The following is a 62938-nucleotide window of genomic DNA, read 5'->3' on the forward strand; positions in this document are numbered from 1 at the left end:
GGCAGCTCTGAACCAAACTCTCACGGGTCAAAGGGAAGGCAGAGCCAGGAAATCTGTTGTTTTGGGATCCACAGGACCGTTGGCTCTTGAAGGTGCCCCCTGAAGTGGAGCAAAAATTTTTCTAGAGTAGTTGTCCCCATGTCTGTTGTATCCTTAGGGTGTTAACTCTGCTGCTGTGCTTCTTTCCACAGGTCAAATACATAAATTTATAAAAAGCCTAGATGGGCAAAATGTTATGCAAAGATTCCTAGCAGGGAAAAGGGGCTGTTTTGGAGCCTTACTTTCAGGGTATTGTCTGTGAAGTCCCACACATTGAGAATACGGTCAGTCCAGGTGCTCACAGTCATTTGATGTAAATGTATCATAGCAGGTATAGCCCATACATGGGGTATAGTGTATCCCGTACATGGGCTATAGCTCAGATATGTGAATTGTATTGAATACTTTTGTCTTTTAATGTTGCGGTTTGGGAAGAATGAAACATTATTTAGAATGCACACTCTGTGAGGCTGAAGTATGATACAGTTTACTTTGTATGCTGTGGTTTCAACGAGAATGTTATTCCTATACATGTAATAGACTGTTGTGTACATCTGCATTTAATATATTTACCATGTGTATTTTTGTCTGTGTGTCTCATGAATACAGGCGACCTGTGTCTTTTCTTGGGCAAACTGATCACGTTTCTAATTTTTTGATTGCAAATTCTATGCGTGAGGTAAAAGGAAGAAAGAAACACGAAACCACAGCCAGAGAAGAGAAGACCCTTGACTCCAGCCAAACTCTGCACTCCTTGCAGAAGTCTTAGACTATTACATTTCTAACAGAAACTAATATGAGGTGAATTTGTCAGCAGATACAAGGCAACTGCAAATGGAAAAGTCAGCATGGGAGGGGTTCTTCCCATTCATATCAACTGAGAAAGAGTTTCAACTTAGCAAATATATTTTAAGGCGTGACAGGAAAATCTGAGTGAATAACCTGCAGAAGTTTATCAAAAAAACAAACACCCCAAAGTTAACTTTCGCTCCTTGTTGATAGCGTACATTTCCCTTTCCCAGTATTTGTATAGTTATGAGTAACTCATTCAGCCCCTGATCCTGCAGACCAAGATTAAACCCCAAAAGAGGGTTTAATCCACGTTAAGAATGAAATCCACATTTCTCTGCCTCATGTCTGAACCAGCCCTCTTTGCAATGAAGCTTCAACCCCAGCACCAAACTAAGAGATTCATCTTCAGCCTGAGCCACCAAGTTGCCAAGCAGCAGATTTCAGAGCAGTTCGATTCAGCTTCCCTGACGCTTCTGGTAGTGAACAAACAAAACCAAAGATGCAAGCCCTGTTTTCTCTGAATGCTTCAAGGCAGAGAGAGAGAAAGAGGAAAAGATCATGGAATAAACAGGTCTGTTTCTTTTCCATTTCTGTTAATCTGACAACAGTTTGGATGTTTGGCAAAAACGTTGTTAACTTATGGCTGAAGTTTGAGGCAAGGAGGCTCCAAGATAATTGCAGCTTTGGAGCATCTTCGTGCATTCTGCACATTATTGTGGATACAGGTGTTTTCCTGAGCAGCAGTGACAAAATGCCCAAGGTAATCCTTCAGTCCCTGGTGTTAGTCTGCCTCTTCTGCTGTGAGTCCGAGATGTTTGGCAGGGTATGGAGTGAAGCTGAAGGCATTGTATTTCCTAGTTGCACTTTCTTTTTTTTCCATAGGAAAATTCATCTCTGGTGCAGCATCTGCTTCTTACCAAGGCAATGCCTTGTTTTCCTGCCAACATGTCATGAAACTTAAAGACACGGGAAGAGCTTTTCTGCTGTTAGTGACTCATCACTTAGTGCTCAGAACCAAGGGCCTCAGTTCAGCTAGAACTCAGTATCCAGTGAAGGCAAGCTGATAAATTAAATTGTGGACATACGTGATTACAGGGAGTACATTCAAATTTGTTACTTATTATATACAATCTCAATCAATGGTTAACTTTAGTATAGAATAAAAGAACAGATATAAATTGAATTGTCAAAACTAATTAAAAGAAGAGAGGAAAAGCATCGCAATGGTCTGTAGCTATGTCCTCCGTTAAGATCAACATGTTCTTCTGAGAGGTTTTGACCTCACTGCAATGCCATCAACTCACTGCACTTTGATACAGCCAGCAGTCCCCTTGAAAACATACACCAAGCTTTTAGAAAGTGCCAGGGTAGTGACTTGTCCTTCTCGAATGGAGAGGTGCACTCTGAGATGCTCCTGTCCTTTTAGGCCTCCAGATGAGACACCCCAGAGATCCTCCTGAATCCAGAGATGGAGGAGCAGTAATTAAAGAGCCCTTCTCCTCCAGCCTGCGTCCTGCTCGCTGGCTGCAGCCCAGGCAGGCAGGCTTTGGGCAAAGACTAGCACCCTCCACTCCAGAACTGGCTCCCTGGAGCCACACATCTTGGTGCAGGATGAGGGCCAGCAGGCTTCTGCTGCAGGACCTGTCAGGCTGCTTCAGCTGCCGGGCCAGTTTGCAGAGGGTGTGTGAGAGGAGGAAACCATTCTCTTCAGGGCTGGCTGCCTACATGTGCGCCCAGAATTGTGCAGCACATCTGCAGAGGCTGTGCATGCATGTGCAGTGAGGGCATGCTCAACTGCTTAGGGATGTGCATGGGGCAGGGTGATGGCCGCAGCTGGCAGAGCATCCAAGCTGCAGTGGAGTCTGTTCTCATGGTTTCCAGGCAGAGGGGATGCACACGGGACAGCTGAAGCTACATCGTGCCAAGGCAAAGTCAGGAGGGAATAAACATGGTCTGGGTGTGGGTTAGGTGGGACTTCACCTGCAGGCTTGGGGCACACAGAAATGGTAGAATCATAGACTCACAGAATAGTTTGAGTTGTAAGGGTCCTTTAAAGGCCATCTAGTCCAACCCCCCTGCCATAAGCAGGGACATCTTCAACTAGATCAGGTTGCTCAGAGCCCCATCCAACCTGACCTTGAATGTTTCCAGGGATGGGGCATCGACCACCTCTCTGGGCAACCCGGGCCAGTGCATCACCATCCTCACCGTTAAAAACTTCTTCCATCTACTCTAATCGACCCTCTTTTCGTTTAAAGCCATTACCCGTTGTCCTATCACAACAGATCCTGCTTAAAGAGGCTGTCCCCATCTTTCTTTTAAGCCCCTTTAGGTACTGAATAAGGTCTCCCCGGAGCCTTCTCCTCTCCCGGAGGAGGGGGTGACCTGCCCAGGTGCGGGCGGGAGGGATGCTGCTGGTGGAGGCGGCGCTGGCGGTGCCGGTCCTGCTCGCTGCTGGGGAGGGGGCTGGCTGGGGCTGCTGGTGCCGGTGCCCGCGGACCCCTCGGCGCTGCTGGCGACTGCCGGACTACGAGTCCCAGCGTGCCCGGCAGGGCAGGGGCCGCGCTGCGCAGCCGCCGCGCCGGGCACCCACCTGCCGCCGCCGGCGCTGGGCTCGGGGCGCGGAGGGGCGCGCAGCCGGCGGGCGGCGCTGGGCTCGGGTTGCGGAGGGGCGCGCAGGCGGCCGGGGCCGGCCCCACGGCGGGGTAAGGCGGAGGGACGGGGACGGGGATGGGGACGGGGAGGGGGAGGGGGACGGGGACGGGCGGGCCGCCGGAGCATCGCCCGCGGGCCCGGGGCGGCGGCTCCGCGGTGCTCCGCGCAGTGCGGAGCGGGGCGGGGGGGCGCGGGGAGCCGGCTGGCCACCACCCCGGCCCGGCGGCCGGGAAGCAAAGCCGCTGGAAATCATCATCCTCGGCGTGGAATAAGCGGGGGGGACTCGCCCGGGCGGCCCCGAAACGTCCGAGGCTCCCGCGGTGTGCGCAGTGCCTCTCCCCGTTCTGCCTTTTTTTTTCTGGGAGGGGGTGAACAGCGCGTTTCACGAGGGAATGCGGGTGCGTTTGTTTCGATGCGCTCGCATCCTTTCTGTCAGGCGTTAAATGACAAAAATGAGGTGAAGCGGTTGAATCAAATAAGAAAAGAAGGTATTTTTGTAAATGAAGACGAGCTGTCTGTGCTGAGATCTCACGCCTTTTGTATGTCAGCAATAAACCCGGCAGGACTGATGGAGGGCGGCTCTGCCCCGCGGCCCTGCCGCACGGCGGGATAAAGGTACCAGCGGCAGGTTCAGGAACAGGAGGCGGATTTAGTATTACTAACATTACCAAGCTCTCGATGAGCAAAATGTGTCCTCAAAACCTGCACGTTGGCACTAGGTATCGCACAGGCTCTATTTTGTCATGTTCTCATTACAAAATTATCAGGGTGGCCCTCCGCTGATTCAGGGGTTTTTGCTTTGATGGAAGCTTTGAGAGAATTTCTGTTGCCAGAGTAAAAATCCACAGCTGATCAATGAGAATCACGTAGAGAAATCCGAGGACTGTAAAACCAAAAAATGAAAACTGGCTAGATTCACGTGACCACCCTGAGCTTAGGAGTAACATAAACTTATGAAAAAAAAATTAACATCATTAATGATGAAACAAATTCAGAAATGTATCAATGCCAAATATCAATTTAAAAATAATTGGAAGAAGTGATAGTATTTTTATACCGTGAATGATACACAGTATAGGGCTATGCTTTTGAAAATGTTTAGTAGATGAAGTCTTCAGTAAGTTATTGAGTTGTGTATTTGTAGTAAGTAGGTACAGTCCTTCAGTTTCTTATCATATGAAAGCTTTTCTTTAACTGACTTATTCTCAGAAATTGTCCTTGAACTTCCTCTGTTCTGCCCTCCGCTTCTGGAGACAGGAACTTGTAATGGGAAAGAAACACCTGGGACCAAGTGGCCTAATACTGCAGGCATCGCATCCTCTAATTGCTTGCAAGGAATACAATTATTAGAAAAATGAGCTCCAACTAAGGGATGTATGGATGTCTCACTGAATTATCCTAATGATATTACGATCTTTTCTGCGTTATTCTGCACCTGTTTGCTATCTAATAGACTGCTTTTGCTGAGGTGCCGTATGTTGTGCAGCTCTTAACTGGCTGGCTTCCGCTATAGATATATATTTAAATTTTTATGACTATGTAAAAAATGAAGGTTATGTGAGTCATTTTAGTGACTTTGTCAACCTAAATTCCCTATGTATCTTTTCTCTCATTCATCTAGCTTGGTTGGATTTGTCTGAACTTATCCAGTAGCCTCTCTCATCTTGACAATCAAAATAATTTTGTTCAAAATGGTGCGCTTTGCTCTCCCGTTGCCTAACTTTTATTCCTTCCCCCACTTATTATTATTTCCAGTATTTTACAACTTCTGGCAAGCAATGCTTATGCATTTCTGCTGTTACTCATCTGCTCTAGGGTTTTTTTGTAGCATTCCGAAGTTATTGAATCTCATAGTTCGATGTTTTCCTGTGGCTGAGTGCCCTTTTGACTGAGGCGGTGGTAGCTCTGCAGGGTTTTGCATCGAGAGGTACCAGGTAGCCCTCTGTAGCCACCTGGATTTGCATGTGTTAGGTTAATACCGGGCTGAATGCATAGGTTCTGTTTACTGACCGTAGCACACAAGCGTAGCGCTGCCTTCTGTTCAACACCGGAGTTTGGTCATCATTATTTGGTGCCACAGAAATCTGTAAACTTATTTTTTAAATCCTTCTTTATTAGGATTCTTTCAAAGAACGGCTGGGTCTGAAGGTCCAGCTGCTGTTCTAAAATAGGGAAATCTGAGAACAGCAGTGACAAAAAGGTAGCATGCTGTTTGCTATCTGTTGTCAGCACAAGTGGAACAATGCTTTTCTTGGTATTACCCAGTGTCCTTTTTTCCTATTGATGTTTCCAACATATGAAAACCAAACACTAGTGTTGTCTTTTCCAGGCCTGGACTGATCTATTTTGTTATAAAAATTATCACTTCCAAGTACAATTTCCTCTCTTATTGTTTCAGCTATCGGAATGTGCACATCACGGATGGTTTAGAGCTAAAATACAAAAAATACAGGTAGTTACTATGTCTCTGTACATTGTAAGGAGAAAAAACAGCTTAGGAAAGATGCAAGAAGAGTTTTTTTAGAAGTCGTCTATCAGTGATCATTATCAATGATCATAGTTCTGCCATCAGTAGTATAAGCTCTTAGCCCAGCTTTTGGTTCTGTCTCTGCTATGTTTTCACCTGGCAAAGATCGTTCATTTAAAAGATCCACTTAGATGAATAAGACTGTCCATGGAAGAAGGAACCTGTAGCCAAAGGAAAAGCTGTCCAATGCTCAATACTTGGAAGACAGTTCAGTTCTTGGTCTTGCTGCAGACTTTCCATTTGACCCCGAACAAGGCATTTCTTTCCTCTGACAGGACAGTAAAATGGAGAAGCTCTCGTGTGGCTGATGATGCTTAAGGCACCACAGTAGCTGACTCCATGTAAACATGATCGATCAATGCGGGTACCAGAACTTGGCCTTTGGCTTCCTGAGGATGCCTTTTAACAAAGCCGTGGGTGATTCATACCCCACTCCCTGCTTTGCTTTGCATTTATGGTTGGTGTGTTGATGACAAGAACTATAATTCTTTAAACAACACAAAATCCAGGAGACTCAACTGGATGAAGGCACCATCTTCTAAGCATCACAGCTATTCCCATAGTGTGAATGATATAAGAACCGGTTCATCCCTGTTCATCTGGGGAGCATAGATCCATGGGCTGCTGTGTGGCAGGACTGGGAGCATGTACGCTCTGGCACGGTGCTCACCCGGGGAGGTACAGCCTCTTGTTCCAAAGTAAATCCTACTGCAGAATCAAACCTGCGGACTCTGGTAGTTATCGAAAGCGGCTAAAATATCATTGGTGCCTCATAGAAAATAATGAGGCTATCATTCTTCCCGTTGCTATCGTATGGGCACGTACACTGTTACACTGTCGCTTATAACACTGATCGGCATCATTGCTGATAGTCTCAGCCAGTCGTGATATCCCCCAGACTGCCAGTCAACCCCCACTCGTACAGCTCGGCAGCAGGGTGTTTCTGAAGCTTACACATGACAGATCGTGGGTGGAGCTGCCATTCCATAGTCCATTTTGTCTGCATAAAAAGACTCTGCTCTCCAGGATTTTCAGGCTAGCACTTCCCACCGCCCTCAGTTTCAGACAGTTACGGTTATGCTTTTATGGTTATGGTATGGTTATGGTTATGGACAGTTATGGTATACAGTTGTTATGGTTTTATTTTAGAAAAGCTAAATAACCTTGCAGGGATTTTTAAGTAATCAATTAAGTTCTAGAGATGGAAGAAACATACCTTCCTGTTCCACAAAGTTAGCAGTTGCAATGAGCAGAGATAGAAGATGGTTGCTTCATTATTTGATAACTACAACTTTTCCTTTCTAAAAGCAAGGAGGAGTCCCTCACTGCCGGGGACATGACAGATGGACAAGTGCCTCTCGTCTTTTCCATTTCCCACACTTGAAGCATCACTGGAGCGTCAGAGCACCATATGCAATCTCACTAATATCTGTAGCACTTGTTCTGCCATCCTCTTCCTGTAGGTAGGAATTAAGTGATCTACAAGTTGCTTTTTTTCAGTAAGACTGGCTTAAATCCTCATATAGTCATTGTATAATTAGTCATAATTTTTGTATGGAAACAATTCTAGTGGTTAGGATCTAAAGCTATGTTGATCCCCAGAAACAGGTTATAAATTCATCAGGCATTGTAAAAAAACCTACCTCCTACCCAGGACTTACTTTCATGTTTTGAGTGGTTATGAATAATACCACTAATGTTATTTTAGAAACAATGAGAAATTATTTATTATATAACTTTATTCTGTACTGGTGGGAGAAGCATTAATGTTTCATCTTTAATCACCAGTGAAGAACCTTTCATGTTATCTGAATCAAAGGGACTACATCCTTTTATATCTTCTATAAATAACGGTACATTCATATGGATAATTTTGCAATATACTTGATGGTTATTTTCTCATAAAGGGCATGACTGAACTCCCATTAAAGTGAGTTGATGTCTCGCGTTTTATTTGCATAGGAGTTGTCAATCCCTCAGTAAAGAAGCTAACTGTAAAACATAAACTACAGAGTGGCATAAGCATTACCAAGGTTCAGAAAGGCTCACCCAATTACGAAGTGGAGTTTCTGATCACTGAATGATTATCCTAAAGGTTCAGGTCTAGTCTAATATTAGGACAACACAATTTTTAATGTTTACCAGTGTCTGTATGAGACTAAACCATTTGCTAGGAACAGGACATGAAATAACCCTACATTAGCCCTGGGAAAAACAGTGTTTTAAATATATAGGGATTTTTAGGGATTCTTTGCTACAGTATGACAAAAGATGGCAAACTGGGCTGGGAATAGAAGAGGTTTGGCCATGTCATTACTCGCCCAGAGCCACCCCTGAGCTTGGTGCCACGTCAGCTGAGAGCACTCCCCATCAGCCCCACAGACACCCTCTCGATGGACCCAGTTCTACAAACCCTTAAACAGGTTTTTCGCTTTGATCCACCCAGTGATCGTGCTCTGTCCTGGATGTAAAGGATTAGAAAAGGTGACTAAACCAGAGCACCTGGTTTAGTCCTTCTGCCGTGAGTTCTTCGGAAGTTATTTTTGGGAAAAGTTGGGGGATTCTAGAAGACCAAGATTCTAGATACTACAGATCTCTTCCATTTTCTGCCTATGTGAGTTTCTTTCATGTGTCTACTGTCCCTATCTACATACAGACCTGTAGCTAATACCATTTTCATCACACACACACAAAAATCAGTTTCATAATGCTTCACTATGTGTTCCTATCATGCTTCTGGGCTGTGTTGGACCTAATGCACCCTTTCTAGCTTTTCTGAGATCTCTGAACCTTCTAGTTCAAAACCAAGAAGAAATTTTGTACCACAGAACATGATCTCTGAGTATACTCCTCCTGTATGTTCATGGTTAGAAAGTACATACTGGTCTTGCTTTTTAAGTATAAAAATGGAACCTTATTTATATGTCAAATAATGGAGTATTTATCAATTTTTAAATTTTTTTAAGATTGAGCTTTCAACAACCCAGCCTTATTTTTCATAGCAGTTCCTGGACAGCAGTGAGGTCCTCTCCCTGGCATTGGATCAAGTATATTGTTGTGAGCTCTCCATTGCCTGGGTGGTGCGGGACGGTCACCCTTCTTCTACGGAGCATCTGCTTGTGTTGCACAAACACTCTGCTCTTAATCATAATGTCCCCAATCCTATTTATTTGGTCCAGTATCAATTTAACTTGGGATTTATTCCACCTGTTTCTTGTTTTCATGTTTAGACTATTTAAAGAAAGGGAAGAATTTTTCCACATCTACAGATCAGTTTGACAACTATTTTTCAAAACGCAAATACCCACCATTGTGGATATGGAGATAGTTTAAAATAGATCGTGCATCAGGATTTCCTTTCTAAACATCAGTTGCCATGACTTGCAAAAGCGAGAACAATTTGTCAGTTCTGATTATAAAAAAAGACTTTTTTGGTATAAAAATGCAGACTCTATTGGGTTATTTCCCATTCAGCACATCTCTTTACATAAATGCACATTGCCATGCAGCTTCGTTCTTAGCTTGTACACACTGTCAAAAGCTAGAAACTCAAATGATCTGTATCACAGTATTCTCATCTCCACAGGACCTCAGAGACATGATGTTTTTTTAGGTGTATAGCCTGTGGTTTAGACAGCGTGAGGGACCTGATGTGCCTTTGTAGCTGCTGGTCCATAGAAGGTCCTACAGGTCAGGTTGTTCCAACACTTCTCAAGGGATCCAAGCCAACACAAGTGGGACCTCTCTGACATCTGACCTTAATTCAGCAGAGGACCAATTCCATATCAGAAAGAAATACCTGTATCAGCGGTAGAAAATTACGGCAGTCTTATGCTATCAGCAGAAATACAGCCTGGCTACTCTAGAAAACCCTTTCTGTAATGTATAAGGATTATAACCAAAAAGTACTTATGGAACACAGCAAAGTATAGAGGAGTTGTAGCACAGCAGGTGTTGGCTACATAGAGCAATAATGATTTTATGCACGCTGACTAATGACACCCTTTTTGTCTTTGAAAACATATTTTGAATCCTGATGTTGACAGGCATGGGTAAAAAAGCCACCCCAAATAAAACAGAAGTATGTATTTCTTTCTTTAGATGTAATCGAAGATAAAAATATAGCAATGGAGTCTTTGAAGCTCACCGTGAAACATCTGTGCTCCACAAAGATTTAAAAGTAGCACATAGTTAGCAGAAATGCTGTTTCTTGTAGTTTTGTACTATCCTAAACCCACATGGATTTTACCTGTTGGGTATCTAACAGCATGCTTTGCTGTTTAACAGCGGGTATTTGAGCCCAAGGTAAACCGTGATGCTCCCTATTGAAACTACGTGGAAAAAACAAAAGGGATTTGTGCTCCTCCATTCCTTACTCTCCTTGTTCACTCTTCCCAGTAAGTTTGAAGGGAAACTCCATAATCTTATCCATGGTCCCTCATCCTGCTTCCCTCAGTGTCCCTAATGCATGTGACGTTCAACAGCGCATTGCCTCTGCAACTAGATTGAACGTCACTCTACTGTGTGACACCTGGTTTGCTTTTGTATGCTCAAAATAACAGTAGCTTGGAGCAGTTGGTTCGTTAGGATTGCTTTTGTAACTGATTAAAGTTCTCATACAGTAATTATAACAAAGAAAATTCAGTGGATATAATCTGTAAAGAGTACGGGCACACTTAGGAGAGTCAAACCCCAACAAAAAGCAGCGCAGACAGCATATGGCCCTGTTTACATACACAACATTAAGAGTATGGAATCCAATTAGGAAGGTGAAGATCGTAATCATCACATTAGACAGCAATTCCCATAGTAGGTGAACCCAGGACTTCAGCATTTCCTTCCCAGACTGAATGATGCTGAACTGTTAAATTTATTTCGTTCCTTTGGTTTCTGATAACATGACTGTGGTCAAAGATCACTGGAGAGCATAAAGCTGGGACGTGAGCGACAGGCGTTGCAGTGGAGCTTTCAGTCGCCTCTACAGCAGGGTGCAAGCTCCAGAAAAGCTTTACTCCTTGCAGGGATCGTGCACAAAGACATTCCCAAAGTGATGTCGTTTGCTTTTGTTCAGCCACTGAAGAGTAGGATTCAGTCGTGAAAGGGAAAATATCAAGGGAATTTCTGTTGCAAATCTATGCGTGCAAGAAAAGTGTGATTTCAACTCTTCCATGCACCGCTAATCTAACAAGGGTTATCCGACATAGTGCTTCATGCCATAAGAAAAGTTAGACTACTACATCTTTAATATCTGGGGTTATATTTCTCTTTGCGTATCCTTGCTGCACATGGTCAAATATCTTCTCTTTCTAATAATTAAAAGGAAACAGTTACAATATTGAAAACTGTCTCCTGTTGAAAAGTGTCTCCTGGCACGTCTTCCCTTTGTGGCTAAGCGCTTAGGGAATTCACAAAGAAATCAGGAACGTCTGGTACGCACAAGTCGTACTCTGCTGTACTTAGCCATTAGCACCCGGATTCAAGTTTGCAAACTTTTTCACAAAAGCCACGACATACATGGTCTATCAGTAAAGCAGTTCTTAGCTGTGTTTGTTCCCGGATGGGAATGGTGCAGCGCCGTACAGCTGCGGGAGAGGTGCTGGTACCAGCCATCCTGTGCAGCAGCGGCGCTGAACCTCAGCCAGGGAAACGGCTATGTACTCTCACTACTTACTTTTCCAACCATATTTAATTAACCTAACTTTAGGATTACATTTCTGTCTTTTCCGGGGATGCGATTAAACTCTAATAAAATAACCATTTAAACCGTTAAATAGAGTTTTAAAAATTTCTAATCCCCTCAAAGAAAATTTTCAGCCCAGTTAATGACTGCTAACTGAAATGTTACCTTTTTAATGAGTTTATCCAAAGAAACTTAGAGAAGGTGCCTTATGCCTTAGTATAGAAATGTTGTACTGCAGCTGAATTTGCTTTTACAGTTTAAACAAACATACTTATCACTTAAATAACATGCTTTCATTATTTAACAAGTAGTTTTGGTAACAAATGGTATCAATTAAAGGTACGTAGAACTAGTGTTCTCTTTAAGCACCAAGTACACAAAAACATTAGCTCTTTCGGACTTTTTTGCCAAAACACCTCTCACACTCATCACATATGATGCAATTTTGATAATATAAGAATTTTTCACAACTGTGGTAACTTTGTGAAGCATCAGATGCTGACTAACTTCCTAAAAGAAACTCGCAATTTAAAGAACAGCTGAATTCTACCATGACATTTGGAATGGCTTGACAATGATGTCATGCTATGAAAAGAGGGACAATAAATAAAGCAGCAATAAGGAAAAAAAATTGAGAATATATAGGGGAGATAATGCTTTTTCTTGGAATAGGCTGTTTAAGTGTTTCAAATCAAGGCTTATCATGCCTTGCAGTATTCATAGTATTACAGATTTTTCCAATTTGTTATTTTACTCATTATTCTATTCCTTTTCCCTAGGTTGCTGATTTCTTGTCTTTTCAATAAGTAGAAAAATGAGATATGTTTTAATATTTAGTATTTCAATAGTGAAACTCTAAGTAAATGCAACATTTTCATACAGATTTTGAATAAAAGAAAAATAAAGATCAGCCTTCCAGCTCACATGAAGAGTGACAGAACCCGCATGGATTTTGTTAGCTTATGACAAGTAAGGATCTGGCCAAAGGAAATCGGAGTCTGGGTTGACACATAAGCCAGATGTAGGTGCCAGTTGGCTGGTTTCCAGATCGACCATAGCTTTGAAATTTGTGAATGCCAAAACCCAGCTGTAAAACTGCACAGCTAGCTGGGTAATTGGGAGAGCTCAGGTGCTGGCGTGGGAAACTGGGCAGACTTGGGAGGGCCCAGAGCACAGTGGAAGTCCCCAGCTAGTGCTGGTTCTGATCATACGTTAATTCTCTTTCACTTCGTCCATTTACAGGCAGATTCTGGCTCTAGAATGTGTTCTGGACAGGGAGAAAAGAGCGAGTAATGATCGTCATATGACAAAATATGTGACAGTTGTGGCCATGCAAATGACACTTCCTTGTTACTGATCAGTTGGGATCATCTAACAAGGATCCACATTCAAGTTTTAAAACTTAAAGAGTTTGTGAAATACTAAGTCCGTATTTTTTTCATGACTGTGTTTTGAATGCCTGCAGGTGCCCCATGCAGCAGACTAATTTGCAGATGCTCTTTTGAGTTGTAAGTAGCATATCCTCACTGCAAGAATTATCTTGATGACAAGTGCCATCATTTGTAGCCAAAAATTTTGAAATGAGACTACCAACTAGCATACTTTCAAGCTGCTTAGGTAACCAGAATGTGTCAAAAAGCCAGCCAAGATGATGTGGGTAAACTTTCATCCATCATCAAAGCTAGGATAAGACAGAATACCTCAAGGCATAACATTGTGTTTCTTGTTTGTCAGTGTTGTCAGTGTTGGACTGTACCGCTTTCCTCTGTGTTTAGCCAAAAGAACAAGCAGATACTGCTGTTTCTAAGTAAATTCAATAAAACAGATTTATTTCTATGGAAAAGGATAAGTTCCTAATGTTTTGGGTTTTTTTCTTTTCTGTGTCTCAAAGCTTCTCTTTGCTGCTGCACTCACGAGGTTCCCAAGTGTACCATACCCTTCCTTGTTATTCCTGGGCTACTGCTGCACAGGCAGCCCCGGCGCTTCCCACTCCCCCTCCGCTGAACCAGGACGTCTTGCTGCTTTGTTTTCATTAATAAAGTGTAAATGGGACTCTCAGCATGCAGGCTCTTTTGGACTATACCAGCTAAATGGAGATACTCATAATGCTTTATTGTTAGCAGTGAGTGAAGCCCCAAGAAGCTCAATACTCCTGGATGGTTGAAGTCTTGAAGAGCAGCATCAGTCGAGCAGAGCAGCAGGAGCCATGTCTCTGCCCTTCCGAAAAGAGTTGGAGAAATATAAGAACATCAATGAAGATGAAATACTCAGCAAACTCTCAGAGGATGAACTGAAACAGCTAGAGCATGTTCTCGATGACCTTGATCCTGAGGTTAGTAATGGGGGCCGGAGAGATCGTAGTTCAAAAGCTGATGATTATAAATGCCACAGAACTGCAGCATTTTATATTTGTATTCTGTTACAGTAGAGGCAGCGTGCCCTAAAGGATGCGCAGCTCAGCTAGGGACATCTTGGTTTTATTCCTGCTGTGATGTGCTACTTGCTTTTGTACAAGTCACTGTGCCCTTTCTCTATCCCTGGTCTATTCAGGCACGAGCTTGTCTGCAATCTAAATCTTTAATCATGTTTGTAGACTACAGCATGAGAAGATTTTATGGCTGCTATTTCTGAATGCAGCAATAAACAAACAAACATAATGTCTGTTTGTGAAGATCCGATCTTTTGAACTTCTGAAAACTGTTGACTGTGTCATTCAGCACAGATATTTTTAGTTGAAGAGAGTATATTTAGGCGTGATTAAGAAAAATAAGAATCAGCCACACAAATGTCATTTTGTCGAGAGCAAGGATAATTTGGATATTTGAAGACAGTCTCACAAAGAAGTTAAAGATCTCTGGCCTGGGAACCACTTGGTCCTACGGTAACGAGGTTACAGTCACAAGCGTGCTGGATGGGAAATCTGACTGTACCTGCCCCAAAACCTTCCAAACTGATGTAGGAGTTTGAAAACTGTCAGGTAAACTGGTAGATAAAATCCATTCACTCTGGAGACAAAATGAATTTGAAAAAAATACAATAGATTTATAGCTTCTAGTTTTATATCACAAATTTACCTGGAAACTAAGGGTGAGCTTTACTCTTCTCTCCCTCCGTGCTGCCACTTCCCTCACTGCTGCCACTTCCACAGTGCATTTTCTGGTGTGTTCAAGTATCTGGCATCTCAACAGGAGACACAGAGCATCCGCGACAGAAAAAACAAGCCATGGTGCATTTGTAGTCAAGCTATATTTGTGCAGTAAATTTGTAGCACTCTGGGCACATTTGTGCACGCACAGATGAAGTGTCTAGTGACTTGAGCTCATTGGATGTGCGCAGGATTCCCTGGATATTTGCCAGGGATCAGACTGACTGTGCGTGCTCTGGCCGAGGCGGAAGTGTTTCTGCAGTGCTCTGGGGCAGCGTCAGCCTGTTGGCTTTACTGCGCGTTCACTGCAAAGACCACATACCTGTATTCCTTTCTGGGATTTCCTGGGCAGAAATGTGGGAGCCTTATGCATCTTCCTATATTATGGGATGCAGATGCAGTCGCATGGTCATACAGCTACGTGTTTCAAGTGGGGCTTCTTCTGCTTGCTTCCTGCATACTCTAAATAGCTGAAGTCCACATAATTCACCAATTACTTTCTGTGCATGCCATTCATTTCTGAAGTCCAGGAGACATCTGTGTTAGAATGAAAGGAATTTTTTAAAAATTGAAAAGAGAGAAAAACGAGGAGGAAAAAGAGTAAATGAAGAGAAGAAAATGTAGAAAAACTTATCCTGATCTATTTACCTGGACTGCACACTCTGTGGTTATAGTATGTGTAAAACAAAGGGCTCTGATCTTGCTCAGTTCTTTGGTGCTGTGATTGTAAATACGGTTAATAAAAACATTAAGAGGTGGTACAAACAAGAAGGCTGGAAGATATACTGGTTTTAATGATTACATTTAGGTAATGTGTGTTATTCCTGTCAACAAAGAGCATTATGTGAAGTGACATGCAAAGAATAGTTTCATTAAAAAAAAAAAACAAACATTGAAATTAAAATTGGAATATTATCATGTCCTTTACACGCCTCCCTCTCTTTCACAGAATGCCTTGCTTCCAGCGGGATTTCGGCAAAAGGACCAAACCACTAAGCCTGCCACGGGCCCTTTCGACAGAGAACGGCTGCTCTCGTACCTGGAGAAGCAAGCGCTTGAGCACAAGGACAGAGAAGACTTTGTACCATTTACAGGGGAAAAGAAAGGTACAGTCTGTCTTTGTGTCCGTGTTGAGTTATGGACCGTGCGGGCACAGGCATCCACCGCTGCCTGGACTTGGTGTGGAATATGCTGGGACAACAGAGGCGGAGGCTGTTGCTGTGCAGCTCAGGAGTGAAGCTCAGGAGTCAGGGCAAGCGCTGTCGAAGCAGAGGAAGCGGTGGTCTTACCTGGTCTGCCTCGCTACTCTGGAGTTATAACGGCAGGTTTGATCAGGCCCATTGGTGGGCGTGGGAACACAGGAACACACCGGTCTAGCAAAGGGTTCAGTCGGCAGCTCCCAGATCAGCAAAGGCCTCTTTGCAGTCACGGAGGGACAAGGGCGGCCGCCCTGACCTCGCTGGGACTATTCCCACATAAAGGTTTAGGTCCGTGCAAGGGCACGGTACTGGGGGAGGTGTTTAGGGGGAAACGTATCAAATGCCTTTCCAAGTAAGTATTGCCTACAACTGCCGTAAGTAATAGCTCAGGGAATACACTCACAAAAAAATAAGTATTTTTCCACTTGTTTACTAGCACATCTGGCAGTGCTATTCATGCAGACAAGTTTCTCTGCTTCCCTTTGTCCTACAGCTACAGGAAAAAAAGGGAAAAACAGGAAAACCTAATTCTAATTGTTCAAACATTGGTAGGATAACCTTAGGGCAGGAACAGTCATATTTTTAAGCAAACAATGTTTCTTTAGCACCATTATCTCCTTTTTCTCATTTATATACAGTGCATAAAAATACCTACCTCAGGCCACCCCTTCATTCGAGAAAGAACTTGTTATGTCTGAGTCCATTTCTGGTCATCTAATGAATTTGCCATCATTTCAGTGGGACCTGCTTAAAGGAAAGCATATGTTTCAAGAAAGTCACGTTCAACATGTTTTACTTTATGTATCATTACCAAAGATATTGCAGGCCAAGAGTTGTTACTATCATTACATTGTGTTCTTATTCTTTGAAACAACGGTTTTGGACAAAAGAGCAGTTTTTCAGCCAGGTTTGATTGATATCTTATTTTATCACGCAGGATATTCTTTTTCCTCCATCATAACTTGTGCTTGCTGCTATTCACAGGGTCGGCTCTCAGCCCACTGAAATGCAGGGACACTGCAGTGGTCCTGCTGGTAGCAGGAGTGATCAAGCACATACTGTGCAGAAAGGAAAGCAGTTTATTGTAGTATGGATTTATTACCAATTGTTTCCCTTTTCCAGTCTCGCATACGCCACCGGATTAGCGCAGTGCAAGTTGCCACTTGCAGATCTCTGCATATTTATGCCAACATCTTCAGTCAGGTCTCACCTTACTGATATTTCCTGGCTTAGGGCTCAGATTTTGCATTTTGCGCTGTAGTCACATCTAAGATTTCCAAACATGCCCAAAACATAAGTACACAAAAATGCAGCGGTGTGTGGAATCGCATATACCCATAGGGCTGACACTTGATCTGTACAAAGCTAACCCCAGTATTGTCCCCGACAGAGTTATTGTACGTACTGGCTTGTTTATTCCATTTCAGTTTTCTTTTGATGAGGCTAAGGCAGCATTATTCCTAAGTTTGCTTCCCTTAAAGTGCTTATTAGTGCTGCTTATTAATTCCTGGTGTCTGTGGTGTGGAAATGCCACTGCTTTACAAACACAAATAATCACACACGTCACTTTTCCCTCAGCACAGAGTGAATTCAGCCATGCTAGCATTTAAAGCTATTCTTATTTTGTTTTCTGCTTCACTGTGATCATTTACTTCAAAATTACAATTTGAAGAATTGTGACAATTATGAGGTTATGACAGCATTTTAGGCTAAGGGAACAAGGAACAAAATCGTCAGTATCGGCTTCAGCAGATTAAGTCAAATGAAAACAACTGCATGTTCTGTGATTTCTGCAGTCATTTTACAACTATAACTGAAACAGAAAGAATTCTACTATTTTTTTTTTTTAAGTCAAAGGCCAAATGCCATGAAAATGCCCTTTGTTTCTTTCTTAATATTAGAAAGAACTGAATTAATCTGAGATCTGTACACCTGATGAGGTCCAGTACCGTGACAGTTGAGAACTGGATGAACAGCAGAGTGTCATTTTGTGCTGCTTTAGGGGAACTGGCTTTGAGAAGGAATCTGTTTATTTTGAGCTTGATCCCGAAAGGGTACTCGTGTCTCTCTCTGCCCCCGACTTGGCAGGAGGTGTCCTACAGAAAGACAAGAGTTCAAGCACTGGGCTTCGCGGTCCCCTTTTCTTGTTCTCCGTCCCCCTGGCTCTGCACTTCATGCAGAATCTGGGCCTTATAAAACATGATTGAGGTCTCCATCTGCCAAATGTACTGCAGCCTTCTTGTGAATTGTATGGTAATTCTGCTAATTGGGTGAATCTGGTGAAACATGATGAATGTCGCATAAAGGCCATGCGTGGCTGTCTCCGGACCTTAGAATCCGTGCTTGTAACTGAGGCGTTACTTATTTTGAGAAACTCAATTGAGGAGGCAATAAGAGAATGAGTGTATTAAAATATTAATGACTTGGTTTTCATTTATACTATTTCCTGTGCGAGGAAATAAAGCAATCCTGCAAAGACATTTCCAAGACAAGATACTACATGCTAAATTTAAAGTCACTTTAATTAGAGAATAATTAGTATTCTTCCAAAGCTTAGTAATTAGTTCAGGATAAATAATTTACATGGCTAAAATGTGTCCTAAAACAAACTAAAGAAGAAGATCTCCTGAGGAAAAGCTTATTCTTCACCTTCTGCATGTTGATGGTCTCTACGGTGTATTTACAGATTGGTAAATATTTATATGATTATATTATATAGATGCCTGTTAAATGATCTCTTTACATTATAGCAGGGCTATAATTTAGCCATACTGTAAATATTCTCCAATTAATTTTACACTAATTCTGCTAGTTAAAAATTACGTTCTGGGGCAGCTCCAAAATGCATCCAGTTGTGCATGATTAGAAATGGGAGGTGTCGATGTCAGTGTACCATTTGGCACTATCTACCACCTGAGAATATTTGTGTGTCGGTAGGACTAGAATATGTCAAGTGTTCTTTAAGCTTTTGTCATTGTTTTCTACTTTGATATTTTTCTGCCACTGGGAATGCATTTATTTTTTCAAATTTAGGAAGTGGGATGCTTCTCCCAAATGTTAAGGGATATTTCTACCAGTTCCTGTGTTTATCATGCAAAGCTGATACTGACATGAAAATTCAGTGATGAGCTGAAAAGAAGGTGGTATTTAAAATATCCTCCTTCCAGAATAGTCTGTGATGTATCATTATTGTTCATCTAGTGTCTCTGCCTCTCTTTTTTTTTTTGTGTGTTAATGTTCTATTGGAAAGTTCTTGACTAAAAAGCAATACCAAAGAGCTGCTGAAGGACAAAATTCAGTTGCCTATGTTGGTCTCTATACGCTGAACACAACCATCAGGTTTTGATTGTGCTAGAAAACAAGCCAAAACAAATTCCAGAGTGGACGGGGATATTCAGAGCGGCTAAAACACAGGAAGTGTTAAATACGAGCTCAAGATGGGGGGCTGGTCCTGCAGGGAATTGCCTTGGTTTTGATTGTAATCGTGGTTTGAAGAGGTTGGAAATGTTTGGCGAAAACAATCAAACGTATGGCATGCATTAGGGTTTTGACCCGCTGCCATATTTCAGCTTGTTAACTGCTGTTAACTACGTTAATTGCTGTACAAAAAGAAGGTTTTAAGCCTGTATGGGATAGCTCTCAAATTTCAATGAAACCCCAAGTTTTGCACTGAACGAGGGCCCGAATGGTCCCAGCCTGCCAGGCGCGCATCCAAACTGGCCACCAAGCAATTTTTTCAGACGGCTTTACCCCACACCCTCCTGAACACAAGTCAGGGGTGGGTACGTCATTTGAATGTCCCCGTGGCGAGTGTTTGCTCCCACTGCGGTAAGCAAATCAACTGGTGGCTTTCAGGAACCACTGTGCAACACAGCTGTTCATCAGCCATCCCCACAAACAGAGCGTTCGTTATTAATGAGCAATGGAGGCATAGGGAGTCAGGACTGATAATTGTAGCCATAGTGATTGGCAGCTTGTAGTGTTTATTTTATGTATTTTTGGATTAGTTCCTACTTAGGGTGGATGTTCTAGAAGTCCTTACATACAACTTGATGAACTACAGGAGTTACTCAGACTGACCCATTGCATTTAACACATATGGCTCGAACAGCCGGTTATCACACTTAGATCACTGTAAAGCCTTTTCTGTACCATTTTCAAGTTCATGAAAGGTCCAGAAATAAAAAGAAAAGGTGGAGAAAATAAGGGGAAGTGCAGGCACAAAATACTAAAGAGCAATGTCAGTGGTGCATGTTTTCTCTTACTGAATGCGGTCTGTACAGCTGATCTCTGTTAAGATCTGAGTACTACTGTAATACAAACATAAACTATTAACAATATTTCTGTTTCTGGTTTGTTGCAGTGGTTCTCTTAACTACATGATACTAATGAAACATGATTGAAAAAAGTTCTGTTGTTGTGAAATATCATTAGATATGAAAAGTTGGCCATGCCATTTTTAATTGCTATAAGAACCGCTGTTTCAACCCTTTACCACTATATCTGTTTTCTGCAAGGTCTTCTGCTCCTTGTCAAACCATTTTATTTTGGATCTGATCCAATTCTCGTCAAAGTCATGGAAAAACTCCAGTGGATTGGGCTATTATTATTTGTGGCTGGAAAGGGAAGGGGAACATGCTTGTATGGGGTTAAACTCTAACATTTTTAGCCAACTGATAAAAGGGAAAAAGAAGAAAATAAGGATGATGAAACCAGAAAACTTCTGGGCAAACCCCTGTTTTCAGCTACTCTGGCAGAGAACCATCTGTTTTGCATGTTGTGTTGTGCCAAGCAGAGCATCAATACACAGCACTAGTAATAACGACAATCATTTTCAGAAGGTCAGAGTATTAGAGTAGATGCTAATGAGTTCCAATTCCAGTTTCTCTAACAGACTCTATATAAAAAAGTTAGGGTTTAGTTTAGAGTCACGGTATCTTTCTTGGATTGACAAAGGCAGTCTTTCTACCCTCAACGCTGAAATGGTTTGTTTAAATTTTTGCCACCTTCTTCCTGTTCTTCAAGGCTTAAATTTAGAACCGATGTTTGTCTCTCAAAGCCCTGAAAGTGGTGCAGTTGCTGACAGTAATGCCTCCAGCCAGTGTCTTTCACTGCTTGCTTTTGTAAGACCCTGTTTTAGTTGCTCATGACTTTGCCAAACTCACACAGTTCACACTGAAATTTCCCATGCTGAGAGTCTGCCTCGGGCTGAATTTTTGGAAAGTGTCAGCAAAAAGGACTCAGCTGTTTCCAAGAACAAGATTAGGAGAAAACACATTGTTTTAGTCATCTAAAGTAAATTTTTCCAGCTGTTTTTTTATGAGCTGCAGTCCCTCCATGCTTTGAAGAGGGGGCTTGAAATATATGCCCTTTGCAATCCCCAGGGAAATACACTTGAATTTGGCATCTTCAAAATAGCGTACTTTCTTGTACATCTAGTTTGTTATAGCATTCTCCAAATATTCCCCCTGCAGTGAGTATTAGCCATGTGCTCGGATCTTCTGCCTGGACGCACAGACAGCACGTGTAGCAGCCCAGCAGTGCCCGGAGAGACCCGGCGTGGATGGCTGGAGGGTGTGTGGGATCGTCCAAATTGCTCATGAGAGGCCACTGTCACACCAGAACCACGGCAGGGAGACTCTCTCCTGCTCTGACAGTGTTCCCCTCGCTTAGGAAAGGCGCTGTAAAGGAGAAAAAAAAGTAAACAGCCAGCGGAGAAGTAGAGGGATCGGTTTTTGAGGAGCTGTATGAGTATGTTCAGAGTGAAAGACTAGATGTGGCAGTTCTGGGGAAAGGAGCTGTGGTAGTCAGAAGACGATGGTGGTAAGGAAGAGAGGGCAGAGGCAAAGGAGGTGGTGAGAAGGGTCAGGATTCAACCATGAGCCGGACTGGGAGGCACAAGGGATCAGGAAGGCATGGGGGCCATGAGGAAAGGAACAGAGGAGAAGGATCTGTGAGATGGGAGAAGAGGCCAGAGAGGAAGATGACTAGTGTGGCATCTAGCTTTGCCTGAGTTTCAAGGCTCTGATGTCCCTGAGAACCTAAAGCCAAGCAGCACAGCTCGAATCTCCTCCTCCCCCGCTGCCATCCCACATGAGACATAAGAGCTTTCTGCTGCTGTTGGGGAAGCGGGTTCACCCAGGTGGTAGTCCAGAGGACTGCTGTAGAGCCACAGGGATCCTAACTGTTGTGATAAACCGTGTGAGGGTCTGATGAAATTCTGGGCTTCCTTCTGTTTTAAAGATTATAGGTTGGATTTTGTTTATTTTTATTTGGGAAAGTATACTTTTCAGAAGAATTCTTTATAGGGTATTGCTAAGGTGGCAGAATCACAGCACCCTGACCAAAGTCAAAGATGCTGCTGCAGTTTGACTTTGCTCTTTGTGTATATGCACAATAGATTTAATAACTTTGGAAAGCTTAACTTTGCAACCTTCCTATTCCATTATCATAATTTTTAAGGCAAAGAATACGCAGATGCTAATCCAAGAGCAACAGTATAGCAGGAATTATGATGATGCATTTTAATGACTGCTACCTTTCAGCTTCACACTTATTTGAACTTGCCTTGTTTTTCTTCTTCATAATACAAATTTATTCCTGGTAAGAACTAACTTAGCTCCATTTTCATAGAACTCCATAGAGGAGTTTAAGGAAGCTTCAGAAGAAAAGAACAGCGCAAAATGGAAAAAGTGAATCAGGTGCCTGTGATTTATGTAAGGCATATTTCCAAGATTATTGAATTTCACTTCTAAGGTCAGTGCAGCATTCTGTAATGGAGAATAAACAGGCACTCACTGGAGTCAGTGATTCATTGAAAAGTAAGAAGTAATAAGTGTAACCAGATATTTTCTTCAAAGTACAATAATCTGAACTGCAGTTTATAGGAAAAGAAAGTATGTTACTGTTTTATAATTATGTCAGAAAATGCATGTGTTATAAAATTAAGTAACTATCCTTAATAAAACTGATTTTAAATAAAAGGACATTTTTACAGCTTGCATAAATGGGATCATTTCCCATTGCTTTGTGCTTTGTTGAGTTTTTGCTTGTACGATTTTGGCTTGTACAAGGTGGGAATAAATATGAAGTATTTATACTAAATAAAAATGGTGGCAATTTATATTTATTCACAAAAGTCTAATGACATAAGAAGGAAGGCAGAGAGATGTACCAGAAATGATGTTCCAAGTGCTATAAACTATAAATGAAGATGAAATCCTCAAAATGTTTTTTAGATTGGACACACTAGTAAAATCCTACCAACTATGCTATCAAAATTCCTTCCGCCCCCCCTCCCCCCTTATATAACAATAAACAAATAAACTGACTTCAGGAAAATACACTTGAAGTAGTTCCCTGCTCAGTTAAAACATTTTCCTATAGATGTACATATGTGGCTTTGTAGTTAACTATTATTGTATAAGGAGGTGAAGTTAGGGATACATTTCCTTTTCTTGCTTTACTTTGACATTGCTTTAATGGGGGCATTTACATAATGCAGGAAATCAGAGCTTGCTGAAACCAAGTGGCAAAATTACACCTATGGTTTTGTGACTGTGCCCAGTGTATTTCTTTTCTTCGTAGGATTTATTTTCCTTTTATCTCACTCTGCATTTCTGTAGTCCTTTTTACTGAATCCTTCTTCTCTCTGGTTTTCAATGGGCTTTTTTTCCTGAGCCTCTTTTGAGTAAAACATGAACCATATCATATTTCAATCTGAATAGAAGTTTTGCAGTGTGTGAAAAGGAATAGTTCTGCTGTTAGACTGAGCCAGGACAAACCTCTACTCGCTACACTCACAGTCAGAAAGTCCCTGGGTTATAATAAGCTGCTTCAGTCGTCACCCAGGTCACCCCAGGCCCTTATCTCAGTTTGACAGAAAGAAGGGGAGAATTGCGTTGATTTACGCTTAAAATTTCTTCTTGAAAAAAAAGCACTTTGGATTCCAGACATTTTGGGTTTCTATGCATGTGTAAAAATAAAACGATATTTTAATACTTACTATTTTTTTTTTACCAGAATTGGATTTTGTTTTGCAGTTAAACACAAGAATATATTATTTTTGTATGTAAATGTGGTTATCTTAGTGTTGTTAACACTGATGTAGCTCAAGTGTGATATGTATAAACATAACCTTTTGTCACTATTTTTTTTCATTGGTAGAAAGATAAGCTACTACTATTAAGACTTAGCATAGAACATTAGTATATTCTGGAGGCAAAATGTAACACAGCCAACATTAATTATACCACATGGAATGTTATAATAAAGTACCTTCTAAAATACAGTATGACTATAAAGAGCACTAAGAGCAGCAGCCTTTCTTCATAAATCTCACTTTAAAATAATAAAATGTCACTATTCTTCCGAGGCTTCTTCCAAATAATAAATTTTAAATTTAAGCTGGACCATTGAAACAAGCAAGCCACAATCCCTATTTTATTTTGTCAGTGAATTCCATGATGACACTGTATAATGAATTTACAATGTACAGATGTGGGACTCACAGGGACCTCTTGCATCTTTAAACTCTGTCCTTAAAATAATGAAGGAGAACTGGTTGACAACCATCTATAAACACAGACACACCGTTTTGCTGTTGGTGGACAGATAATGAATTCCTAATAACGTGCTAAATGCATAAGCTCTTCCAAACTCTTATCTGCTATGCTACAGCATCTCTTCACAGTGGGATAATGCAAAAGAATGTTCTTATCTAGATAGCAGAAAAAAAGAATATTTTTAAAATGCCACTGGACACCAGCAAGGCCCACATATATTAAAGATATATATTGCCATCTTTGACATGACCTTACCTCTTGACATATTTCATATAACGAGTAATAGAATTTTTTCTCTAAAACATTTGCCAAGAATGCTTTAAATGGAACTATCATTGGGAGTCATATACACATTTAAAAAGATTTGGGCTGCCTTCCAAGAATTACATATGCCTGAAAAAAATGCTTAAAAATTATATTCCTATATATGTGAACTGCACAGAAAACGTATGAGCCTGTACTGGTTTCCATTACCCCTGGATTTCTTGCTACACAATATACATGGTCTACCCGCATCCAAAGGCCATAGGGAAGGACCAACTGTAATACATACTGTGTCCAGTTTACAAAAGACTCCAGGTCTTGTGTCCCCTTAAGATGTTATGTGTGACAGTACAGACTTCCGTCAGTATTTGTTAAGAGTCTGGCTGGCGTCTGGGTCTGTGAAGAATCACTTATTGCCTGATGGAGATGTTTCATGTGAGCTATGGCTCTGTGGAGTACAGCTGTTAGGGGACAGTATTATCAGTCAGGATAAAGATAAGCAGAATTCCCTCAATATCTCAAATGACCTACTGATTACTTGAAACTCATGTAGAACCACTGCTGATCTGAAAGGAAAATATTTTACGGACAGTACTCCTCACTATTGATTGTTTATTCAGATATTCTGATTAATTTTGGTCTTCTAGCTTCCAATGTGGAATCATAGAATGGTTTGGTTTGGAAGGGACCTTAAAGATCATCTAGTTCCAAACCCCTGCCCTGGGCAGGGACACCTCCCACTAGACCAGGCTGCTCAAAAGCCCCATCCAATGTGGCCTTGAACACCTCCAGGGATAGGGCCTCCACAGCTTCTCTGGGCAATATGGGACAGTGTCTCACCACGCTCACAGTAAAGAATTTCTTCCTAATATCTAATCTAAATCTACCCTCTTTCAGTTTAAAACCGTTACCCCTCGTCCTATTGCTCCACTCCCTGATAAAGACCCTCCCCATCTTTCCTGTAGCCCCTTTAGGTACTGGAAGGGGCTCTAAGGTCTCCCCAGAGGTTTCTCTTCTTCAAGCTGAATAGCCCCAACTCAGCCTGTCTTCACAAGAGAGGAGCTCCAGCCCTCTGATCATCTTTGTGGACCTCTGGGAACATCATGGTCACATAGTCATGAATATTTTTCCTTATGTTATTCTTACCAGTCAAGCGGGCATCAAGTTAAGTCTTGGTCAGTGGTGTCTGGAAGCTGCATCCAACACTGCAGTTTAGGCATTGGAACAGAGAGAGTCTGAAATCTTAGCACCTGTGCTGTTACGAAATCTGGAGAGCATGACTAAGCTACCTTCACAGAGTATTTCTCACCCTAGATTTCCACTTGACCTTTGTTTGATGTTGCTGGGATGGCTGTCTTGGATTCATATCGCCCAGTGCATTGTGAAAATGAAAATGATTCTCACTTTTGGCCCACAAAGGCTTTTATCTTCTAAAAGCCTCTTCTTAAAAAATTACTTACTTAAAATATTGCATGAAGAATGAATCATAATATCATACTACTTTGTCTTTCTACACAACCTTCCATCCAGTTTTGTACTCAGAAATTATTTAGCTGTAGTACAAATATCTCTAGGGCAGATAATTCGAATCCTACGTCAGTAAACCTTGCCAGAGTTTCAGAAATGTCCCTTAAAATTTTTTTCTGAGCTTATTCAGTGACCTCAGTTGTGGAAGCTGACAGTATAGAAGTTGCTGTAGACAAACTTGTATGAAAGAGATAAATGAACTGGTTGTTATCTACATGAAGATGATACTTTGGATCATAATGGGGAAAAGTTAAGCCACAAAAGGATGACAGTGTTGAAAAAGCAGTGGCAAAGCATCTGTAATTCAACACTAAATACCAGCACTGCAAACAAAATAATATCACTAATACAGTTAAAATTAAACTATTTTAGAGACATTTCAGAAAGCCACAGGATACACTTCAAGCATTACATCTAGAGTGTACAAAGCTGCACAAAAATTCAATTTAAAGTTGACAGTGGCCCAAAGTCCCCTGCATCCAAAGGTCATCACAGCTTCATTACAATGGGATTAACTAAAGCCTGCTTGGGAAGTAGTGGCTTGGGACAAGGTGAGAGGAACTACTCTGCAGCGGACAGTAGAACATGGGAATTCACAGAATTATCAGAGCAATGACACCATCTGTTGCATGTGGCATCATCTAATGTATTACTGACTGCGTTTGGTACAGGAAAGTGCTGAGTGGGAGAAAAGCCCCAGTGGCTCAGGTGACTGAAGTGCAGCCCTAGCTCTGATTTAAAGGGTCTTGTGCCACGTATTTGCAGTTACATCAAATAATATAATATATGGTTAGATATAATAGGTTAAATATAACAGCAGGCTACAGGAGCAGTGGGACTTTTTGTGTTGTTTCTGGATTTATCCTACAGTTTTCTTATTTCAGCAGAAGGGCTGATGATGTCAGTCTTGGGGAATATCACATGGAAACGCACACCTGCTGACCCCAGTGTAACAGCAGGATACAAGGAGAGACACATAGGTCAGAAGTCTTTCTTGGGGAACCTGTGGTTCAGTTCAGTTCAGACTTTTCAGGCCTGCACAGATGATCAGGATAAAGCTCTTTATGTGAACAATCATCAGGAGACACAGAGGGGAAATACTCATGGAGAGACTGGGAATTCAACTGAGTTACTGGAAAAGACCAGCTTTGTTGAACTTTCAGGCTCTGGTATGGAATTTGGTAAACTGAAAGGTTCTTGCAGTAGGATGGTTTTAATTGTTTCTGGTACCTCCTTTAAATAAAAGGATGAATTTTCTGCAAGGTTTTTGCGTAGACCTGATTCTGCCACTTTAAGGCCACAGGAACTTCAGAAAGATCCCAGCTGTGACTGCTCCTGGGGATTTATTTTAGGAAATTTGCTTCCATGTTAACAATCACCAACACAGAATAGAAATCTGCACCTTTTTCTTTAGACTCTTACTAAGATCCTGGTGTCAAGGATAGCATCAAGTAAGAAGGAGGAAAACATGCCCTTGATATATTTCCAAGTGGTTCCGTTGTCACAGAGTCAATCCCCCACTGCCAGGAGGCAGATGAGTTGTTCCAATAATTCATTACTCACTCTGGCCTTTTTCTTCTCTTAGGAAAAATATTTATCCCTAAAGAAAAGCCCATAGAAACCCACACAGAAGAGAAAGTGACCCTGGATCCAGAACTAGAAGAAGCCTTGGCCAGCGCTTCAGACACCGAGCTCTACGACCTTGCAGGTTAGATAATATATAGGTATGATTCTCCTACATACACATCCAGTTCTCCTCTGCCTGGCCCTGCCACCGGCAGTGTCTCAAGATCATCTCCCAAGTACCTGCTGTTCCACTGTACAGATGGGTGCTTAATCTGTGAGCCACACATTGCCCATGAGGACATCAAGCGCGACTCGATAGCTGCTGCATTTTAGACATCTCTCATCCAATTATAATTGACGTGGCAGGCAAGGGGAGAAGATGAGCCAGTTAACATACTCTGGGGAAGGGAAGGGTCAAGACGGTAGACTGCAGGCTGGGGTGTTCGCATTGCAGTGGAGACCATTAATCTACTGCATCCACATTGTCTGTAGTGTACTATTGCTACCTCCTCTCAACTCTGGCATCCCAAATGGTGAGATGAACTTGTTAGGGGATGCAATGGATGAAGATCCTGCATCAATGAAGAAATATAGAATCTAACCCCTTGAATCAGAAAATTGGTGGCCAGCCGATTAGACGTGCCTTATTTCACCACTTGTAATTCTTTTCCTTTAACCCAAAGTATAATCTCATGTTCTAGAGTGTGCACAAAGGAAATAATTTTGAAATGTATCCACTTGCATAAATAACATTTGAAGCTACAGTTTAACAAAGGCCAATCTGTAGTTCTTCAGCCAGCTGTGATTTTCAAGCAGTTCATATCATGGGTATATCATATGTTTATGCTAGTAAAAGATTATAATCTGAATCCCTAATTTGGGAAGAAGCAAACCAGCCAGGGCTGGTGAGATTTATGTCAATGGGTCATTCTAAGACCCCGCACAACCTAGTGTTGACACTCCCCATGGAACCATTGACATTTCCTGCCTTTTTCACCCAGTTCATAGTGGATCCTACCCTTCCCTGGGTTCTTTGAGGTCCATGGTCTGTCTTTTTGGGGCACTAGTCTACACAAAATTTTGGTGGGAGAATTTCAACTGTATTTAAAATTTTTTGGTTTTCATTTGGAAAATCCAAGTGAAATATTTTAGCATATTAGATTAATCTGAATCTGGGTTAGATCGACATTAATCTCAAAACTCTTGTACCTATTATACTGTCCTATTGGAGGACATGATCTTGACATTATCTTCTGTAATTCCTGGCTACAGCACACATTTCTGGATGCATTAGCTTTGTCTCTGAGCGAAATGTGGTGTATTACAGGATTATAATTATATTTTATAATTATAATTATGGAAGAAGTATCATCATACACAGAACAGTTTATTCTTTGACACTATGGAAGTTCATTTGCAGAAAAGATAACTCTCTCTGCAGCTTCTTTTATGGAGTTATGATTTTTTTTGTCATTTCTCTCATAATAGTTTATATTCTCACTATTTGAAGTCCTGGAATATATTCTTTTTTTCCCCAAGTATGTTAGCATCCATATGCTTCTATAAGAAACCCCAGTGTGAATGCCAATTTATTAAGCTAACCACAGGTACAGTCGAATTCTTCCTGGATATGCCAAACAATACAACAAGGAGCAATAGGAGGTTCAGATTGTATATTATAGGAAAAAAATTATTAGGGATGTAGCACTGAAACAAGTTACCCGAAGAGATTGTGGGATTTCCATCCCTGAATGTTTTCAGGATCCAGCTAGACAAAGCCATGGCTGACCTGGTTAATATTGGCAACACTCCTGCTTGAGGGGGAGGCTGGACAAGATGACCCGTAGTGGTTCCTTCCAGCTGGCATTTCTGTGATATGCATACTACACTGCTTCACTTGTTCAAAAACTTACATTAAAATGTCTGTATCTCCAGTATTTAGACCCCTAAAGACTCTCCCTACAAACAAGTATGACTCAGAATTAGCATTTTATAAAGGGTTTTTTGTTTGGGGAACTAAACTAGAATTTGTAGCAGATATTTTTCTCCAATCTTTGTTCCTGCCATTAATATCCTGTTCCTGGTATTTACACATTTTAGCTGTTCTTGGAGTGCACAACATGGTCAACAACCCAAAATTTAATGAAGGAGGAGCCCGCACTAAAGATGGAAAAGGAAGCGTGAGAAGTAAGCAAGCAGATTTCTCTTGTGGGCTGTATGTTATCTTTAGGGACTTGTAAACCTATAGGTTGGGTGTATTGGTCTAATTTAGTGTAATGTAACTTGACCTTACCTTGACTGATCTAACTAATCATAAGGGGAAGCTCTTTAAAGTAAATATAATCTTAATATTCGTTATCTATAATGACAACAGTACTATGCAAATAAATCATTCCTAAGGAGCTTCATTTTCCTAGAGAGCAATAACTGGCTTTGCAGAGGTGCTTGAAAAGATGGGCGTATTTAAGAAGCCAAGACATATATATTTTCACCCCACTTCAGTTTAGGCAGCAGACAGAAAACACAGCACGCTGTAGCTAAGGGGCGGCCAGGGCACAGGCCAGGCCATCTCGCTCCGAGTCCCTGCAGTTCCGCAACTGAAGAATGACTTGTAACCATGGGGCTGGAGCATGGCAGAATCCCTGGCAGAGTCACATCTCTGACCGGAGTCACGTCAAGCTGCCTTCACAGGGAGGCAGAGACCGCATGGATGTTCTCCTGCCCCAGCTGCTCTCTCGTCTACTACCTCCACCTTCCTTCTGTGGCAGCACATTTGAACGTTTGCTGTTAGGGCTCCTTAGGTACACAGGGAGTGTAATTGTTCAGGAAATCCCCCAACAGAAGCCACTGTAGTTACTAAAACCAAATCCAAAAATGTTTGCTCTAAAGAAACAGACCTTTGGTGAATCAGAACTTAGCTCAAAAACCAACAGGAGGTTGGATGGGGCGAGAAATGGGTACATCTGGATTCCAAGTTTTTCTTGAGAGCTGCCAAGCCTTGATCCAGAGCTCATCACCTCCAAGCTCTGGCATGTCAAGTGGACTAAACTTTGCTTTTTAAGACAAAATTGTGGAATGCTCTTTTCTAGGGAAGCCGTACTCAGAAAATGATATCTTCTTGTAAGGCCATGAGAACAGCAGCTATCTTTACCAAGGACTTTCATTTCCATCCTTCTTTACTAAAGGCAAGGTGGGAAAGTAGACAGGACACCGTGTCACTTCATTTTTCTCAGGATTAAGGCTGCTCTGCAAGCCTCCCCAGTGGGGCCCTGTGCAAGCTGCCGTCTATCTCATAACAGGCAACTGCATGCATTACTAATCCACATAGATTTCAGAATATTTTTGTTGTACTGAGTCAAAATGTCAGCTATGTGAGTCAGCTGAACTATGCTCCAATCATAGACTTAAGAACCAGAAAATCACTGTCACATCACTTTATTCTTTGGTCCAAAAGCAATACCTTTCCTTAGCCAAGTGAAACGCTTCAGTAAAAGAGGGAGACATCTCAGAAGTTGCCCATCGATGTGGCAAAACAGCACCATTATTAAAGAAACAAGATAAAACTCATGGGAAGCAACAAGAAGTAGAAAGTGAAAAATCCTGCTAACTCTAGACTGAGTATACTGCAATGTCTAACCTGAGGACAGGGTGCAAGTCTCTCCCCAGGTCCCAGCTTGGCAGGGTGTTGCCTCAAGTGCAAAAAATGCTTTGCTGTTTTTTGTTTACTTTCCTTCCTTGCCTCCAAGATAGGGTGAATACTCTTTTACCATTTAGCATTTTACCAGTAGTTTTGCATTTTAGTAGTTTTCAATTTCCTACTCCTTAGAAAGGCTGGAACGTTATTCAGTGTAATTATTGTGAAGTCTCTCAGGGAATTAGGAAAAAAAAAAGCTGAGGGTAAAAGGGAGCAGAGTGAAAACAGGCTCAAGGTTTGTGTATGACTGTCTCTACTAAGAATATGAGTTGTCAAAAAAACACTTGGTTTTCTTTTGGCCCATGATATGGCATGAACTTTACCTGTTGCACTGAACAGCAATGCATAGTACATTAAGACTCAAGCACAAGTCTTCAATATCACTCACTGTCTGCAACATAAAATAAAAGAGTTTAAACATACTTGTGGTCAGTAACATATTCCTTTCTTGCCTCTAGTGGCTTCAGTGGTCAGGGTTTATAAATTAATCTCTGCAGCTACATGCGTGGGAATTAGAAGTACTAATTCTGTTCTCAGCTATGATTTTTATGCTTCTCTAAGAATATTTATAGCTCATAGCTTCTAGCATTAAAAACTGTATCTCCTTGGATCATGAATACTCAAAGACTTCATAAATCTTGGTGCTGGCAGACAGACTTGCTTTTCATGCTTTGATAGTTTTATTCTTTAGAAAGTGCAGATGTTGCAATTTTACAAGAGCTAATTGAATTTATCGTAAGGCTGATAGCATTAGCCGAGAGAAGGAAACTGAGGGGCCTCCTGGTCATGGCCCTTTTTGTTAGCACAGTCTATTCATAGGTGCTGGGACATTTTCTCACTAATGTGATGGGAAAGTTCTGAGCACACCTTCCTTTACAGGTGCTAGGCAAGGAGCAAAGCAGCCCTTGCAGTATATTACATCCTATACAATAGTCTTTAAAGCTGCTTTGGCTCAAATTAATTGTACCCGGACTTTTGCACATAAAAGGAGGAATTTGCCCATGATGATACTGCCCAGCCGCTGCGACAAGCCTCCAGTGACATGCTTCTGGGTGCACAGAAGATGCAAAGGGCATGGCAGGGATAACGGGGCTAATACTCCTGTTTCCAAGTTTTGTGGTTTGTATAAACCCTTTCTTGAATGCTACAGTACAAACCTAAATGGGACTTGAAAAGCCAGACTGCGGACTGTTAGTGATGATGCCTGCTCCTCACGTCAACGTTTCATGAGATCTTGTGTTGCAGATGTGGTGAAAGGTGAAAAGGTCAAGCCCATCTTTGAGGAGCCACCTAATCCGACCAATGTGGAAGCAAGTCTACAAAGGATAAAAGCAAATGATCCTAGTCTGACAGAAATTAATCTCAACAACATAAAGGTAGATGCTTTGGCTTCATTTATGTCATCATAGGAGGGTTTATTCAAGTATTTCCAAAGCCCTTGCCTTTTATCTTCAAATTTTGTCTCTCTCTACTGTTCAGAAGAAGCAGAACACACAGGAAGGGGGTGTGGAGGGAACTGTTGTAGAGGCTCCAAGGTCATCAATGCCTGATATTGAATTAGATGCCAATTAAAAGCCCAAGGGGTGATTTCCTCTGGCTGCCTTCCTTTAGCAGACTGTAAAGCAAGATATCTCATGGGCACTATGTAATCATCACGGGCCAAATTCAATTAGCCCACACCTGCAAATGGAGGAGCTGGCACGCGGAGACTGGGCAACCAGCAGCAAAATAGGAAAGTAGCTCAGAGATCAGTCACATGCTTGCGTTGGCCTGACCCAATTAAAGGCAGCGCTGACATCCCTTCCTAGCACAGGCCTCCACGGGTCTCTGAAGGCCACTATGAGCAGAGCACGCATTGTCCTTTCTGAGATACTCTTATAAACATTGGGGATGTTTAAATTGCTTAGACTGTAGCTGTTAATCAATCAGTTTGATAATAATTAAAATCAGTGTCTAGCGATGTGACTGGCTTTCCTATTTACTGGATATTTCTTCTTAATGCAGAATATTCCTATTCCAACACTGAAAGAATTTGCAAAAGCTCTGGAAAGCAACACGCATGTGAAGACATTCAGCCTTGCAGCTACTCGAAGCAATGACCCTGTAGCTATTGTAAGTTTAAACACTGTCTGGAACAAACCCACAACAATTTTTAAGTAGGTCTATGTCTGCTTTAGGATGCATTCTTTATTTTCCCTTGCAGAATTTCCCTGTGACTATGCAAAGTAGAAGTGTGATCTCTTCTGATCTACCTCTATGTTCTTCTAAGCCTTTCTGTCTTTCGTTTCTTTGTAGGTACTAAGCCACATTTTGCAGATTCTCTGTTATTCCCTGAAACTCTCAAGATGTTGTCTCATGTTCCCTCTTTCTGACCCCTCAGGCATTTGCAGATATGTTGAAAGTGAACAAAACACTGAAGAGTCTGAATGTAGAATCCAACTTCATCACTGGGACGGGTATTTTGGCACTGATTGATGCACTGAAAGAGAATGAATCCCTGACAGAGATTAAAATTGACAACCAGGTAAAGAGAGACGATTGAGCCCACTTTGCCCCCCTTCTATATAGATTCCCAGAGGGTTCTCCTAGAGGCCTCTGGCAAAGTCAAGGCAGCCTCTGTGGCTGTCATTCTGCACCTCATGTCCCATGCCCATGCAACCAAACAGGGGAAATCTAAATAAAACTGGTCAAAGCCAAATATAAAACCCAGAGCAAAATCTCCAGGGATGGGATTCTCTTTGTAGTTTGCAGCACAGCACTGAAATACAACCACTTATTTCCCTCTCATATGAAAACAAATATTTTGTTTCTTTTGGGGACATTTCACATCACCGACAGAGGCAGCAGCTGGGGACAGCTGTAGAGATGGAGATTGCCAAGATGCTGGAGGAGAACTCCAAGATTCTCAAGTTTGGATACCAGTTCACAAAGCAAGGTCCAAGAACCAGGGTAGCAGCAGCTATCACTAAGAACAACGATCTGGGTAAGATGCTACTACATCTACTCATCATTTGTTTACGTGAGCCAAGCCTTGACCTTCCTAGATGCATCTTTTCCTATCGTACGTAAGATCGAATTTTAACTCTACAACATTCCACCTGCTGTATGTGAGGGGTGATGCATAGCTCCACGGACTCTAGAGCAGACAACAGCAAGATCTTTCTGCGATTAGGAGCCACTATTCTTCTCCCACTCCTGCTGGGAAGGGGAGTTATTTCAGCCTTTTCCATGAAGCACCCTGCATTTCCAGCTGCCCTTTCAGCTGTTCTGGCCAGTAAAGCAGAGAGCCAAACCCATCCTGTTTGTTCAGTCCTCACCTCTTTGCCCTGCCCATCATGACAGACCAGGCCTGCCCAACCAAGGGAACAAAAAAGACTCTCCTGCCTGCGTGACCACGTACAGGCAAAGACAATAAAGCTTTGCAAGTTTTACCTGAGCGTGACATGCTCTGCCCCGTGTGCTCAACAGAGCAGAATAAGAAGGAGATGACTAGGCAGGAGTAGTTTACAGTAGGAAGGAAAAAAAATTAACTATGTGTTTTTAATCAATTCTACTTCAAAGTGAGGTGTCAAACCATGATGCCTTTGCTGGCTTCAGCTTGGGTTTCTCTCTGTGAGAACTGAGATAAAAGTTGAGCTAGAACCTATTTCTTTCACACATACTTTTATCTTTTTGCAGTTTTAATTTTTAGCAGTACTTAAGCATTCCAGTGATATACTATTGGTCCTGAAACTATCAGTGTCCCAGAATGGTGTTTGAAACGTCCCACCAACAGAGAAAGACCTTTTTTTTCCCCACTGTTTAACCAGTTGCCATTAGACGTATGTCCTGTACCTCATCTTCATTTTTCTGCTTTTGCATTGTGTGGTTTTGTTCAAGATTTAGTAAGACAGAATAACTTAAAGAATTCAACAGAATAAAATAAATGAAGCAACAAAACAGTGGAAGCAGACACAAATGACTGATGTTACACTGTAGACTTTGCAATAATGCAGTCTGCCAAGAAAGCACTATGAAATAAACCTCCTGATAGTAAAGTAATGCAATGTTTGTAGTAATATATTGTTGTTATTGACTTTCTGTAGTGAAAAGTGTTCATTCATCCAGTTTTACTGCTTTTGTTCTGTCCTTCAGCAGTTCAGTATCAGAAAGAGGACATGACAGTTTGATGTAACACCAAATTTTGTATCACAGAAACAGTGAACCTCACTAATCTTATCTGACCAAGTCAGAGCAGACTCATTACATTTTTATTAGGGTATGGAGTAGCAAATGGTGCCCAACTAGACCTGCTCTATACCAGCTGAAATGCATCCTAAGTACTGTAAGAATTCACAGAGGGCTGCTTATCAAAATAATACTGCCCATAGCACAAAGCTCATCACTCTCCGCTTTGCTAAATGGTAACTTCAACTTGGTTTCTAGTGAGAATCCAGGGTTAATTATCTTACTATCAGACAGATGGCTGATGCAATCAGAGCATATGAAGTTTAAACAGATAATATAAGGTCCAATGTGATGTTTTCCTTGTTGCCAATACTCACTGATATCCATACCTAAGAGTACTTCAAATTATTTTCTAAAAGGGGATGATTATTGTTTACCTATATAGTATACACTTGTGCAGTTACAAAAGTTATTAATTTTTGGTGCCTAATGTTTAAATAATCCAGAGCACTGCCATGCAGACTAGAGCAAACCAGTATCAACTTAGCTGGAACACAGTGGCTTTTAAATGAACCGTAAAACCTGTAACAAAAATCTAAGGGGAGCTATTGGGAGGAAGAACTGGAAATGGTGATTTCTTCATCATCTAAAACCTTTAAGTCAGAATCTGATTTTTATAGAAAATGTATTGATATGAACACCTGGTGATATATAAAAGTGCAGTTTAGATACAATTGTTTTGTGTGGCATTAAGATCTGTTAATTACAGCATTTATGGACATAATTCTTCTGAGTATTTTTTAGAATCTTCTTCCTTCCTGTTCACGTTACTGGGAAGGCAATGTGTCAGCGAGAAAAGTCCTTAGGCTCTCAGGAAAGCAATAATGACTGCTCTTTTCTTGTTTTATTGGTCTAGTTCGTAAAAAGCGGGTGGAAGGAGAGCGGCAGTAGCCACGCCATAGAGGATGCACAGCAAGATTGGAGGCCACTAACAACTGCAGTCTCAGTGTGCTCACTGGTCAGAAGGGAAAGCACTGGAAAACCATTACAATGGGATTTATTATTTGTGTTAATGTCTCCTTTTAACCTTGAAAACACAGTCTGTTCTTTTCTAATTTTCACGGTTAATTTTTATGAGAAAGAATCATAGTTGGTTTGATTTTAATGAAAAGAATGTTTTGCAATATCTGAAGCCAATACGCAGAATTTTAATTGTGTTACTGAGCTTAACATCTAGTGACTCTGATCCTTATTTTAGACACTTTTTGGTATGTTAAAATATGATCTTGTGTATGGATAAGGGATTCTCTGCTGAACATAGAAATTTTAGGGCCAAGTTCTGCAATGCCTTATGTTTGAGAATAATCCTTACTTGTATGTGTATAGTCCTGCCGAGCTGAACCCTGCAAAGGGATGCTCCCAGGAGTAGAACTAGTAATGCCAGTACAAGTTTGCAGGATCACAGCCTTGAGCCTCTCTCCTGCAGTGGGATCTGGGCAGCTGGAACCGCGTTGGCACAGCGCCCTTCTACCGTCTTGGGTCTCCACCCGTCCAGCTCCAAGTGCAGGATCACGCCTAGACCTATAAACATTGTCAAAGCCTACTTGTTTACATAAACTTAGGTTAGGTGGATCATTTCACAATGTTACACTGATATTTGTTATCCTTGCTCCACACTGTAAAGTAATATTAGTGCTGCCAATCCTATAGACTTTGAATGTTTTGGTTTTTTTTCTAGGCCAACAGGTTTTTATTTGCTACTAGAATGCACATTTTACAGCTATTAATCTAAACAAGTATTCTGAGCAATATTTGTTTTACTTTGAGCCATGCATTTGACTTTTTTTTTAGTTCTGGTATTTATGTACATTTGTTGGTATTATAGAACTGTTCTCAGGACCTTTAGATGAAGATTAATTAAATAGTGAATCCAGGAGAGCAGCTGTGCTACCAGGAAAAAACATTAAAAGGGTAGCTGTGACAGCTATATAACTTACATTTATAGGCTCCGGTTCGGGTTTGCCCCTGTATCACAAGGCACTTAGGTATTTGCATCAGTGCTTAGCTGAATAAGGGCAGATTTAAGCATAGACACAAATGCTTTGCTAAATCAGGGCCTTAACTCAGATGCCGGACATAATCTTAACCCAGTGGAAAACACTTGGGAAGCAGCAACTAACCCTGATGCTCAACAGCATCAAAATTTTAGTAAGAATTCAGTCTGACGTTTCGTTTTGTGTATTTTACAGTCTAAAACTATTCTCTACCACTGTTTTATCACTGCCAACAGTTGTCTCCGACTAACAGCCAGAGGTTCATTTTGGTTACACGTAGGCATGCTGTAAGAGCTCAGGGAGCCATGGGTTAGGTGTGTCACACATACTAATGCTTTCAGAAAGCTGCAGAAACGCACCTGGGGATAGTCCTGCTCCCTGGGAAACACCAGCCTCTCCTCTGAGAACTCCTTCAGGACACCAGGGATGAAGCACTGCTTCCTTCATCTGGGTGACAGGACAATGCAGAGTGACTCCTGACCCAGGCGTCAGAGCTGTGAGCCACTGTGCAGCTGGGCATCCAGGGATTAGAAACTGGGGGAGCCCTAGGAGCAGGTGGTACATGTTGGACATACTTCCCTGCAGGATGTTTTCATGACCAGTGCTGGGGTGCAAGCTAACAGGAGGAACCCTCCCTCTGTGCCTTTTGTAATGGAAACGAGTAGGTCCAAGACAACACTCTTCCTGTTGGATACCGGTGTTCATACTGGAGTCCAAACTGAATGATATACACTTAAATCCCACTAAAATAGTTTGCTAAAGTGGTCTGCTGAGATGGGATGTAAAGTGCAGTATCCCTGGGGAGCTCCCAGTCTTTACAATTTCCACCTTTCTCTCCCTTCCCCAGAATAAAGCTGAAACCTTTGATTTGCAAGTAAAAAACCCAACACACAGGGGACTCCTGCTGAGATTTTCCCTGGATCCATGCAGGATTTGCTGTGAAAAACTTTGATATCCCATTAAAAAAAATGACAAGTTCTTTAACACAGTCATAACTCCACATGGGCTTAAATAAACAGCCCTTAAAAAACATGCAGATTGCCAGGGGAATACTGGGTTTTGCAGCACCAAGTCTAATACGTAGGAAGAATCCTCACACCGCAAACCAAAAGACAATGGTCACTGACAAACTTCAGTGATTAGAATCACACTGCCCGTATTTTCGTCTTCTTTTCCTTTGATCCAACCAAGGGAATCCCAACTATCAATCAATTTTTTTAATGTATTTTGAAGATTTTTTTTTAATAGTTTTTTTTTTTAAAGGTGGTACGTGTATGTGTTTAAGGGAAACAAGTGCAATCCATTTCTAGTCTTAATTGCCATTTAAAGTGTCGGTATTTGCATGCAGCAGTTTTGCAAGGATGGATTGGTCTGACTGCTTCATGATGTCTGCAGCATGTCAACCTGTACAGCTTTGCTCAGAGCCACACAAGTGGTTATAAAGTCAGGTGGCACCATCCATGTCAGCTACCGTTTGCATCATGGACCAAGGTACCCGGCTGGGGAAATCCCTGTGGGCTCTCTGTCCCTTCTTCGGCCATGCCTTTTGCACAGGCATGTTTCCTCTGAAGGAAGGATTCCTCAGGCACTCCAGAGTTTCATCTCCAACACCAGCCCCACCATGCACTAGCAGACAGTGCCTGGAGCTGTGCACCCCATGTCGGGGCACCTGGGAGGTCTGGCCCCTTCCAGCAGGCCTGAGGAGAACTCTTAATCCCTGGCCATTTTCTCCAGGCAGCTGCTGCCGGCCCCTGCCAGGGGGCTCGGTGACCAGGGACATCTCTGTCCTGCCTCTTCTTGGCTTGGTTGTCACCTGGCCTTGAGCATCACAAATCAAACACTGCAAAAATATAAAGATCTGTTCAATACAACAACAGCACAGGGTGGTGATGCTTGAAGGCATATTTTCATATTAATATTGGATTATTTAGCTGGTTAAAAATCTCTGCAACTAACACGAAGGGGGTCAGGACATGACTAGTTATTGTGAATTCCACTTTCAAGCAACACCTGGCATACTCAACGCTGAATGGGGAACGGGGACAGAAGAGTCCTTTTTTCTTAAGCAAACATTCAGGAGTAACTGTCTATTTTTGCACATTGCTTCTCGTGTTGACAGCTTCAGTTTGGTTTGTATTTTTTATATATTTTTTCATGGAAAAGCTCAACTTTGTGCGTGTCCTAATATACATGTGAATTGTAGCGTGCACTAAGGACCATATGTGTACACGTATAACTCTAGATGAAGAACAAAAGTAATTGCATGCGCACAGTGTGGTGCATATTACTCGAGAGGAAGGGAATTACCACGCTATGTAACAGTGACTCCCCAGCATTGTGTTTTTTCTAAATAAATCTTCATAAAGGATTTGGCTTTTGCAATTTCTCACAGGTTTGTGCCTTGAATCAAGCCTCCCTTGATGCTCTGACATTAGATTAAGCAACTTTCTCCACTGTGGCTCTTGCAGCTTTCACTCGTTTGCATTCTCTGCCATGTTTCGCCTTCTCCCCATGTTGCATGCACTGAGCTGGAGCTCTGTGAATGATGGTTGGGTGCTCAGAACCAGGACTGGGGGCAGAGCAACCCAGATTCTCCTCCAAGGTTTAACAGACCTCCCAGATTTACAGCAAGTTCATCATACCTGCCTATGCCTCGGCTTGCACACTCTGACATCTACCTAATACTTTCCTGCCTCCCGACTCAGCGAATGCTTGTGAAACTCTGAGCTTCTCAGAGGAATATGCAGCAAGAGATGCACTTTTCTCTAAAGGAAATAAATGGGAAATTAAAACCTACCACTTCCAGAATGTGTCATTATCTGAGATACTTTGGGTCAGATTTCTGTGATGCATCTAGACATCTAAAGCTGCACATGAAAACCCATGGTATTTTTAGGAGTGACTAGGTACCGGCTCTCACCAGCTGCAATGTAAGTTTAGATACATCAGATACATAAATTCCTGTCCTTAGGCAGCTACATACCGTAAGAATCTGGCCCAGGCATGCAACACCCTTTTGGGAACTTACATGCTTTTGAAAATTATGCCCCATATCCCAAGACTAGATTGTATTACTAGAGTTCTTTTATCATTATTTTTTTAATATATGCCATGGCTCTAAAAATAAGTACACAGTAAAAAGTGAAGACAACCGAAAAGCGGAACTCTTCTACAATGCTTAATATTTTCTTTAGGTCTGGTTTCAATTTTTACAGTTCTGAAATTATGTGACAAGGCAATAATAGATCTCTGCATGCTGCTGTTCTTTTTTGAAGTAAAAAATGAGTGCAATTTATAAAAGGTTGCTGACATTGTAGCTGCACAGACTAGATTTCTTGTTTACTTCATAACTAACAGGGAAGAGAGATTTCACTGTTTTGCGAAATTTAGAATCCAATTCAACTGTGTGAAGTTGCATGCATAAAATCACTATTCTCTGATCAGGGCCTTGCATACAAAACAGAGGAGAAGCACTATATCAAATTATCCCTCCTCAGCTAGCTTCTACTCAGAAAGCCTGCAAAGTGGGCTTTCTGTGAGCATCAGGTAGAGAGGCACTTATTTCCTGCCCTCTCTTCTCCACACAGTGTCTCAGCAATGTTCTATATGTCACCTCGTTAGAATTTGACAGTGAGAACTTACACTGATTTCTCCCAGGGTATACACAGCTCTAAGCTTCAAGAGAATCAAGCGCATTGTAGAGTGCCTAAAGGCATAGACTGAGTTAATGAACTGTTAATCTGACCCTTTGAACTGTTCAGTTGATCCTTAGAACACTTAGCACTTAGAACACCCTGCAAAATATGCGTAAAGACCGTTAAAAAAGAAACCTCAGAACATCTCCCCGTGAACAATGTGCTCTCTGCAATCCCAGGGAAGTTCGGTTTACCCATAGAGAAACAAAACAACTTCCCTACCCATATAAAGACCACCTTTACTTATGTCAATACTTTAACTCTGAAATCTCACAGTTGCTACTTTTCTTCTCTTGCACGCCAGAAGAATGGATGAGAGACTTAAGAAAATGAGGGAATCTCATAGAGAAAGAAGAGGAGGTAACTGTGTCCCGGTATGTGGTTCTGCTGGGATTTGCGGAGCCTAACATCAGAGGCAGTGCTCATGGGAACTATGCAGTGCAATTCCCAAATCCTCAGTCATAAGGGAATCAGAGAATACAGCTGCAGAGAAGCTCGTGAGGTCATGCACCCCATTTCCTATTTCCGAGATGGGGTTTTATTTCTACATACTTGATAGCTTTTGTGAAAAGACTTGTTTTGGTCCTGCATCCCTTTCATTACAGGGGTTGTGTTGAAGTCCCTTGGGATTTTTACTATGAATGCAATATATGCTAAGGAACACAGGAATCAGGTTTACTGATTTTACTTTACTTTAGGAATCACATTCTTTCCTTGCACCCGCTTCTTTGCAGAATGAAAATTTCGTGTACGAACAGTTGAAAAATAACTCATTTACAAAAAGAGGATTAGTACTATTCTTAAAGCCTCTGAGCATGCATCTTTGTATCTTTCCTATTCCAGTCTGCTCACTACTCTCACAAGCCTGAGAAACAGCAGGGCAAACCCCAGGTGCTTAATTTTCTACAAGGAATGCCAGGTCAGTCTCCCATGGATGTGATCCGGAGTGACAGCCTGAACCGCAGCAAGCGGCATTTACCACTGGCCATCCATCTCCTGCCGCTGCCACACAGAAGGTCCCCAGCTTCTGTTCTTTTGATGCACCTACCCAAAAGTCCAACCTCCTCAATTTTGACTGATACAGAAACTCCGGGGAGCTGTGATACAACATCAAAGCAGCAGAGGTGCAAGCTGACTAAGTTTTGTGCCATACTGCAGTGGCTCTGACCTGTCTGCCTGCGGGTTTCTCCAGCCGCAGCCGCAGCTCTGCACTCCGTGCCCAGTGGCAAGCTGCTGCCCAGCCTGCAGAAGGCTGGCACGCAAACGCAGCGCGTGGAGAGCACTGATGGTGGGCAGAGGAACAGGGCGAGTTCTCTGCTGGGTGTGCAGATGTTGGACAGCAACCACAGCACCGCGCAGCGCTCAAATCAAATTTTTAACTATTTTAATAGAGGACAGCATTTGCGTATTAAAAACAACCACCACCAAGGAATCTCTGTCATTCTAATCCATTTCAGCTATATCAAATATCCGCCTATGTCTGAATGGAGCAGAATGGTCAATGGCACTTAAGGTTTCTTATTTGAGGAAGAGGAGGAGGGGAAAAAACAGCAGAACTGTATTCAGGTCGTTCCCAGCCACAGGAAAGTGCTTTAAATATTCATGCTTTTCTTGTCCATTCCAGTAAAGCAGATGAGCACAAACAAAAGCAGCATGAAGGGCCTCCCTTAATGAGGGTCTGTTTGTTTCTTATAGCCAGCTGCCTGACTTTACTGAGTCTAACATTAGGTAGACTCGTTCAATGAGCAAGGGAGGAGAAAACAAGGCTGTCAGATAAAGCAATTGCATGTATTGTTTCACTCTCTATCTTTTCTGATAATGACTGCATTGATACTATATTGCACAGAATCTGGAAGCAACATTTCATACTTGCAATTTATTTCCCATCCATCACCACAGGTGCAGGTCACCTAAAAGCTGCCTAGACTCTCGATCTATGTTGGTGAACACTATATATAAAGAATTCCCCGAACCTGAGAATCTTGCATTGATTCTGCCACTTGTCCATGAAAGGGTTATATACTCATCAGCTGTCTAAATCAGCATTAAGAGCTTCCAGATGATGATGGTGAAGAAAGAGGTCACTGCGTGCAAGTGTCTGGTGAACCGGGGCGTTGGCATTCTTGGTTAGTTTGTACTCCAGCAGCGCTGGGACACTGCAGACACTGCTGTTAGTCATCCACATTAACTAGGTTGCTTAGAGGTCAAATGTGTTTTCTTATTACAGTTCACTGAACTCCGCGTTCAGGAGCAGACACAAGAGACACGGGCAGGATCTGCCGGCGAGGCTCCCCCCGCAGACCCCCCCAGCTGCCTGGCCCCGCTAGGCGGCACAGTCGCTCTATTCCACTCCTGTATTTTTTCTTGCATGCTTTCAGGCTGCTTGAGGGAAAAAAAAAGTATCATTAAATGTGCTGAGCTCACTAGAAAATAAGGATAGCCCCTCAAAATAATCTCCTTTAAATTTTGGTCTTCAGAACTGATTCTCTGTGGCTGCTGATTAAAGCTCCAGTTAAGCTCTCTCCGTCTTTACACTCCAAATGCGCTGGTTTATCCAGGTTAACTACTGTGACATCTTCTTAAATGCACCGTGGGAAGTTTATAGTGTCTCTTCTAAGCCTGGAACAAGGTCAAGAGCACCTCTTATGAAGCTGGACCTGGCTATCACACATTTAAGTTGCTCCCCTTACCGTGCTTTTTTGCAGAGTACTGATGTCATATCTGCATTTGTGGGGAAAAACCAGAGTGCCTGACAGAAGGGAAATGGGAGTTTGATGGTCATAAGCAGACAGAAGTGCTCAGCTGCTGCAAAAAACCCAGCCAGCAGGGACATAAGCAGTTACGCCACCTGCCAAGAGCTGGAGTCCCTTCCAGCATTAGAGATTCATCGAGTTTGAAAGATCATTTCCATGATGAGAAAGACTGAAGGTTTAAACAAAGATATGTGATGACATTTAAATAAAAATGCATTTGCTTCCATTTGGTATACATTTTTTCATTAAAATGAGACAGTTATACTTAATATATTTTAGTTATTTCCTATTCTATTTTTGTACCAATGAGAAAATCCAATTAAAAATATGATTTCCCTTCACTCTTCTGAAGCTTTCGAACTGACTCCATAATTAAATGAAGAAGTCAGAACAAGTTACTTTTTGAATATCTGTACAATGGAAAACACGCTGTTTCCGAGGAGAAGGGGTACGATCCTGCGTGCCCTGAAGTCAGCCGGGACTCAAACCTGCACACAGCCACTGCTGAGAAGAGCCGCAGTCCCCAAAGACACTGGCTGAAGTACCTGCTGGTCCTGTGAAGGACTCACTGGGCTGTCTTGCTTGCTTGGAGTTGGAATGAATCACTGTAAGAATATCCAAGGAGGAGATCTGGGTGCTGAGGAGGAGACTTGCAAAAGGTTTTGCTTCTTGTTTTTCCACTGATGCACACGGTTATTGTAGCGTCCAGCTATGCCACTCATGTCAGTGTCAGATAAGCTGTCACCAAGGCCACATGTGTACTTAATCACCCTGGTGATACAGGTCACGGCTTTGTCCATGAGTTACTGTCAGCTCCTGCTGCTTTGAAATTGCTGGTTGCTTTATAATAATGATATTTTTGGGTCTCATTTTTCCATAAGAAGGACTATGGGGCCACCTAGTCTGGCCTCTTGTGTATCTGATATCCTTAAATTGCACGCCAGTAACCAGCCCAATATTTAATCAGGCCAGATACTTGTATCATTTAGAATAAAAGAAAAAAAGTTGACACTAGAACAGTGTTCCATAGAATAAACGATGCAATAGCAGGAATGAATTAGGTACAACAAATGCAGGAATTTCCATGCACTGAAAGTAAAATCTACCTGCTACAGAGGAAGTGAAAAGCCTAAGGTCTCTGTCAGCTCAGCTGGGGCAGTGGTTATCAGCTCTGAGCTGGTGATTAAGTTTACCTCTGGACACATGAGCAGTTTGGCACACAAGGTCTGCCAGAGATACTAAAAAAGCATTGGCACCGACCTTCTGGATCCTTTTCCGGATGTTCACACTGAGCCCAATCATTCGCTCCGCTTGGAACTTAACAAAGGAGACCACAGCAGGCTAATTTACTTGAAAATGTTTAAACCAGTGCCAAGCTAATCAGCCCTCTGGATGACCCCTTGAATCTCCTCCCCTGACGAAAGCTGCTCTGAAATTAAAGAGAAATTTAGCCCCAAAAGAATTTAGATACCACAAAGGGTACGTACAGTAAAATTCTCATTCCAGCTCTGAGGAACCTGGCGTTGCACAGCCAGAGTTTAACCTCATCACCATCCAAGTTAGCAAGCATCTTCTAACTGCTTTCACTCAGACCATGCCTGGCACCTGCAGTAATCATCGGTGTGCTGATGGTGCCTAAGCAGACTGCATACACCTTGTATGAGTTTAGAATAAACACTGCTGCTAGGCTGAGCTATATTTGGAAATCCTCTCTTATCTGCAGCACAGGACACGAACAGTATTCCTGCACTGTGAAGGAAAGCCCCAGCAAGCAGCAAGTTACTGCCCATCCTTGCAGGCTCATTGTCACAAAATCGGGTTTAGTCCACTGCGTTTTAACAGGGAATGCACATGTACTCTGCTGGAAACGCCACAGCCACCTACTATTAATTAACATCAACTTATTGCAAAGGCAAATGACAACGTTACCCTCAGCAAGTTTTACAAGCAGCAGGAATGAGAAAGCGAGCTGTGACACAAGCATTGGCATTCAGTGGGGTGCCCTGCACAGAGCAGCTCCCCACTCCCCCGCTGTGGCTTTGGGTAGTTAGCACTGGCGGCTGCCTTCCCAGGGACAGAGGGAAGAGGCACAGCAGGGGCAGAGGCACAGCAGGTTTCCCTCCAGTCACAAAGAAGTCACAGGATGACAAACTAGTTACTTACGGTTAACCGAAAAGGGAGCGGAGGCAGGACTGGATTTGGGCTGAATGTGTGGGCCTCACTGTAAGTGCACTGAGATTTTTGCAGAGCTGAGGAATACATAAAACATAAATAAATACTTTTGGCGTTATGCGTCTTTACACATTCCTCTAAACTGGGCATTAATGGCTACCTCAGGTTACTGATCCTCAGAACATCCCCTCCAATGTCAACTTTACAGTTAGAAAACAAGCCTGCTTTAGAAGGAGTGGCTATCAATTGCACTCCCCCTTTGACTGGTACGGGTGACATTTCAATTTTTGGACCATCTTCAAATCATTAATAAATCACAGTTTGCTGCATTTTGCCCAACAGTTTTGGTGCAAACATCTAAAAGTACTCAAACAGCGACTACTGTATGCATCCGTAACACACTACGGCAGTAGAAACTGAGGCACAGATACATTCAATAGTTTTTTCCCTCTTCACCCAACAAAATGTTAAAAATAGAAGTCCCCTTGACATTTCCTGTAGCAGCTCCTACAGAGCCTGATGCACTATCCTGTCAATGAAGATTTATCTACCAGTCATGCATTTGTTTTCCAGTGGAGCTCACTGGGGCTGCAGTAATACTTCTCCTTCCCCTCTGATCTCTGCCGTGAGTCACTGAAGCCTTTGCTCGCTGCCTGGGCAGGAGCGAGAGCAGCGTCCCCATCTCTGCACACACGCAGCCGGGCACACCAGCGAGGCAGAGGGGAGCAGGAGGAGCGTGACTCAGGCTGGAGCATCCAGGGGCAATGCTGCCATGGCAACTGTGCTTTAACCATTGGATTACTCAGACTAGGCAACTTTTAATTAATGGCTTGATTCTCGGTCCTGCCTTTCTCCCACACTCCCTAGGCAAGCCACTGAAAGACTTCAGACAGCCAACAGCAGAGATTACAGCTGGTCCAAACAGCACATGGGAAAAAGCCCTGAGCTTCAAGGAGCACTGATGAAGTGGGGCTGAGTATAGCTGCTGGCGTGACCACTGCCAAGGTGATGGACACCAAGTAGATCCGCCTAGAGCCAGTGTGCTCATCACTGAAGGACCTGAGAGTCACTGCCAGCACCTGTCAGCCTCTAACATTCAGAAAGTCCCTTCAGCATCAGAGCAAGGAAGGAAAAGACAGACTTGGAATCAGAAGCTCCCAAGCATGCCCTTGGTTGTATCATTGACCATGGGAGGAAGAGGTCAGGGTTTGTCCACTCTCCTCCCAGTGGGATGACTGAGATCTACCACAAATAAGAGTATGTCTTCCAGTAGACAGACAGTAGGCCACTAACCCTCAGGAATCCAAAGATCATAGGCTAGAAATCACTATAGTACAGAGTTCAAAACTGAAGACACAGTTGGAAACATTGTGGTTTTTTGTTGTTTCAGTATTAGGTGAAAGTCTATACAAGCAATCATTCAGGAAAAAGAGATGCAAAATCAATGACAACAAGAAAAGCTAACTCTCTACACGCTTGTAATTTTTAGCAATGAATCTTTTTAAACCTTTTATAATAAAGGAAATTCCAGTCATAGCATGCGCTATGGGAAGACGTGAATCCAGAATGGATGCTAAAAGTCATTTTTTAACAAAGGAAAATCAACCTGGGACAAGGTATACAACAGGTACTGTAAAGATTCACTTTTAATGATGAGGCACTGAAACTCACAGCCTGGAGTAACAGACCAGCCTGTAAGTTCTATAGACTAAATAACTAAGTGTGCAAGGAAGACAAGAAAATACTCAGAAAAAAATAAAACTAAAACATGAAGGAATTTCCTTTTTCAGATGTGAAAACCTGCATTCTTACAGGCCTGACTTAAGCATTTTTAAACTTAGCCCTAAATCATTGCATAGCCAGAATAGCACATCGCCATTGTAAGTATTCAGAACTGTTCAGCTATACCCTGCTCTTCCAGTAGAGCTGAATGGAGCCACACCACCATTCCCCAGGTACGTGGCCTTTGCACAGTTACCTTTACAAGTTTCCAGGATTGGCTCCTCAGTGATGACTATTTCTAACAGCTGAAAGATGGATTCATCTGTTCTTAATCACAAGGCCATTACATATACCACAACTATATGCATGTGGTCACTGATGCTCATCCCACCTTCAAATACATCACCAAAAGAAATCTCTGGTCATATTACAGAGCCCAGATCTCCTCACTAATTCTTTGCATGACCTTTCCAGGTAATACCTGCTGCTGCCAACCATTTTTATGCTGCTAGGGAAAGGGCTGGAGATCTACTAGCAGCAGTTAACGGCACTGCATTGAGAATCTCTATTTTCCCTTTAACTGAAAGCACTCAAGTTGATCTCTGCTTTACACACATAAAATAGGTTTAAAAGTAAATGGTACTGCTAACACATACAAGGTATGCAATAGGAAGCAGGAAAATGAGACCAGCATTGTCCCCCTAATTGCCTGATGTCCACAGCAAGAAAGGATCTGCAGTGTGTGGGATACAACCACTGCTCTGGTCTTTCAAGACTTTACAATTTGACTTTAAGGTTCGAAGTCTGAAGTGCTTTTCCTTAATGTAGATAGCACAAAGGACTTCTCCAGATACAACCAAGCCTTTAGTTAAAAGCTCTGGCTTGTGAAGAGCTCCCTATTTTAATCTCAGCACTGAGTGATGTAAATCAGTATCTGGACTTCCCCCTCTACCCCACTCCTCGGATGCTGTTGACTGTCTCCCAGAAAACACTCGCCCAAGCTTCAGGGCTCCTGCCAAACTTGCCTTCCTAGGGCCAAATGACTGAACCGCCCAGAAGAAATTCCTGAGGGTAGTCTAAAGAGCTGAGGACTCATTTTGGCTCAGGGAGGAGCAGGGACACATTCTTTCCCCAGAACATCACCTTCTCTTGAATGAAAGTTGTAGAGAAAAACCTGTCTGGGTGCAGATGAAAAACATGACTAAGAAAATGTTCTCTCCAATGAGAGGACATTTTCTTGACCTGCACTTCATACCTGAGACACAGTGGGGTTTGATGTTAACAAGGAAGAACCTATTTACAGCTGTTTTTACCAGGATGACACAGGGAAGATCAACCGTATTCTTCAAAATGACCAGTACAGTTGTAATAAAGAACAGTGAGCTCTTGTTTTGATCTCATCCCATTCATATGCAAATTGGGAAAAGAATCATGATTTTAATTTGAACCCAGCTCAGACTGACTTGAAATATTTGACTTGAAGACAGACTAATCAGAGTCCATGCTCTTATTAGGAGACAACATAAAAGAAAGTAGAAACTGATGTTGTTCATGGTGATAGACTGGCCTGAGTCTCCTGAAAATCAGCGTAAACAATAACTGCTGTCCAGCTACAAGGAGCAACTACGCTGCTCTGTGTAACGGCACCGCTGAAACAACAGCAGCCCTCCAAACCAGATGTAACATCCCAAAACACAGCCACATGCAGGGAAGACTGAGGGGGAGAGAGGTCACTATAAGGAGATGCTGCTGCTCTGCCAAGATCTGGGTTCATGAGAAGGACTAGAGAGCCTGAGAGAATACAGACAAGACTGAAGACCAACACGGATATACTAATGTACTAGCTGATACCTTAAAATGAAACTATGTGTCAGTGAAGCTAAGGTAGGTTTTGTGCACAGATGATAGGTTGGCAATAGAGATGATGAGCAGATCCTTGCAAGCAAACACATTTGCTAAGAGAATTCCTGCTTAGTGAATGTAGTTAGAAAAGTGACTGAATTACCAGTATGGGACGATCTTGTACACTGCAGAGAAATACGTTTTAGTGTAATCACTTTTGGAAAAATACATTCAATCCTTGTCTAACCCTCATAGGCTTCACCTTTGAAATGTCACCTCTGAATACACCGTCTACTTGATTTCCTTGTTTGCCAGATTTAACATTCAGCAACAGAAGCCTGCCTGTTTACAGAGCCAGGTCAGGAGTCGGTGATGAAGAAACAGAAGTACCGGATGTTACAAAAAGGACCGAGGGATGCAGTCCAAGTAAGGATGAGTAATGGTACCTACTTCTTCAGATATGCGTCAAAACCAACCATCATTACGAGGTCTGGACTGTTAATCTTAAGATTTGCAATGCTGTTAGATTTTATGTTATTCAAGGACAGAAAGAGTTATGATTCATAAAGAGGCTTTTAAGAAGATGAGTCTAAGCCCCGCACTGGAACAGCTCAGGTAGTGCTCTCACTGTAGCTCAGATAATCACTTGTGTCAATTAAAAGCTACAAAACTAGCTCTAAAGATTGCATGTGCATTTGTAACAGCTATTTATATTTTACAGAGCCTAGCAGCCTGTGGTTGAACAGAGGGCCCCAGTGTGCCATTTAGAGCCCAAATATCTAGCAGAAACATAGTTACCATTGCGAAGAGATGAGAAACTAAACCAGCAGCTGTATTATTTCTGTTTTAGAGTTCAAAAATAGAAGCATATGTCTGGCTCCATTGTACCTAATGTGTGGAAGCCCCACCTGCAGTCAGACGGGACCAGCCTGGGCAAGACTGACTGCCCAGGGCCCTCACTCGGCCTCTGCAGCAGAGCAAGGGCTCCTCACCCCCTGGTCCTCATCCGCTGCCCTCTCCAGAATCCCTTCTTTCTTTGCAGGTGCTTTCCTCACAGAAACCCCATAGAGGCGACCAGTACCGTCACAGCCACTGACCTACAACGCGTAAGCAGCTGCAGCCCTAGTGCGGAGAAAGATCTGCCTGACAGAAATTGGGTTTCTTGTTTCCACTTCCAGATTTAATGTAAATACCAAACCAAAACATCAACTCCTTTTAATCAAGAAAAGAAGAAAAAGAAGTTTACAGGTTTATAAACAAAAGCTGAAAACTGGTGTTTTTTCAGGACACCGAGGCACTGGAGAACATCATGTGTGTTCATGGTGTGGATTATACACAGAATTCAAAAATCAGTAATGGGAAAGTAGCATGTCTTTAATTTGACTGTTATTTTTTTGGACAGAAACAGAAACATTTAAACTATTTCCAAAAGGTCCACTACTGAAAGCGCTTTCCAACTCCTACTTTGAAGCAAGTCTAATAGCTGCAAACCCCATGGATTTAAAAGGTCACTGCATAATCCAATCTCTGTGATTAACATTTTCCTTTGTAGTTATGACTATACTAAAATAATGATCCCAATTCACAGGATGATTAAACACGTCTATTAATTTTACTTCAGTAAAACAGGCTGAAGAATCTTTGTATAACCGAGCTAGCTGAAGCGCAGTTCACACCACCTTTTCCTTCAAGGAAGTTAATTTTGCCAGTTAAAACAAAAAACCCAGTTCTCTTTCAAAACCAGCTTTTTCCTATTCAAAGCTGTGAAATAAGATTCCAATTTTAGCACCTAATTCAGAGCCAGCATCTTGGAACTACTGCCGAACATTACCCTTCTGCCTGCTAATTTTAAGGCACTCATTATTACCCTAGGAGGCATATAATTGTTTACTCTAAGAGTTCCCATGCTGTTTGAGCCATTTGTACAAATACTCACTGAGATGAGCAAGTGCACTTGATAGGAGGTGAAAAACCCTGCAACTTCACAAAAACTGTGCCCTCAGAGACACTTGATATCCACAGTCATATCTTTCTGTGAGAAACATGATTTTAGCAGACTTCTGATTTTTCTTAGATTTCATGTATTTCTCAGCACTAACTTGGAGTGATTACATGAACAGACCTCTCCCTCAACCAGAAGAGCAATTAATATGTTATATTCTACTTTTTAAAAGTTCTTTCTTTCTTGCATATTTACACTCAATTTACATTTCATACTAATTGGTCACAAGAGTGAGAGGAAATACATGGATAGTATGAAATGCAACTTTTAATGAAGAAAAATTAACCTCTTACCCTGACAGACAATTAAAACAGTAATTAATGAAAGGAGATGGCAACTAGGTCACAACACTTAAGAGATTAATATATTCAGTACTCCTTGTTTCTCAATTCATGCATTAAATATTGGTCGTCATCTTGCCTAGTTTAATCTGTAAAACTAAATACATGGAAGTGGGGTGAGGAGCAAAAAGTCTAGACGGCTCTTTTTGCAGAGTCACATTATCTCACATGATGCTGCAGAAGAGGACAGAGGCAACTAAGGGGTCTGACTACCCATCCCACAATGCCGTCCTAATCCTCCAGGATCCATGCAAGATGAGGACCAAATCATGACAATAACCATTTTTAATTTTTTTTTCCTTACACAAAGTTGTTGGAGAGGCGCAGGCACAGTTTTAGAGACCCTGGCTCCAGAAGGCTGCTCTGACTCTACTCCTGACTTGGGCTTGAAGCCTTTAAGCTTCTGTTCCCAGCTACGGAGGTGCAGAGTTAAACTTCATGTTTTGTACAAGGTCAAAACACAGATCCTGACCATTTTGCTGTTCTGATGGATTCCTTTACACTGTGCTCCACCTCCTTCACCTTCTCTTTCCTTTTTTACATGGCATGCTCTTCTAGAAGCAAGATATCAAACGAAGTGAACACAGGCATCTCTTAGTGGTGCTATGCTCGTGATTGAGCTGCATTTTTTGATGGAGAAAAGCATCCTGGCAGCCGTAACCACTGTATCAAACAGGTAGGCCTCAAGGGTTTTATATAATTTTACAAGAAAGTCAACCTCGATACTAAATGCTAATTAATTCCATGATTACTTCCTACTGAAACAAACTTGCCAGGGATGCTCACCAGGAAACAGCAGCAGACTGATTCTGAGAAGCTGAAGATACCTCTTCAGGCTCTACATGTGACACAGAGTTAGGAAACGATTCAGAGCAGCTTGAAAGAATTGCCTAACAAGAAAGATGATGTGAGGCAAGTTCCAGCAAACTTGTATGACTGAGAACAGCACAGGTGTTTGCATAAAATGTCTGGGCTCTTTCAGGTAATTCCCCCCATTGGCTCACTTGCCGTCTTGACACTATTTGTTTGGCCGCTGTGAATGACAGGACCCTCACAGGACAAGGGAGGTCTCACGCATGGCTCTGTTCAGGTGAATTAGCTGACGGCAGCAGTTTGTTCTGCCATTCTTCCACTCCATCAGGTTGGAGTGGAAGCGGAGCAGTGGAGTTCATCTCAGGAAAATGAAAATCCCTGGTGCCAAAGAATAAAGTGACAGATTGGAACAGCCTATTTTAGAAAAGAGCTGCCACGTCCAGTTAGTGTCATACACAGATTCGTTGCACAGTAACAAATGGAGCTGGACTGCGCTTGGAAACTAAAGCCAAAAGTATATTGAGGATTTCAGCCAGGAAAGGGAAGGGAAAATGCTTTTCTGCATTGAATTGCAGGGAGCAAGCGTTCCTATTTTACTAATGTTCTCCATTTTGCTCCCTTCATTTCTTTTCAAGTCATCTTTACAAGGACACAAGACACTAGCATAAGTGATGCTATGCATGACCAAATTTGAAATTCAAGGGAAGTAAAGATTATTTGATGTAAGCAGCAAGCAAACCAATGGGTCCCTGTACCAACTCAGGTTTCACCATCTCACATAATCTGCCACCACACTGCATCTAAACTCTGTAGAAAAGAGTAATCACTATAGAAAGCTTTCAGAAAAAAATTCCCGATTCACCCCACTCATTAAGCAAAACATTTTATTTTCTTTGATCTCATTTCTTTTACAGAAGAACCAGGCAATTTAAATATGAATCCTAACAATGAAACTACTAATCATCTATTTTTTTCTGACTGATCATATTTGTCTAATGTTCCTATTTATTACTCTATGCCACTGTATTATGCCACTGTATATTTTACCTCTTATGTTTGCACCCATTGTTTCAGTGTAAAAAATCACCAATTTGATATACTCATGGGTGTTTGGGCATAAATCCAGCATTGTTATTCTGTAAGGTTATCATGACATTATAATAGATTACCTGCCCACCAAAACACATAGGTTTTTTTGTTTCATACATTGGCTTTCCATTTTGATACATTTAATTCATTCAGATTTATTGCAAATTGTTAATTTATCAAAATTAAATGCACCAAATTAAATTTAATTTAACTAATGGATTAAATGTATCAAAATGTATTCACATTTATTAGAAACGTGAAACATTATAAATAAATGTGAAATCTAATGTAACTAGTACAGTCTAGCTGAAAGAGAGAATCTGCCTCCTTTCATTGCAGCTCTGGACAGCTACGTACTCTCCATTGCAAGTCTACAGAAAATCATCTGCTTCCAGGAACCACCATTGTCCAAACCTCCACTCCATATGTATACAGCCTGGTCATTGGCATTTAGCATCTGACCTATCGCTGGTTTAATACTAGAGATAACCACTGCTTCAAACACTCCAGCTTACTAACTTCAGCTCTAGAATTAGCTGTCCATAACATCTGCTTCCAAGTCTGACATTCACGTTTGCAAATTCAGAGCATAAACTAGTACGTACTTCCTTTACTACTGTAATATTCTGGGCATTTCCTTTCTATATTCTTACCTGTGGTAATAGTGCCCCAGACAGTCTTCCCAGACTTCACTCTGTTGTGATGGGACTTCGGATAGCACCGAGTGAAAGCACATTAAGTGCTAATACGATCATTTGAAAAAAACCTCGTTTTATGGCCAGTACCAGAGTCCTAATTAAGGAGCTCTCAGCAACTAGAAATAGAGATGTAAATCATTTCTGAGAGAGCTCTTCAGTATAGGCAGTCTTCAGCTGAGCCAAATCATCAAGGAGATTATTTTACTGGCAATATTTGACATAGATATTTCACAACAAGGCTCTCAGAGGCCTTTATATACATGCCATATATTCATACACACATCGGCACAACTACTGCAAAGACTGGTCACCCAAAGGACAGTGAGCAAGTATTACCTGGCCATTGCAGCAAGTACTTTACGGGATGAGGGCTGAGCAGTGAGGAGGGAAACTAGCTGAAAAAAAAAAAGTATCAGACTGGCACTTAAAGAGATTCAGAAGGAACAGGGAAGTAGGGAAGACTTGGGCACTTAAATAATCAGTCTTGAAGGGCTCCCTAGAAGGGACTCTGCAGCTGAAATTCTTTGAGGAGGAAGAAGCTATTCTAATTATAATGACCCTAAATACTCACTTATATCTGACTTCACAAACAATACTGATGCTTGAACAAATAAGCCTATCCCTAATTAGACATGTTAATGCAGAAAGAAAGCACGGTATTTGCACATTGTGCAGGATGATAGAAGTTTACAGTACGTAAGAAAAGCACTATCCTCTGTCTTTAGGAAAAGATGAGAACATGAGAATATTCCCAATAGGACACACTTGGTACTTGCTAGAAGAGTTAATAACCTATAGGTAGGATTATATATCCCTTTGAACAATTGGTCTACAATGAAGCATGGAAACATGGAGTACTCTTTAAATACCCTGGGAATGCTAAAACCAAAGTCTTCCCAAAAGACATAACTCCCCTTCACATAAGAACCCTTTCTCATTTTTGCTTTTGCTTTTTAACTTGCAGGCAAAACAAGTCATACTGACACACTTTTCAGTGGCCCAGAAAAACAAGTGTCTCTGAGTTAAACCAGTACACTAAGCTATGACTTACTGTCTGAGGAGCCAGCATGCTTACGCTTCTAGCAAAACTGCTGTAAAGACTGTAACCTCGGCAGAGAGGCATAGTATAAAACTGAAAGCAGTAACGCCTCAAGTTGCTTTCCTACAAGCCACCTTTATCCCTTTATTAAGTCTTCATCTTCTATTCTGACTTAATAAACTGTCGGGGCGCATCGTTCAGAGGCTACCTTCATACAGAACCTTTGCTACATGACATTTCCTCCATAAGTGACACATTGTCAGAGATTGACTCAAACCTGCTCAGAGTTTAACAGAAAGGAAGTTATAAAACACTGTGGGGAGACTCAGAGAGCACAGTGGAAGTACTGCTTGGACAAGCTCAGAGATCTTTCCCCCATCACAGAAAAACACTCTTCCACAAAGTTACACTTTCTACGTTAAAACCATGAACTATAGTCCAGAAACAGCAGAACAGACAGAGTTACTGGAAGAAGCACTCATATAAATTAAATCTAGAGGGCTTGTGGTCAGAGTAGCATCTCGAATCATTACATTTCCTTCAGAATTACAGTTCACCCTTTTCTTGTAAAAGCTGAGGACACTGTTGCCACCAGGGAGTTCAAGCTGCTGTGCTGTAACATCGCACCAGTCAGTGCAGAGAGCAGGCTGTGCAGCTGGCTTCAGCTGAATGCTGCCTCCGGAGCCCCGCTGCGCTAAGGGGAACCGGGGCGCCGGGGACAGTCACCCCCAAAGGGGCACATGGGACACCGGCCAGGCAGGAGGAACCTCGCGATCTCCAGTTGGGATCAATCAGCTGGTCGCCACTCGAGGGCAGCATTTCAGTACAAAAACCATGGGAACGGGATCGTCACCGTGAGGATTTTGTTTGCAGGTTGATCTCAAAGCTTTCTGTATCTATATAAACAGAGTGGCAACATGAACGGAGTACTGAAGTGTAAGCAATGAAGCAATAAAAGGTCAATACCAGATAAATAAGAGCAGAGACTGTACAGTCACTTTAGTTTGCATATGTCTTAGCCACCAGAAGGAAAGGCAGATGCACCCACATCCTGGTCTCTCACCCTCCGCCCCAGTGGAAACAATTCACATGAGAAAGGGAAAAAGTTAGTTTTCACTCAGATCAGCCAACTGCCTTCTACCAGATCACAGAAAGCTGCTGTACAATTGTGACTTCAAAAGCTAAGGAACAACACCCAGAAATTATCAGGGTACAAATCAATGACCCACTTGGTCCATCATCACCTTCTCACTTCCGACAACGCCATTCTAAGAACACTACTTCTAAGGCCAACTGCCCAAAGTGAGAGTCCTGTAATAAAAAGCATGAACGCTGCTGGGTTAGTGCCCTATTTACACCAGCTAAGAATAGTCACAGGCAAAAAACATACTCCAGTTTTGGACACTGAATGACATCATGAGCTGCAAGGCCAACTAGGCCAAATTAAAATATTCCCACAGGAAGAAAATATACACTAGCAAACACCCTGGCAGGCAAAGACAGCTCTTGGAATACAAAATTGCTACACAGCTGCAAATGCACCCTCATCACCATTCTGTCTTCTCATTCAAAGTGTAGCTTTCCCTCTTACCAGCAACAGGCTGCTCTCAGAGGAGCATCACAAGGGCCACCACCTTCAGGCCTGGGGAAGCTGTAATCTGAGGCATCTTCTGCACTCAATGAAGGCAGGTAATTTTCGAAATGACTCACAGCAAAAACCTAATTTGAGTTGCTCTTTCCAAGGCAAGAGTTAAACTTTGTTTTTCCTTGAAGGAAAATATTCACAAACAGAACCCCTTCCCCCGTATTTTCAACTGCTCCTCTTTCTAAGCTCTTCTTCCTCCAGACACATGTATACATGCAAGAGCAAGCATCTGTCTGCTCCTCCCAGCTCTTCTTTCAAGTGGGCAGGGGACTGTTGGGATATCTGCAGGCAGCTGAAGATTTACAGCTTGAATTTCAAAGTTACGCTCTTCATCACCTACGTGACTCCACAGATTGAAGCAAACTGGAGTCTAGAGGACAGACCAAGTCTACTGGTAGTTTCTGTCTTAAACTACTTCAACTCCACAGCTGAAGCCAGATCCAACCTGAAGAAGGAGAAAGAGCAAGAAAAAGATGGTAATGTAGGATGAGGATGGACAGTGACGAGAAATAGGGTCAATAGGCAGAGAAAAGGAATAAGAAGTATAGTTTAGTAGGCTGCACGTAGAGATAAAAAGCTTGATATTCTGGCCTGGATTTCTGCATGTCTGCTGACTTCATTGATGTTCTTGGGGAATTTCTGGACAGATTTTTTGGATTCCCCGATGAAGCACTTTGAGGTACACTTTGATAAAGGACAGACCTCTTTGAAATCACTATTTCATTGCTGCTGTCCTGAACCCTAAGACTGAGGGAAGGGTTAAAAGGGATGTTTAATTGTTTTTTTAAGTCTTCCTGAGCTAAAAAAAATCAGCATGCATAAAATAAACAAGTTATTCTTGACCTGTTCGAACAGGTTATACAAAACTGTTGGTAAAAATAAGCCTAAAAAAGGAATTGTAATAACATATATAAGTAAAGCAGTCTTTTCTCTGTGGTTCTTCACTTAATTAAGAAAGTTCCCTTTGGCTCGAGACAGAGCTGTGACTGGAACTACTTTGGCAAAGTGAGGTGCATAATGACACTTTAAAGAAAAAACACCCACTGACAAATGAATATTGAATTTATTATTTTTTTATATCAGTATGAATAAACAATTTCTAGTGGTGAATCACTTGTCCACAGATTTTCCAATACAATATTCTCCAACCAAAAATGCTGAGAGTGAGAAAGCCACTCACAGAGAAGTAATGGGGTGAAGACACTTCCTTATTAGCATCCCTCTGCCTATTTTGCACAGCTCTCCCACATGACAGAGCTGTCTTTCTTATGCTCATTGTTGGGTTTACACATCAGCGGAGGTGCCATTAACTTTCATATTACATCCAGATTTATTGTATTCATTGCTTTTTTAATTAAAAGAGGCTGAAGCAGGGGTTAATTGCGCTGAATTTGAATTCAGCAGGGAAAGGAAGACATTTTTGTTAACTTGGCACCAGCAGGCTCAGCAGCCATGGCAAAGTGGGATAATGGTGAGGATCCTGCCTTAGCTGGGGTGCAGGTGCATGTGAACAGAGGAAGCTTATGGGGAGCAGCAGTTAGCACAGACAGGTGAGGCAGTGCGAACGGAAACACACAGAAGCTAAATTAAAAACATGTTTAAACTCACAAGTATTTTGCACTGACAAATATTCCAATGAAATATGCAAGAAATGATTTTAACATTAATTTCACTCTGGAAATTGAAATCAAACATGGTGTCATGAAGTGCAATGATAAAGGAATCACTCAAAAAGTTGCCTGATCTTCACTCCTTTACCTCCATGTTTTCAGCACTTTATTTTTGGTGTCCCTCTCTACACTCCTCGCCTTCCAAAATGAACTTGACGTGCTGCCATTGTCTTGCAGCAGGGTTTACATGGACAACAGAGAAGCAACATAAGGCATCACCACCTGCCAATCTATAAGCCATCTTGGGAGGTAAAAGGTATGTTGCCAACATCTCCTGTCACTAATATGCTGGCTAAACAGTGTAAAAGGGACCATCCTATTGATGCATTATGAAGTTAGTCAACATGTATTCATCTGCTACACATAATATGAGGTTGCATACATCAGCAGCAAGGCATGAATTTAAAGAAGGTTATAGCCTGACATTTTAGTTGTAAACTGAATACATTTAACCCAGCAGTCATTGAAGGACAGCAGATACTGTCCCTACCAATTGCTTCCTAGTGTAGAACAGCGTTTTATGTAGTTTATTATGTTAATTAATATATATGCTGCTGCTCCAAATGTTTCCTCCTTCCATACTGTTGACTTCACTGCCTGATAACTTATTAACGAGACAGACCTGTAAACAGTTTGATTTCAAGGATTTTATGACTTAAAGGAAAAACTGACAAACAATAAAAAGGCTGAAAAAAGACCTGAGCAAAAAGAGAGCCTGAAGGCCAGAGGCTGCCCCGAAGAGCCTCTGGACAGCTCGTCCCACGCTCCTCCAAAGCAGTGGCAGCAGCAACTCCCTGCCTGCCAAGCCCCAAGCTGGGCTGGGTACTGCCTGCTGGCCTCATGACCCAAGGTCTTATACATCCATGGATTGTCCCCTCTCAGATGTAAATGTGCAAAACATGGTGATTCCACCTAGTGTGTTCAGCCCACGTATTTTCAGTGGAAAGAACTACGGATTGCCCAAGAACTGCCTGCCCTATCAGCATGCACGGGTAGAAAAAAAGTATCAGTCAAAAGACGTAGTTAGGAAGAAGAGGCTGACTAGTATCATCATTCTACAGCAAATCACACCAAAAACCACACGGCTGGAGGAAACAGAACACATCTGTGGTAGCATGAGCCAGCCCTTGCCACAGGACCCAAACCACTTGCATCCTTTCCTGTGCAAGATTGCTCCTACCAGCATGGCACCAGCAACATTCACGTAGCGAGTGATGTATAAGTAAAGCTTGAGGCAATGAAGAATGGATAATCATGCACTACAATGCAGCTGAGAAAGATATTCAGCCTCTGCAAATGGCAGGGAAGGGAAATAAATAAAACTTCCTTGGCACTTCACACAAAGCCAAAAAAGCTCTGAGAATGCAAACCCACAGCACATGATACTGCAACACTGTCTTGTAACCTTATTACAGAAACCCATAGTAACCCCTGCTAAGAGCGTTAAATATTAATAATGGCTCACAGCTGCTACTGCTACATAATGGGCTCATTTTGATGAGGAATATGTGTGCAGCTTCAGTAATGTGCATCAGTTCAGATGAACCTACTTTCCTTTTGAAATTCATGCAAGACCCTCTCTCCTTCCTGCAATTAATTGCAGAACCCAGGGCTATTATTCTTAAAAGGCAGGATTTGTCTCTGATCTTTGTCCTACATTACATCTCTTTTTTGTCAGAGGTTGCAAAATGAGCAAAGGTGGACAGCATAGCTTGATACACTGCTCATTACCAGGGGGTAGCCTTCTTTTTGACTATTCTGTCCCAATTATTGTGAATCTGCCCACACATACAGCCCACTAGGATAGTTTTTTATCGTTCCGGAAATTAAAACATCCCTGTCCTACATTGTTAAACTATTATAAATGGTAATGTCCCTGGCTTGCATCATCATAAACATCAAAGTTAGGAAATGCTCGCTGTTTCACTTAATCCTTTACTAAGCAAATTTGGGTTTCTTTACTGACAAAGTAGCTGATGAATATCTGATCATTAACAGAATAATTACCTAGCTGGAAGGCATTCCCTTCTCTACTTTGCCATTAAATCATACGGGCCACCTTAACTAGGCTCAGTTGATACTGATCTCTATTTTAGAAGATTGCGGACTTTAGTCTGTTGACCTATCTATATAATATTTAAAATAAATCAAGACCACTCTGCACTTACTGATCTAGATACAGATGATTTTCAATGACAAAATGGCAGCTAAGTATCCAGTACTAACTGGAAGTCAATGGACTGCATAGACTTAAATACTGTTGGTTATTTAGAAAATTCATCATGAAGCTCTACTGAAAAGAAAACTCTTATCCTCAGAACAAATTCAGAAAGACAGAAGAGGCAGTGAGAGTTCCTAAACGGAATGATTCATTAGAATTACCTTTAACTACTGCTGCATGAGTAAATATTGTAATATTAGCTTCCATACATCTCTTCTGTCCTTATCCAATTCCTGTACAAAGCTAATATTATCTAGGTCTCAAAATGTCCCTGAGAAAAAGAATGCAGAAAGGGGTTTCCCCTTACTCAGACTCAGCTCTAAGGAACCCTTAGGTCCGGCAGGCACTCCACAATGTTTACTTGAGGTCTCTGAAATTAAAGCTTTCATTTTTAAAAGTATGTTTCTAGCTGCTATAGTTGCAGCAATAACCTCCCAAACATGAAATGAATGATAGATGTAACGACGTCTGCAGCCAGCCCTGGCACAATGACTCAGAGGAGTGAACTCCTCTGTCCCATGTAAGTCTGATGAGAGTGTCAAGTCCAATCCCACAGTTATGTGACTTCAATGCTAGCATTACCAAAAGAATTACTGATTTTAATGCAAGAAACAAGTTTGGGCAAGTACAGCTCCTTGGAACTGGAAGCTACTGTGGGGAAAGAAGTCACAGAACCAGTAACGAATAAACAGGAAGGACAGAAGAGAACAGGGAGGAAGGAAGTGGAGTCAGTAGTGCCAAGAGACTCCCTTGCTGAACAGAAAACATCACAATCAGGCAGTAAACCAATACATTAAAACTAATTGCCATACAGCACCTGCCCATCAGGAGATACCCACGTACGTCAATAAGCTGCTGATTCAGAGATCAGGAGAGAGAATATTGCTATGGGGAAGTGAGAATCCCAAAGCTACAGCAGGGACTCTTTCTAATGTGGCAGGTTTGACTTCCCTACACCGAACGCTTGCACCTTTAGGTGTGGGTAACCAGTGCAAACTGTTCCTTCCTGCAGCCTGACAGAGGAGCTTGTCAGCTTGTCTGGAGTCAGGCCTGCGGCAACCCAACACGCAGGCAGTGCAGGCACAATGCCAATTTGCACTAGAGTGCCAACAAGCCCTGGTTAGTATGACATCGTGAAACAAGTGAGCTCCAACTTCTACCAAGGTCAGACAGGGGTCTGACAACTAACAACCTCTTAGGGCCTCGCGTCTTAAACTTAAAGCCAAGAAACCCTAGGCAAGCTAGTATTTCCATTAGCTGTCACAAGATCAGAGACACTCCATGAAGATATTTCAGTAGCATGGACACCACACTCTCACTGCTAACAATTTTCTTCTTAAAAATAAAGTCTCATTAGCAAGAC

General features: G+C 42.0%; 1 protein-coding gene across 2 annotated transcripts; it reads left to right on the forward strand.

The window, feature by feature from the left end:
- The first annotated feature begins 3315 nt into the window (after nucleotides 1-3315).
- On the forward strand, nucleotides 3316-40241 carry LOC134520657 (tropomodulin-2). Of its 2 annotated transcripts, none has more exons than XM_063346348.1 (10): nucleotides 3316-3536; nucleotides 13814-14025; nucleotides 15788-15944; nucleotides 27978-28100; nucleotides 30059-30145; nucleotides 32898-33028; nucleotides 33657-33764; nucleotides 34033-34176; nucleotides 34491-34635; nucleotides 36736-40241. In XM_063346348.1, the coding sequence occupies exons 2-10, from the start codon at nucleotides 13900-13902 to the stop codon at nucleotides 36768-36770; spliced, it is 1056 nt and encodes a 351-aa protein (XP_063202418.1). In that variant the 5' UTR covers nucleotides 3316-3536; nucleotides 13814-13899; the 3' UTR covers nucleotides 36771-40241. The 2 variants fall into 2 exon arrangements, with proteins under 2 accessions (XP_063202418.1, XP_063202417.1); XM_063346347.1 differs by having other exon boundaries at nucleotides 3317-3536; nucleotides 13817-14025.
- The last annotated feature ends 22697 nt before the right edge of the window (nucleotides 40242-62938 follow it).

The sequence above is a fragment of the Chroicocephalus ridibundus genome, chromosome 9 (genome assembly GCF_963924245.1).
Source record: "Chroicocephalus ridibundus chromosome 9, bChrRid1.1, whole genome shotgun sequence".
NCBI lineage: Eukaryota > Metazoa > Chordata > Aves > Charadriiformes > Laridae > Chroicocephalus > Chroicocephalus ridibundus.

Coding starts and splice junctions, on each gene's coding strand:
- LOC134520657 (XM_063346348.1), top strand. CDS start 13,900: ATGTCTCTGCCCTTCCGAAAAGAGTTGGAGAAATATAAGAACATCAAT. Junction 15,945..27,977: donor ATTTACAGGGGAAAAGAAAG/GTACAGTCTGTC, acceptor TTCTTCTCTTAG/GAAAAATATTTATCCCTAAA. Junction 28,101..30,058: donor CGAGCTCTACGACCTTGCAG/GTTAGATAATAT, acceptor TACACATTTTAG/CTGTTCTTGGAGTGCACAAC.